Genomic DNA, 72,089 nt, shown 5'->3' with positions numbered 1-72,089 from the left:
GTATAAATGAAGAACCAAACATATGGATGAATTTACATTTAACTTTTACTTAACTTCTGTGGGAAAAAAGAATATGTAATTTTCTGCTGGCGTGATGCAGATTGCAGAGCCTGTGTGTCTCAAAAGACTTAAAGAACGCAAAACCTTTATTTGAACGGCATAACTTAGAGAGCATTTATATTCAAACATATACTAGACATGGCCAAATTGCGGCTCGCGAGCTACTTACGATCCTTTGTCATTTGCAATCCTACTTTTTTTGAATAAATGTAATTTAATTTTTTTAATACAAATGGAATTTGAAATAGAAATCATGCAGTTCAACTTTTCTTTATTACCCTTTAAGAGACGGGGCAGTTTGGAAAGGTTTCACTTAAAAAGACGGGAAATCCAAATGCATTTCCACCCCCTTTTAGCTGCCAATGTAAGGCTGCTATCACACGTCGGTTTGTTTCGAAAGAACAACTGTTTGGAACAATTTTTCTGCTTTGTCACAACAGCCAATCACCACAGCTCACTTTGGGGTTAACACAGGGGAAACTGGTTGTCCATTACAAACAAGCTAACAGCATTCAGCGCTGATAGCTGATTGGTTGAAAACGAACAACTTGCAACTTTTTTCGAAAGGAAGGAAAAAGCCGCACGTCTTTCTTTCAATAGTAAACCAGGCAGAAAAATTGTCCGAAACAGTTGTTCGTATGAAACAAACGCCGTGTGATATGGGCCTAAAGGGAAACTACTACTCTTTTGCAACTTTTCCTGTAGGTCGCCTTTGTTAATTTTCAGATAAGAGACTAGGGAATAATATAAAAGAATTTGTTCTCTTTTCTGCTGTTTCTTTTCCTTGAACTAGGGAAACATATTATGGTGAGATTTCGTAGCTAAATAATTGTCGTATGTTGGAATATTAACTTTTGACATCGCGTCGTAATGAAAATACGCCTTAGCAGCAAATGCACGCCTATAATCAGTTCATAGTTTATTCAGTTTTTATTTGTTTCCAAACTGAATTTAGTTTAGAATTACGTGTACTAATTAACATTTTTAATTTAAACTCGAAAATGATGTTTAACTATTTGTTTCACGTATAAATCGGCAGTTCGCTTTTATTTGTTTCCAAGCATTGTGTAATTGCTTATATTTACATATCAAACAAATCCCGTTGTATTTTTCTTATATTAGTTTCGTTTACTTTTTTCATTAGTATTCTTATTCAGTTTAATTTAGTGTTATTTCATCTTTCAACTACATTATTGTTCATTGTTCTTTCTTGCAGTTTTGTGATAAAAGCTTTTTTTATCCTTTAGCGTTTTTTTTTTTTTTTTTTTTAAATTATTTTCCTTTACTTTAAAAACAGATTTTATTGATTATATTTTCATTGCATAGCACTCCATTGCGTTTTGCATGTTGACAGATTTAAAACTGTTCGCTAGTGGTTTATTGTCGGAGCAACAAATAGGTAAAATTACAAATAATTCCATCCCTGATAATGCACGTGCTCTTGCATTTTTAATTTTCCGGCTCAGCTTTCTCTTAATATTCGTCACGCGCCGCACTGCACAGCGAATAAACCAATTTAATTTATAATTCTACTAAAATTAGCTATTTAAATACCAAATCCGTAACAGTACGTACACAATTATAGTAACGATTCAAGAGGTGGTTAAGAGAATTTTCAGTGATGCACATGAACTTCATTATCTTCCAAAACAATTAGGATTTTTGATTCGGGAGACATGAAAAACGAGCATTTCTCTGGCCGGGACGCGTATTTTTACTTCCTCCCTAGGAAACGCAACCCACGACTAAATTTGATAAAGAGGGAAGAGTTCAAGACTACCTGATCGCGATGCCCTGTCGATATAATTCTAGTCGTCAAGCAGAAATTTTCCCTGATTACTTTTCTTGAATACAACGTGAGAATTAATATAAGACTTCTCGGTACAAGTGGCAGCAGTGGTTCCTCTCCCCCCATCCCCCGTTTGATTACATCATTCAGAAAGTCTACAGCTCTGCAGAAGGAAGTCACTAGCACGACCAGGGGGTCACTTTTAGTTCTTTGAGGAATACAAAATTTACCCGCTCTCATAAATTCATTGCATATCCTGTAGAATAAGCCTTTCACATATAATTGGGTACTTTTCTTTCCTCAAAGGTCTTAACCTCTGTGCAAGGCTTGAGTGCGATGGAAAGACATTAATTAAAAGCATTAAAATATTGCATTCAGAAAATTCATGCAGAAAAAGATTGCATTCAGAAGTTAGAATCGGATTTTTAAGCCATGTTTACTATTAAAACAAACTTTCTGTGTTAAAATTGTGGTTCACTTGCATAAAAAAAAGTGCCTGAACCCTTTTATTTAGGGCTTCGGCTGAAATTATAATTTAACTCACAAACTGAGAAGTACCGGAGCCAGGCTCCTGCGCAATTTAAGATCTGCTATATACACAAATGCCACAAAGTGAAAAGAAATTTAAATGCCACCAACCTGCACCACTTTAATTCTCATTCTAAACTTTTCAAAATAAATACAGATTTATCATATGAATACAATGCATCAAAACAAAAATATATGTGGTACTCAATTTTTTTTTTTTTTTTTTTTTTTTTTTTTTTTTGTTCATTCTTCAAAAATCTCTTATGTGATCTCAATAATTTGAAAGAAAAAATTAAATTATATCTGAACAGTGGCAAGTTCTGTATTTTAGTAGAAAGCCCACTCAATCCCTAAATATTAAAAACAAATATTTTTAATATTTGGAAATTTATTATTCCTGAATTATATGACTATAATAACTAAATTCTTTATGCCACTTCTCTTTTACAAAGGTCTTAAATTTACTCTCAGAAAGAACTAAGGGTTATAAAAGAAAGCACGGATTTTCATTTTTCTAGAATGAAAAAGTGAAATTATTATTTAATATTTTTATTTAATGCAATTACTGCAAAAATGTACGCCTTAATTTTAAGAAAGTATACTGATGTGACACAGTTTTTTCAAAATGCTTTGATATGTATAAAACAAATTTTTGTTTATTGAATATATTAATTTTAATATTTTATGTTAACCATAACACAGTATAAACCTGAAGTGCCAGTGCTGTGAGCAAACAGGCATAGAAATCATAGGAACAGTACACACTCAAGCAATGGTTAAGATACTACTAAATGATCCTCGTTCTTCTTTCTGCATAAAAAAATTGCGTCTCTTACTATCAGACCTTTGACAACTCAGGATACCAAACATAATGATTACTCAACCACCTGTAATTATAATGTACTTGCAGGCCTTTTAAATGCTAATTAATAATATATATATTATTAATTAGACTATATATTTATTACATCATTTTATATTTTAGTAATTTTAATTTGTTTAAATATAATTTGAAAAGTTTTTTTTTTTTTTTCCTAATCCGAGAATCCTTTTTCCATTTAAATTACTGGTAAATAGCTCTTTCACTTATACCATTTTGTTTAGAAAAAAGTTCAATGAAAGATTGCTTTCATTATGTATTAAAAAATCTGATTTTAATTAAAATTTGAAAATTGTTCTGTAATTATATGAGCTTGACACTATTAATTAAAATAATTGCCATAATTTTCAGACTTTAAATTTCAAAATAGTTATTTCTTGTAAGTGCATAGTGCATATATTAATAGCACATTATCAGGGTCAATGTTCCTTCTAACCTTCTTCGGGAACATGCAAGGACCTGACTCGGAACAGAGAGCTTACTAAAGCTATGTTCAAAACTGTGGGAAGTAAACAGGATACACAAGAAGGGTATACAAAACCCTTTATTTTTCTCTATTTACAATGACTTCCGTACTTCGGAATACACCGACCCGCTACTTGGGGTCAAAACGTAAAAGTATAAAAATAAAACTAAACTCTAATTTAACTTTAGAATAATAAACGTGGAAGATTGGCCTTATATTAACAGGAAGCGTATGTAGTACAGAGAACTGTGAACACTACAATACGTTTAAAATTTATCAAGAGGATTAAAACCTCTGGCCTGGAAGGCAACAAGCAACTGCGTAACTTCTAAGGTAAGCGGCCTGCTTCGACTCACTGCTTCCTCTCCCTCGCTTGGCAAAAAAGCCACAACTTAAATACTTGGCGTTCGCCAGACAAACTTTGCATAAAAACCTTAACGCTTATAATTCTGGCCGGAAGTAGAAAATAAGAAGTGATAGTAAAGATTTAAAATAAAATTAACGTTAGTAAAACTTAAGATCCTTACAACATAACCTAAAATAGCAACAATATGCCAGACTTATGGTGTATATAATCCTTGCTGTATAATAAGAGGAGAAAAAATATTAGAAACAAGTCTTAAAATATTTTCATGCTTTTAAAATGAGATATTTCTTGCAAGAGAGGTAGCACATAAAATTGTCATTTTGCCAATGTAATTAATATTTAAACGCTACAATTGTCAAATTACTTAGCTGACACATTAGAAATAATTTTTCTCTTGCAGTAAATGCTTCTATATTGTAAATCTTATGTCGATTAAGAATTCTCTTAACCTGTTCAATGTCCATATGACTGCCATTAACTCCAATTTACTGGCATGATAAATGCTTCTATATATTTTCTAACAATTTTCATAAAAATTTTAAATTGTAAGAAATAATTTCCAACATTTAGGATTGTGCACAGTTGTAGTTTAAATGAGAAATCAACTAGGATTTGATAAAATAACATTTATTAACAGACTTCAGAAACAAGCATGAGACATAACCTAGATATAAAATGGCTAAAAAAATTTCCGCATATAATTGTTCCAATCAACAACTGTATTGCATATTACAAAACTCAACTGAGGTTAGTCCATGGTACCAATGGTATAAAAATTTTACAGCTCTAAGGAAATGTAGATGCGATCCTTCAAACCAAGTGCGAGATCCGAGACTTTTTTTTCTGGGAAAGATCTAAGATTGAAACGTTATTTTGGTGTATCGTAATTGGTAAAATACATCATTTCAGAATTATTTTTACAAAATTTTCAGCCATGAGAAATCCCTTTTTTCTGTAGTAATTTTACTGCTTCCTCCTCAATTTTTTTTTTTTTTTTTTTTTTTTTTTTTTAAATCCCAGGCAATTTTGCTAGTGAACAAGAATTTCTGTCTATAGAATTAAAGAGGAATGTGTTAGCACAAAAAATTAAACAAGTTACATTGAAATAAATGCTTAATAAAGCAAACAAATAAATACTGAGCTTTTCTTTTTTGTACATTTTGATTCCCTTTAGGTCATACATACTTTGTTATTTCCTAAATCACCATTTCATATTTTTAATTTTATAATTAACATCTTACTGGATTTAAACTTATGATCTAATACGCAGCAAAATCCCAAATCTGAAATTGCCAATGTCACAAATATTCTAGAACTTTGACTTTGCATTATATCTCTAACAGCAGTCAGTATAAAGCCATGCTATACAGCGTGTAAAAAATTGCAGTGACAGTTTCTTTTTCAAGGATGTTCATGGTGTGAACAACATTTTGTTGTTTCGGAAATACTACTTAGCACAGCCAAAAACAAGTCCAGCAGACATTAAATTAAATCGATGGAACATCGTGCATAATTTTTTAAATTTCTGTGGCATATGCTCAGAATGAGAATGTCAAGAGGGCCCGATAAATAGGTTCTGCATGCTTTCATAGAGTACTTGGAAATAAAATACATCTTTTGTTTTGAAATGACATCAAAAGGAACAATTTCCAGATTTAATTACAAATGATTTACATATTGCAGTCCAATGCCCAAAGACTACGGTTAGTATTGGAAAAATGCACAACCCAAGCTGTACGACATGTAAATTATATTTATTTAATGAGAATAATAAAGTGTAATAAACAAATAATAACACATGAATATTTGGCTCAGTTCACTCATAAAACCAAGATTATTTAGCTGATCACATTGCTGCTATCTTCAGCAAGTTATCACATATTTTAACACTGTTTTTTGCAGTGCCTATATAACAGAAAAAGTACCTACATTTCTAATAACAATTTTTAAATGGAACATTATCATTACGAGTTATAAAATATACTTTTTATGTATTAGGGTAAGTCATTAAATTATAAATTATAGAATTTTTTAAGTGTGAAAACTAACAGCTTCTTAATGAAGAAAAAGTTACAGAAATGATAATTACTTATGTCTAAGTAAGAAAAGATATATTTATAATTTATTTAAACCTGTTATTAAAAGGATAGTAATAATCAATTACTCAAGTATATGTTATAATCTAAAATAAACCTGCACTTATAAATTTAATAATTACTTAACATGATCTTTCAAAATATATTACCTAACTATGATACTTCTGATAAACATTTCTTACATGATAAAATATTTCTCAGATTGAATTTTCCTTTTAAACTTAAATACATATTTTGGATATAATGCCACTCATGATATGTCCCCATATATATATATAAAGGAAAATATATCACACTTGGTAAGTGTTTGTATATGTTACAAACTAGACAACGGAAACAAAGGAAGATGAAATGAGTTAAATAAAAATTGTTAAAATGAATAAATTATTAACTTTAATACAGCCACTTGATATTTTATAAGAAACAATACATATCTTAACAAAATTATTTAATAGGTAAATATATAGAATACATGTCATAGTTAGAGTTGTTAATACTGAACTATATAGGATAAACTAAGAATAGTCATTATTAAATTAGAAAGAATTATTTTATTCTTCACTTTCAACCAAATATAATCATTATTAAATATCATGGTTTACTAAATTCCAAAAATTTACATGAAAGATGTAATAACACAGGTGCTGAGACATGGTATGTACAACTCCAGCATTCCATAAGCGGAAAAAAGCACTTCTACCTACATTGCTATCATAGCATATGAGCTCATGCTCAGCTGAAAAAGTCCCCCCCGTGCATACCTAATATTTACCTTTACTGTAATGCGACCACGTTAACCATATGCAGTAAGCATAGTAACTGTCAATAGCTCGACACGTAGTCCAGCCATAAAAAAAAAGCACCATAAGTACGCTCTGTTGAAAATTGAACCGCCATTTTTCTGTATTTAATAACCCCCTCCCACTAATTACATATGAAGTTTGCTGCTTCAAGTAATCATGTTTGTCACATGCACAATTACATATAAGCCGCCATTACGAAATATCGTCGATCAAGTATCACGCTACAAAATACGACATATCATCACGATAGTTCGTCCATCTGTGCGCATGCGCTAGCCACACAATTTCGCCAAGACCTCGTAAATCGCCAAATTTAGTCGCGGATTGCGTTTCCTAGGGAGGAAGTGAAAATACGCCGCCGGGACTTGAACCTGGACCTCTTGAATACGCGTCGAGTGTGCTACCGTTACACTCTGAAGGCATGCAGAAAGGAGAGAGATAATACTTTATGTACCCATTTTAAAGAGCGAGTGGGTATTAGGGTTCCTATTGGCCAAATCCTGGTTGAATGCATCTATGCTCTTATAAATTGTAACGGTTACTTGTAGCCTATTACTTTCTTATATTGTACAAATAGTCGGTTTTATTTGTGACGCACATAGTATTTGTTGTACGGTACTGAAATCGTTCTTAATCATGTATGTGGGAGTCATCAACGTCCAATGCTGAATTAGAATACCAGGATTATGACGTCATCAGTATAGCATCACCCAGCGCAGTAAGAATCATCCCAGACAGCGCTGAGACCTGGTCGAGAGCGGAGGGCAGAAGTGAGCAGACGGCTTACACGTCTTCAAGAGTTTATGAACTTATATTGTGCTTTCGATGTTATGCCTTTACATCATTATGTTAATCCTGCATACCGTTAACTTCATCTTTATATACTTTTCTTAATTACTTTTATTTCTTCCTATTAAATAAACCATTTAAATTTTACTTCGTGCTCTCATGCTGTGAATTAAGTCAAATTCTACAAAAAAATATGGCGCCCAACGTGGGGCCTCGAATTCCAAAATGTGCGAGTAGTAGAACTGTCCTTTGAACTACTGAGTGAAAGTTATTCGATTTATTGAATTACTCGTATAAAGCGTGGATTACCCAATTGACGACGATCATCTGTCGGGTGAGTACAAAACTTTCTTTCCAATATGAAGTTAGTAGAAATTCCAGAATTGGAAGCAGCTTTAACCCTTTGCGACACGCATATTTAAAATATATTTTAATCTTTAAAAAAATGCCTTAGAATAAGTCAGATGGACTTACTTAAGTGCCTTTAAGGCCTGAAAAAAATTCTGCGCTTTTATTTTTTACGGTGGAAGGTGGGATACCGTTTGTCCCACCATGCAACTAGCACATGTCTTATAGCATATTGCTGTATAGCAGGAAAAAAAAATCATATGTGGAATGAATAAACAAAATAAAGCATGCATTCTAAAATATTCATAATAAACACACTAAAATGCATTTTGTACTTATTGCATATATGCATGACTTGTAAAATTTTGCATATGCGCATTTTGCATATTTTTGCATTTAATATTTTTAAATTTTAGGAACAAAAGAAAATATTTTCTTGAATATTGTTTTAAGATTAAAATTTGATACTCGTACATATGATACTAAATAAAATATTAAAATCGGCACTTGATTCAAAAACATTTATAAATGATTAAAATTGAAAAAAGTCATTTTTCATGAAACTTTGAAAAACATGTTGTTTCATTCTTTTGTAAGCATAGAGGCACTTCACATGTTTCACACATCCAAAATGTTTGTCGTTCATTCTTTCGATATGCTGCAATATGCACATCTTCTCCTGCTCGTTCTCTTTGGCGTTTTACTTACATTTTTTAGTCTCTTTTCTGGTTGTACGAACGGGTTTTTAGTTTTCATTTGAACTGGGGATTTCAGTTTTCTTTTCAGCTCTTTCTTGCCTGCAAGTGCCATTAGACCTTCTGTAACTGAGAGAAGAAAATCTTTCATTGTTTTTACATCATGATCAGGTTCGCGAACAAACTTGAATAAATGTGTTTACTATACTCGCATCTAAAAAGTAAAAAAAAAAAAAAAAATCATGTGCCACCATTTTCTTGCTTTTGCAGTCTATTTCATATAGTCCTTTCAGTTGATCACTCAGTCGACATATCCCATATTCTTATTGTATGAAATAATGCTGTTTGGGCACAGTACTTTTTTTTTTTTTTTTTTTTGTCTTTCCATCTCGTTCTTTTCTATTAATTTCTTTCATTTTCAGTTGCCTTTTCCAAGCAAAACAGGATAGAAACCGATCTTTTATCCTTCCATTTTATGCAATAAATTGAATCATCGCTAACTGAAAAGTCTATATATTCTCTTGACATAAATTTGTCTTTTAAATTTTTGGGTAGATACTTCCGATCCATATTTACAGTGCCACATGCATAGATGGGTCTGTGTCTTTAAAAAGCGAAACAAATTATAACTACTTCCCTTTCTTCTTCAGCAATAACTTCAACCTCAGTTATTCTATCCTGGATTTCAATTTCATCTGAATCAGAACTGACATCTGAAGCAGAGTCGCAATCGGATGGCAATTCAGCAAAAAGATCCAAAGCTTCCTGAGTTGTTAATTTTTTTCTAGACATTTTAGCACATCAGATCATACAACGGATGTAAAAGCGCGAGCAATCACGAAAAAAGTAGATGCAAAAAAGAAAAGAAAAATAATTGTGAGTGCTGCCATCTATTGAGCGAAAATTCAAGTGTGTGGTGGGACAAATTTTAACCCACTTATTTCAACTGCAAAATTAATATTATAAAATATTGAATCCAATTAAGATTTTTGAAAATAAAATACCTTTGAATATTAAAAAGAATCATACATATCATAAATTGTATACCAAAATTTTTAAAATATTGAAAAATGCGAGATACATGGATATCACTCTTGTGATCGTATTTTGAATATTTTTTGCTTATAAACGTAAGCCCTGGTATAGTAGTAACATCTACTGAGACAAATAATAACTAAAATAGATTATTTTTAAAAGATTAGAAAACTTCTAACGGAAATTGCTAACTGAGAAAATAAATATTAATTAGGTGGGACATATATTGACCCACCATGCCGCAAAGGGTTAAAGAACAGTAAAAGTTCTCAAGTCAAAAGTTTGCATAAGCTTATTTTTAATACTGATGGAAACCGAAATAACCGGAAAAGATTACATGAATTTTCTGGCTTTATATTTAAACCAGATTCTGAAGAATTTAATAAGAAAATAGATACAGTGCAGAATAGTTTTACTTTGAATGAGTTAATTAAAGTTTGCAATGTATTGTGCATAAATTCAGAGGGTTTGAAATTGGAGGTAGTAACCCGAATTGTCTCTTTCCTATGTGATTTATCTGTACTATTTGAAAATATTTTGCATGAAGAAAATAGTGATATTGAAGATGAAACTATTAATAAATTTTCTGAAGTAATGCTTGATGATAATCAAAGAGACAATACTGGTTTTAACGAATCTCAAGTAAATAACAGTATGCAGCTTCCAATTCAAGATCATTTTAAACCTCATCTTAGTTTTTCTGATATTGAAAGTATTGTTAATCCTTTTTCTGGTAATGCATATGAAAATGTTGATAAATGGATTGATGAATTTGAAGATGTTATAAACTCTTTGAAATTGAGTGATTTGCATAAATTAGTTTTTGCTAAAAGATCATTAAAAGGTAAAGCGAAACTATTTATTCAGAGTGAACCTAAAGTTAATGATTGGTGTAAATTAAAAAAGCTTTTGAAATCTGAATATGGTAAAGCTTTTAATTCTGCTGAGTTGCATGAAATGTTATGTAAACGTAAATTAATGCCTAATGAATCTTTAGATGAGTATTTTTTGAAAATGAAAGAAATGTGTTCGCGAGGCAACATTGAAGATGCTTCATTAATTAAATATGTTATTGATGGTATTCCCGATTCTGTGGTTAGGAAAACGATATTATATGGTTGCGAAACAATAGCTGAATTTAAACAAAGGCTTAAAATTTATGATAAAATGAGATCGGACAATGATAAGTTTAAAAATCCGAAACCGAAAGTAGACACTCAAGTTAAAGATAGAAGTAAGCTTTCGTCATCAAACCGAAATCAATCTAACGTTAATAAGGTCAAATGTTTTAATTGCCAGGTATTTGGGCATTATTCAAAGCATTGTGTAAACAAATCAAAGGGTGTAAAATGTATAAAATGTAAGAAGTTCGGGCATTATTCAACGAACTGTCCAGAGCAGACCCCCGAGACACAACAAGCAGCTTTATTACAACGAATTTGTGACAAGGATAGAATTATGAAGACTGTAGGAATAAATAATCATTTAGTTGATAGTTTAGTTGACACTGGTTCAGATGTAACGATATGCAGCGTAGAGTTACACAAGCAGATTGGTTCTCCTAATTTAAATTGTAGCGATATCACATTAAACGGAATTGAATCAAAGCAAACGTACCCCATCGGCTTTTTCATTTCTGATATTTCAATTGATAGTTTTTCACTGCGTACGAAAATTTATGTTGTTAAGTCATTATGTAATCAAATTGTATTAAGTTTGGACGTATTGAGTCAGTTTAACTTCTCTTTTACTGAGAATGGCCTTCAAATAATTTCTCATCGGAATAAAAGTAATGTAAACTTGATAAATGCTGAGTCATCTCGAAATTCTAACATTCGTTGCGTTATGGGAAATTTGAATATTGCTGTATCATTGAAGAATGTTTATGATCTTTCTCAGTCGTGTGGCGTCTCTGTTAATGTAAACAAAAGTCTCGAAAGCGGAAGTAGCTCGACGTTTAATTACCTTTCACATATGGTGAATGTTATTTCTGTCAACGAGATTGATTTATCGCATATTTCCAATGCAGAACATAAAGAAAGACTGTGTAATTTAATTAATTCGTACCAGCCTCGGAAAAATAGACAATCTGACTTCAAGATGCAAATAAATTTATGCGATGATATTCCGGTCTGTCAAAATAGAAGATACATGTCTTTCGCGGAACAAAAAATTGTTGATGATCAAATTAAGGAATGGTTGAAAGAGGGCATAATAAAGCCTAGCAATTCTAATTATTCGGCACCTATTGTTTTGTGTAACAAGCGTAATAATTCGAAACGTTTATGTATAGATTATCGGAAATTGAATAAGAAGATTATTAAAGACAAATTTCCACTGCCTTTAATTCCGGAAGTACTTGATCGCTTAGAACAGTCAAAAGTCTTCACGACACTAGATTTGAGAAATGGCTTTTTCCATGTAGACATAGACGAAAATTGCACCAAATATACCGCATTTGTAACACATAATGGTATTTACGAATTTCTTAAAGCTCCTTTTGGTTTATGTATTAGTCCAAATGTTTTTCAAAGGTACATTTATTCAGTATTTCGTGACTTGTTAAATGAAGGTGTACTAATTATTTATATGGATGATATAGTCATACCGGCTAATGATGAAGTTGAATGTTTAGACAAATTAGAAAGAGTACTCAAAACTGCTTCGGAGTATGGGTTACAAATAAATTTCAAAAAGTGCCAATTCTTAAAACGTAAAATTGAATTTTTGGGACATGTAATTGAAAACGGAACTATTCGACCATCACCTTCCAAAACTGTTGCTGTTCGAAACTTTCCACAACCGCGTAACTGTAAACAACTACAAAGCTTTTTAGGACTAACGGGATATTTTCGTAAATTCATTCCTCAGTATGCTAAAATAGCTAAACCTCTTAGCGACTTGCTTAGAAAAGGTATTGGTTTTAAGTTCGATTCCGAACAACAGGAAGCATTTTGCAGACTAAAAGAAATTCTCTCTCAGGCACCTGTTCTACACATATTTAGGCAAGGATATCCATTAGAACTCCATACTGATGCTAGTAGTCAAGGCTTTGGTGCGGTATTACTCCAATTGTCTGATGATGGTAATTATCACCCAATCCAGTATATGAGTAAGAAGACTTCACCGCAGCAAGAGAAACTCTGTAGTTACGAATTAGAAGCCCTTGCAGTAATAGAAGCTCTGAAGAAATTTCGAAACTATTTGTTAGGGACTAAATTCAAAATTGTAACTGATTGTAGTGCTTTTCAGAAAACTTTAGATAAGAAAGATTTAACTCCTAAAATTGCGAGATGGGCAATGTTTATTGAAGAATTCGATTACGAAATTGTACATCGTTCAGGAAGCCAAATGAAACATGCTGATGCTTTAAGTAGAAATGCTTTAATTTTAACATCATACACATCCGATGTAACTGAGAAGATTCGGTTAGTACAACAGAATGAAGATGAACATGTGAAGTTAATCAAGAATTTAGTTGAGAAGGGAGAAGAAAATGGATTCTTCGTGAGAAATGATATTTTGTACAAATTTGAAAATGGTAAAGATCTTCTAGTAGTGCCAGAATCCTTACAGAACGAAATCATACAGAAGGTACATAAAAAAGGTCACTTTGCTGTAGATAAAACTGTGAATGCCGTAGAGCAAGAATTCTATATTCCCAGACTGAAATGTAAAGTTGAAGAAGTAATTGCTAACTGTATAGAATGTATACTGTACAACAAGAAGCAAGGAAAAGCAGAAGGATTTCTTCATCCTGTACCGAAAGAAAACGTTCCCTTGAGTACGTATCATATCGACTTTATTGGACCTCTTCCATCGACGAACAAGAGATACCAACACATTCTAACCGTTGTCGGCGCTTTTACGAAATTTACTTGGTTCTATCCAGTGAAATCACCAACTACACAAGAAGTTATTTCAAAATTGAAGCAACAACAGACTGTATTTGGGAATCCAGCCAGAATCATTTCAGATCGAGGTAGTGCCTTTACATCGAAAGAATTTTTAGCTTATTGTACTGAAGAAGGAATAGAACATGTCAAAATTACTACTGGTATTCCAAGAGGTAACGGACAAATTGAGCGAATTCATAGAATTTTGATTCCTGTTTTGTCAAAATTATCACATGAAGATTCAACGAAATGGTTTAAGTATGTTCCAGATGTTCAGAGAATAATCAACAGTACAACTACGAGAAGTACGAAATATTCACCGTTTGAGCTTCTCATAGGCACGAAAATGAAGAACAAAGAAGATTTGAGAATTAGTGAGATATTGAATGAAGAATATCTAAAACAATTGATGCAAGAACGTGATGAAATGAGAGAAAATGCTAAAAACAACATTTTGAGGATTCAAGAAGAGAATCGAAAACAATTCAACAAGAAACGTAAGAAACCGAAACTATACAAGATTGGCGACTTGGTATCCATTCAGAGAACTCAATATGGGACTGGTTTGAAACTACGACCTAAGTTTCATGGACCGTATAAAATCATAGCTGTTCGATCAAATGACAGATATGAAGTCGAGAAAGTAGAATGCCATGAAGGACCGAATTTGACATCTACTGCGGCTGACCATATGAAGCCATGGTCAAATTGATTTGATGTTTGTAACAGCTCAAAACCTAAGGACCTGATACTCTTTTTTCTTTTCTTTTTTTTTTTTTTATTTCTCTTTGCAGGTACATGATAGTGATGTCCATTCAACAGACATCGAGGACGATGCCTCTTCAGGCTGGCCGAAGCTGTGGGAGTCATCAACGTCCAATACTGAATTAGAATACCAGGATTATGACGTCATCAGTATAGCATCACCCAGCGCAGTAAGAATCATCCCAGACAGCGCTGAGACCTGGTCGAGAGCGGAGGGCAGAAGTGAGCAGACGGCTCACACGTCTTCAAGAGTTTATGAACTTATATTGTGCTTTCGATGTTATGCCTTTACATCATTATGTTAATCCTGCATACCGTTAACTTCATCTTTATATACTTTTCTTAATTACTTTTATTTCTTCCTATTAAATAAACCATTTAAATTTTACTTCGTGCTCTCATGCTGTGAATTAAGTCAAATTCTACATGTATATATCATGATTATTTGTTTGCATTTGTCTTAGCGATGCCAGCAAATCTAATCTAGAATAATTATTTTGTATACCTTTTTGCACTTTTCTGAATTGAATAGTTGACCTGTTTTTGTGAATTTGATTGGTTTTACTTGAGTTCTTTATTGTAAAATTTGCATTTAAGGCAGTATTTTATAATAATTTTCCTTGAATTATTTTTGAATGCATTTGGTTTTTGAATTTGAAATTTTCATATCTTTATGTTGGCATTATTCTTGTACTGTCGCGTTGCTAGCAAACCTGATGTAGAGTTTTTTATATTACTTGGAGTGGTTTTGTTTTTAAACCAAATTTATGTTTTGTATTGTAGTAATATCTCAGGTTCAGTGTATTTTATGATAATATTGTTCAGTTATCAAAGTTATGCGTTTTTAATTCTGAATTCATATGAAGAAATTTTAATTGGCAGTTTATTATTGTCTTAGTTTACCTTTATGATTTTTTTCTAAATTGAATGGTTCTTCTTGATATTGTGAATCTAATTGAAATTAATTGTGTATAATACAGTAATGGATGTATTATATTTTGTTTCTTTGTTTGTATCATAGTTTTTTATTTAAATTAGTTGGACTCAGTTTTAAAAGTATTTCGTATTTGCAATACAAATTATGAAAGTATACTCGGTTTATTGTTTGAATGCTATAGGTACTACTTGTAACATGCTTTCTTTAGGGTTTATTAATGACTATGTTACTTATGTCATTGTGTTCTTAAAGGCCTTGTATGCCACTGTAAACTTATTTTGCTTAGTGACAATAAATAGCTTCTGAAGGCAGGGGCTTTAATCCGTGTAAGCAGACATCATGTCAGCTAGGTAATGGAGCCCCTGTTCTCTGGTTAACAGTGAAGAATAATCATCCACCACCTTTTTAGTTCGAACGCTAATGTTACATTGATACATTAGGTTATTTTAAGTTGGAGACGTAAAAAATGAGCAATGCCCTCGCTGGGACTCGAAACTGGACCTCTCGAATACGCGCCGAGTATGCTACCGTAACACTGCGAAAGCATGCAGAAGAGAGGGAGAAAATACCTTATAATCTATGTCCAAAATCATCAGGACGTTTCTAGAATTAGTTTCAAGAATTTTCAATGATGCGCTTGAACTTCCTTATCTATGTTCAAAATTATCAGAATGATTCGAGATACAATTTCGAGAATTTTTAATGATGCGCTTATACTTCGTTATCTATGTCCAAAATTATCGGCACGATTCGAGAGATAGTTTTGAGAATTTTCAATGATGCGCAGGTACTGATTACTAAAAATATCTGGCAGATTCCATTGGATGCCACGCTGAAATGTATCAGTCAAGGCCGTCAGGAGAGATACTGATTATTCAAATACCACTGAAATTACAATCATTTTTTTTTTTTTTTTTTTTTTTTTTTTTTTTTTTTTTTGGGTGACTTTTATACTGGGCATCAGTAAAAGTAGTTATTCCGAAGTTTTGGGGGAAAAAGTTTAAAGATATCTTAGGTTAGGATTCAAAAGTTCGAATGATCTCAGTATGTTGGTACTCCTGGTTAATTGTGTGAAAAACAAAATTACTTAGTAAGCAAAAGCCTAAACAAGCTAATAGCTACTTTTTAAATAAATATTCTTTCTCGAATAACAGTTTCTCTTTAATGTGCGTTGACATGTATCATTGAATTTGTCATTTCTAAAAGACTGCTTATGAGTTAAAAAAGAACACAAAACTGTAGATATAAGATGTATTTTTTTATATTTATGTATAATCACGTTAATCACATATTCATTAATTTATTTAAAAATTTCTTTGTATTCAAAATCTGTCTCATTAGTTTTTAAACGATATAAATTTGGACTTGCGGCTCTCGAACGTTCATAAAATCTATTATGCCGCTCCCATTGTCTTGAAGTTTGGCCATCCCTGACGTATACCAATAAGAATCAAAATTTCACTCTCTAAAAGACGAACCAACAGAAGCTGTAACTATGATGGAATTACAAACCACGTATCCACGATAACTACTTACACCAAGTATAAGGGGATGCAATAATTCTTTAGTACTATTAATACATAAGACCATACGCACAATATGGCGTACAAAAAATTTCTTTGATTTAATTTACGTATAACATGTCAATCTCCTACAGTATCAACTTAAATTCATTGGACTTTTAAATAATATACGCTTATAAATACACCAAAAATGCCAACTGAAAATACCTTAAAACCATAATTTCTAATTTTGTTTAACGTTTTCATAAATAATACATAATTTTCATAATTTCAAGTACTTTGTTCCTTAAGATTTTTTTGCTTGTGGATCATATCAGTATTGACTAAAGTAGTCCACAGCAAATGAATTTTGTATGGTAGTCAATCAGCCTACTGCTAGCACAGCACTTTCTCATCTTACATGAAAGGACGGTCTTTTTGAATATTTGCAGTTGATTCTAAAATACAATCTTCAGAATAAAGTTCAAAATATTGCAATACTACTGCTACCTTGTCCTACAATTACCATAAGCGCTGTTGGTTTTGAGAAGAGTTGTATTAATATCATTTAGAAAGTATTTTAAAACAGCAAATGTTTATTTCGCATTTAAGATGTATTTAAGAGCTATCTATGCTTATGCATTTAAGAAATCTTTCTGTCTATATTACAGAATCTGGAGCAATCAAGTAGACTTCTGCGATATCATCCAGGTTTTGAAACAAATCCCAAGAAAAATAATGCTATAATTTTAAAATGTCGGATTTAAATTTTCTTCATAAAAAACGTAAATTTATTTTTCTGTATGTTACTTTGGCATCTTTTTAGTTAGTTGTTTGTATATCAAGAGGGGCGTTAAATTCAGAGACCGCCACGAACGACAAAAGCTCTAGCTACGCCACTGATCTGCCCATAGCGAAACAATGGGAGAAAAATGTTCCTATACTTTCGGCCGCTGCGAGCTTAAATACATATTCCTAGAACTTAGTCGCCGCAGGTTATAAATTACATCATTTGTCTGCACTAAGATTGGTATAAAGCTGCTTGAAGACTTGTCTCAATGAAATTAAATAGACTCAACCGAGGAACGCAAAATGGGTTTCTCAGTAAAGTTGGAGGCGGTAGACGATACCGGTTTTTTGAGCCAATATTTTTCGCGCTGTAATAGTTGAGATCTAGTGATCGCAGAATAGGCTTCCTCATCTGGTTGTCGGACAGCCAGAAGCCATAACTTTGTGTTCGTTTTCAGACCTAAAACTGTAAGGATCTTAAGTTTTACTAACGTTTATTTTATTTTAAATCTTTACTATCACTTCTTATTTTCTACTTCCGGCCAGAATTATAAGCGTGAAGGTTATGCAAAGTTTGTCTGGCGAACGCCAAGTATTTAAGTGTGGCCTTTTTGCCAAGCGAAAGAGAGGAAGCAGTGAGTTCGAAGCAGGCCGCTTACCTTAGAAGTTACGCAGTTGCTATTTGCCTTCCAGGCCAGAGGTTTTAATCCTCTTAATAAATTAAACGTATTGTAGTGTTCACAGTCTCTGTGCTACATACGCTTCCTGTTATTATAAGGCCAAGCTTCCACGTGTGTTATTCTAAAGTTAAATTAGAGTTTAGTTTTATTTTTTATACCTTTTACGTTAGACCCCGAGTGGAGGGTCATTGTATTCTGAAGTACGGAAGTCATTGTATATAAAGAAAAATAAAGGGTTTTGTATACCCTTCGTCTGTATCCTGTCTACTTACTACAATTAGTGAACATAGCTTTAGTAAGCTCTCTGTTCCTAGTCAGGTCATTGTATGCTTCCGAAGAAGGTTAGAAGAAACATTATACCTGATAGTGGCGCCCGACGAAGAATAACCATGGCCGAATTTCAAGAAGAACCTGTGTTGCCTGCAGAAACGGCTCAGAATCCAGAAATGCCAGCTGCTGCCCTGGAAGGATTTGGGTACATCGTCCAGACCATGCGCGCTTCGATGAAACCAGAAGCAACGTTTAATGGAAACTCACCGGTAACCAGTTTTTTGGAAAAATTGGATGACCACTTCATGCTCTACCCCGTGCACGAGTTTCAAAAAGTTACCTTAGCTACCAGCGCTTTGAGGGGCCAAGCGCTTAACTGGTTCAAATGTATCGGCAGAAGTCTCTTGGGTCAAGCAGGAAGTCCCACCTATACTTGTGAAAATTTCAAGACTGCCCTACTAAAAGCCTTCCCTGTTGTAAGGGATCGTGCGAAATTAGAAACGGAACTTTTTAGCATATATCAACAAAGAATCGAAAACCTGTCGAGCTTTATTTTAAGAAAAATTCACGTTTTCAAGCTCTTGTATGGAAACCGTCCGGATCCTGAAATAATTCAAGTGATTTTGCCGAGGTTACTACCCCAAGTGCAAGACTTTATTGAATTGAGAAATCCGACTACACTGGAAAAATTATTTGAACTAGCAATCCAGTTTGAAAGTAGAAGAACGGCGGACGTCGAAAGAAGACGCCAATATCAACAGCGAAACCAATTTGGTACGCCAAGACTACAGCAAACTCAAGCATACGGCTACGGAGAAAAAGCGAATCAGTGGGCAAGGAAACCCGAGCATACAAAAACAGCCGGCGAACGTCGACAGTTCAATAGCAACCCAGGAAAAAAGTCTCAAGGCCAGTGGAGAAAGAAGGAAAGCACGGAAAGGAAAAATAATTTAAACTAAAACGGATTTCTGCTGACGAGAGGGTGCGGAAATCCGAAGGCCACGAAAATCCCTCTTCCTACAAGTTAAATACAGTAATGGTGAAAAATTTGACTCTTCCGAAAACTGAAGTCTTGGTGAATAATATCCCGGCCACCGCACTCCTGGATACCGGCGCGCAGTGTTCCTGTGTGGCAGAAGTCTTTTTTAGAAAGTATTTTCGCAATTGCCGCATATATAATGCGGATAATACGACAGTATTAGCGGCGCAAGGAAAAGAATGTAAGTGCGTAGGTAAAGTACCTTTATATATCCGTATCAAGGACGAACAAGTAAAGGTGATGTTTTTTATAGTAAAGAATTTGCAAGCACATTTAATCCTAGGAATAGACTTTCTTTCAGACGCACAAGCTATACTGGATTTTAATGAAGCGTCCCTTAGGCTGACAATGAAACCAGTGCGTGTAGAAAAGGTTGAACCGCCAAGGTTAAATCTTGACCACCTGCCTAATGACGAGCAAGATAGAATCCGACAAGTGGTAAGTGAATTTGCTTCCTTATTTAGTGATATTCCAGGATTTACCCAGGTTACTAACCATAGTATTGACACCGGAGATGCATTGCCGGTTCGTCAAAAACCATGCCGGTATGATAAGAATAAGGAAAAAATTATAGAATGGCATATTACCGATATGCTACGTAAAAAGATCGTAACGCCTATCTCAAGTAGTTATGCTAGCCCGGTGGTTTTATGTAAGAAAAATAATGATTATCCTTTGGAGCATCCAAAAAGGTGGAGATTCGCTATTGATTACCGTAAATTAAATTCCATAACGAAATATCCGGTATATCCGTTACCGATCATAGAAGAAATTTTAAGGAACATAAAATCAACCAAATTTATGACGACTTTAGACTTAACGAATGGTTATTTTCAAATAGGGGTCAGGCCTGAGGACGTGCCTAAGACTGCTTTTATAACCAAGTCTGGCACTTATGCATTTTTGCGTATGCCGTTTGGCCTTTCTGGGGCCCCAGCAACATTTCAGCGATGCATGGACATTGTGTTAAGACCTGTTCTTGGAATGTCCACATTTATCTATTTAGACGATATCATTATTACTAGTGATAATCTCGACCAACATATACAGGATTTAAGACAGGTGTTTTCTTTATTAAATGAGGCCGGTCTAAAAGTTAATGTCGAAAAGTGCAAATTTGCAGCCCCTGAATTAAAATATTTAGGTTACAAAATATCTCAAAAAGGGATCGAGACAGATGAATCAAAAATAATCGCTGTACAAAAGTATCCGACTCCAAACACGGCAAAGAAGCTCTCTTCTTTTCTAGGACATTGTTCATATTATAGGTCCTTTATAAAAGATTTTGCGGCTATCGCTGAGCCATTGTTAAAATTAAAAAGGAAAAAGGCAAGATTCTCGTGGACGGCCGAAGCCAATAGTGCTTTCGAAAAATTAAAACAAGCATTAACGCAAGCCCCTGTGTTGAAATTTCCTGAAAAGGATGAAAATTTAGAAATTTCAGCGGATGATTCGGATTATGCGGTAGGAGCGGTACTTTCGCAAAATCAGCAGCCCGTGGCATTTTTTAGCCGAACTTTAAATCAAACACAAAGAAACTATTCCGCGACCGAGAGAGAGGCACTTGCAGTTCTGTTAGCAGTGCAAAAGTTCCGAGTCTATTTTGGAAAGGCGCCGATAACAGTATATTCTGATCATGCGGCGGTAACTAGATTGTACTCAGGGAAAAATTTATCCCCAAGGTTAATAAGATGGGCACTCAAGCTGCAAGAATATAATCTGGTAATCAAGCATTCCCCCGGAAAGGAAAATATCGTAGCAGATGCCCTATCACGAATTAAATTAGACGAACAGGGTAATACCGTAAAAGTTGCAATGCTTACAGCGTGTACAATAAATTCCCGAGAAACTGTAATAACCGAACTGGGTAAGGATCCTGAGTTTGGAAGTATTTATGAGTATTTGAAGGATCCTGAAAATTTTAGCCACCAAGGTATTGTGGCGATAAGAAATAGGGCGGCCCATTACGAACTAATAGATGGTCTATTATTCTATACAAAAACTACGAATTCCAACAACGAATTTCGACCTGTTATCCCAGCTAGTCTTAGATTAAATATCCTACAAGAGCTCCATGACAGCCCTTTAGCTTCTCATGCTGGTATTCGAAAAACTATCCAACGCGTACGCGAGGCAGTCTACTTTCCTGAACTGCAAAAGTTAACAAGGGCGTATGTCCAGTCCTGCCCAACATGTCAAGCCGTTAATTATATTAATTTCCGCCCGGCCGGGTTTCTAAATAGTATTAAATCCGAATTTCCAAATGAAATAATTGGCATCGATTTATTGGGCCCTTTCCTAAAAAGTCAGTTAAATAAAAGTCGCTATCTCCTTGTTATGGTTGATCATTTTAGTAAATGGACCGAAATTGTTCCCTTAAAACGAGCCTCCGCGAAATTAGTTACTGATTCTATTTTAAACAAATATATTTCTAAATACGGGGCGCCCCTAAAAGTTATATCGGATAATGGTCCTCAATTTGTAAGTAATATATTTGAAGACATGTGCCAAAAACTGGGCATACGTCATTTAAAAATGGTCCCGTATCGGCCGCAATCAAATATAGCGGAACGGGTCAACAGAAATATAGTGAAAATTATCCGTAGTTATGTTAAAAATTTTCATAAAAGCTGGGATAACTATGTCAATGAATTTGCTTTCGCCCTTAGGACCGCAAAACATGATACAACGGGAAAAACTCCTGCTGAGTTATTTCTAGGCAGAAAGATTATAACACCGTTAGATAAGAGCCCCAGAATTTAAAATGGGTGATATAGAAAAACTAATTAAGGAGGCAAAGAAGAATACTGAAGTAGCACAGAGAAAACAAAAATTGTATTATGACTTGAAACGACGGGGAGTAACTTATAAAGTAGGGGATGAAGTACTAAAAATTAAGCATTCACTTTCTTCAGCACCAGAAGATAAAACTGCCAAATTTTTCCCACGATTTGAAGGACCATATGTTATAGAAAAAATAACTCACGCTGTTGTAGTGTTAAAGGCCAGAAATGGTGAAACCTGTTCCGCAAATTTTGATCAAATTAAGCCCTACTTCGATCGTAATAAAATGCAAATCTTTTCAGATCTTTTGCAGGATCCGGCACGGCAGACACCGCAGGTACAAGTTTCAGAGGTGGGAAAACGACAAGTACAAGGGCAAGCCAATGAGAGACAGAAGCAAGTGAAAAGAAAATTGCTCGCGTAAAAATTGAAGGTAAAAAGAAAAAGAAGTCGTTCCACCGTCCAGAAAACAGAGTTCACGAACACCCCCAGAATGAAGAAGGGAGAAGGACGACGTATGTGAAGAGGACCAGGAGAAAGGACGGCAACTATAACCCGGCTTTAAAACGGAGGATCGACTCATCCGACAGAACTCTCCGCATCAAAAGTCGCCGAACTGCGGAAGGGCCATCAGCGGCGGAGGAAAAAGTACAAGAAAAATTTGAACGGCCAACAACGAGGTCCAAGCAGGATCACGACAGAAGTTTCCCGGTTCCGCCAAGACCAGCTGCCTTCAAACGGCCAAGACCACAAGCAGAGGGGAAAAGGAAGGTGTTCAAGGGTGGCCCTACTGGTGAAAAACGGAAGCTTCCAGAGGAAAGCACTGAAGGGCGAGCCCGTACAAGAAGGAGGATAAACCAGGCTACGGTCTGCGGTACCTTTAAAGACTGGGCCCAGAAAAGGATGTCCGAATATTACAAAGATAAGTAAAATTTTATGTTACGTTGCAAACTTAAGTTAATCTTTCATTCTTACTGCAAGTGGCAGATTTCAAGAAGTTTTACCTCATGCGAGGTCTACCTTTATCGCCAAAAGGGCGAGAAATGAGTTGTGACCGATTTTCTTATTATGTTTTTCAATTACTCGCGCGTAAAACTAAAGTTGTTGTATAATAGCGTTGTGTAAAGACTTAAATATTGTAAAAAGTTATTGTATAAATTTTATTTAAAACATTCTAGCAAGAAAGAAGTTTTAGTCTGAAAGACTTTTTGAAATGTAGTATTATTTCAATGTAGAAAGAATTGGTACTTGCTTTGAAAAGAATAGAAGTTAACAATGTACTACTAATGTATGTTTTCAAATGTGTAAAATTAACGGCATGTTGATATGTTCTTATATACATGTGTTCTGTTATTTTAAATGTTAAGAAATACCGTGATATGGTAAAAGTGAAAGTAATGTTAAAAATTTGTTATTCGTGTGACTGTAAAGACTAAATCATGGCGAATATATGTTAAAGGTTGAATGATGTAGTTAGGCTCTCTGACGCTACACTTTAGAGTTAGCCACTTTTAGAATAGTACCTCAGGGTTTAGAGTTGAAAGTAGGGTGTGTTAAAAGGTCTCGTTATGTTGAATTTTAACACGTTAGTGTTTTGATTGTAGGAGGAAGTGTTGAACACATAGACATAAACACATTCGTGTTTGGTGTTCTTTTACAACACATGTCAGAGTGCAAGGGGAGAGATAATTAAAATAGTCATGAATGAAATAAGAATGTTAAGAGAAGTATATTCTATATGTTATTTGCAATGCCATTGTGTAACATTTCATTAAACTAGTTTTCCTTCCAGATCTCTGTAAGGAACCAGAATTGAATAAAGCTCCTGTTTAGATGCAGTACATATGAAAAAAAAAAAAAAAAAAAAAAGATTGTTGTAGATCCTGGGAGCTGCTATTGTAACAAATTTCTTTCTTTTAAATTTTCTAGTTTCTAACGAAGTTATGATTGTAAAAGGTTGGCCTCGCGTTATATTCTAGAGCTAAAAGTTTTCAACAAGGTCGTTTTAGACCTCAGTTTCAAACTAATTAACTCTGGCGGGAAGTATGTAAGGATCTTAAGTTTTACTAACGTTTATTTTATTTTAAATCTTTACTATCACTTCTTATTTTCTACTTCCGGCCAGAATTATAAGCGTGAAGGTTTTTATGCAAAGTTTGTCTGGCGAACGCCAAGTATTTAAGTGTGGCCTTTTTGCCAAGCGAAAGAGAGGAAGCAGTGAGTTCGAAGCAGGCCGCTTACCTTAGAAGTTACGCAGTTGCTATTTGCCTTCCAGGCCAGAGGTTTTAATCCTCTTAATAAATTAAACGTATTGTAGTGTTCACAGTCTCTGTGCTACATACGCTTCCTGTTATTATAAGGCCAAGCTTCCACGTGTGTTATTCTAAAGTTAAATTAGAGTTTAGTTTTATTTTTTATACCTTTTACGTTAGACCCCGAGTGGAGGGTCATTGTATTCCGAAGTACGGAAGTCATTGTATATAAAGGAAAATAAAGGGTTTTGTATACCCTTCGTCTGTATCCTGTCTACTTACTACAATTAGTGAACATAGCTTTAGTAAGCTCTCTGTTCCTAGTCAGGTCATTGTATGCTTCCGAAGAAGGTTAGAAGAAACATTGAACCTGATAAAACATCTCATGGATTGTGCCTTTACTGCATGAAGGAGCTTACGCTACTGTTAAGCAGAAAGGTCTGTCGAGAAATTGATGGCAAAGTTAAAAGGGATAGGAGACTGTCAGATACGGCCTCTATAGTGTTCTTCATTAAAACTGGGACTTAGCCGGGCAAAAGTCGAAGTATCATCTATGAGGTGTTCAGGGTCTAGGGTCTGCGGTCAACTACTGGCCTTCCTATGTCTTCGCCAGGATGAATTTTTGGACCTGACAAGAACCTTTCGAATCTAAAGGATAAGAAGGAACCGCAACAATACCTCCTGGTCTTCTTTTTTAATATTTCAGTTAGTAAATGGCCTAAATAATCTTCCATTTCAGGTTTCTTTTGCAGCTGTACGTAAAGCTTGTAAGAGTATAATTTTATTTTGCTACTAAACTAAGGGGCGAAACAGCCTTAGAGAGACACGGCCTGCAGTGCCCTTTTTCTGCTTTTCTCACCTTTGTTCCCCGGAGTGCATCAGCATATGCCCTGGGCAAATGATCAGCTTGTCGCAGGATCCCCGGTGTTTAATCCCCAAGCGAACTTGGTACTCATTTTGTCGACCCATTTAAGGGATGAAAGGCTGAGTCAACCTTGTCTAGCCCGAAGATCGAACCCCGGGCCTGTGGTGCGAGCTAGCCACTTCGCCACTGGACGGTCATAATTTTATTTTACTTACACAAATTATTTCACTTACACAAAATTATTCTTCTATTTTTTTACAAAGAACACAAAAAAGCAAAACTGTTTCCCATCTATAATAAATTTTAATGTTAATTATGTGTCGCTTCTAAATAATTTTATATTAATAATACTTTCTAAAATCCAAATGAAAAAGTAAAATGCTTAATCTACCTCCAAGACAGCATGGTTCTTCTTTTAACCTTGCAATAATGGTTTTTCTTTAAACCTTGCAGCCTAAGGCCGATGCTATTCGCACCACCGGTGCGATTAGCCGCTTGAGCTATTCGCACAAACATTAACCACGCATGCGCATTGAGTTGTCAAAGGCGGGTTTCTACCTTGGCGTAGTTTATCATTTTTTAAGCGTTGGCGACTTTCAAAAGTTTAGAAAGGAAAATGGGTTCCTTTTCTTATAAAAGGAAGGAACACATTTCCTTTTATTAAAGTATATATAAAAAAGGGCAGATTTCGCAATTCGCAATGTTTATCCTTTTCCAGAACGGTTTGAATAGTTTAAATGACTGATTTGAAGGGGAGGGCAAAATCGTGTTGACATTTTTTGTACTTCTTAGAATACATTCAGCTTTAAAGATGTGTTTTGCTCAATCAAGCTTTTAATTCATTCCTCTTTGAAAAATTTCGTCCTATAAAAGATACTAAAAATTAGACAGCGGATTTCTGTGTAGAAAATTTAGACATGAAATAAATTAAAAGCGATTATATGAACTATTAAATGAATTATTCTGTATGCCTGCTTATTTTTTTTTATGGAAATACTTGGCATTTTCAGGACACAAAAAAATGCTTCAAAGAACTTTGAAATATTAGTACAAACACATTAATCAATTAAATTGAAATAAATAATGGGATGTAATTTAAAAGACAGAAATAATTTAATGTAAGAGATTTAGATTTAAAAATTTGCACACACAAATCAGATTTATTTATCAGATTTTGTAAGGTTTTATTTCATAAATAACTTTGATTTTGAAATATGGCATTTGAACCTATAAACCTGTGTGGATACTGAAAAAGTGATGAATATATAAGAATATTATCATTTTCAGTAAGTTTTCTTATTGAATAATAAATTATGACAGTCCTTTGCTATAAGAATAGGGTCTAAGTTTGCATAAAAATTCCTCTGTTAAATAAAAGAATTTAAGTAATTTCTGTAGCCTTTTTGTCAATACACTACAGATTTTTTAACTAATTACTCGTCCTCGCTTGCAATTAGAACCATCATTAAATCCCTATTTTATCTAATCATTTCCTGAATATTATCATGTATATAGATTGACTTCGTCTTTGTAACTGATAATTATTACTTGCAAATTATTCTCTTGCTGGTGAACTATTAACAACTCTTTCTATTGCTGAGTTAGGGTTAACAACCTTCGCTCTCACTACCTCCTGCCTTACGGAAATCGGCGTTAAATGCTGGTACCTGGGCTGATTGTGCGCATGCGCGAACTTAAGTGGTGTGAATAGCCTGTTAGCTATTCGCACCATCGGTGCGATTAGCCACTGCGGCAGCCTAATAGGACACACACACACAGATCGTATTTTATTCTCGAGTGTCGATGGCCTAAATTCAAGATCAATAAAAAGACTTCTGAAAACAAAAGGACAGTTAAGACTAGAATTAAGGATTCTTCCTGGATCAAAACTGAAATCACGCGAGAGAAGTTCGGCCATAGAAAACCAATGTTTCTCCAAAATCATTCAGGAGGTACAGAAAATACTGAGACTGAAGATGTCTTCGAAAACACTTTTAATATCAAACAAATTTTTATAGAAATTTACGAGAATGTTCTTCTTCATTCAGAAATTAAAGATTTGCTTGAAACTAAATATGTTACTTAAAAAATCCGACTAAAGTATTGCTTTTTTCTCCTTCTTAGGTGGACGCAGGCCACGAAATATGGGTTCACGGGCCGGAGCACTATCCCAGGCTAACAAGATATGTTATAAACGTAGCATGACAACATAACGTATAACTAATATAATAATTATAATAAGCAGAATAGTTCTTGTAGCAAGTCCTTTCGTGGGTGGAAAAAAAAGATGGCAAAATGTTCGTAATAAAGGCTATACGAAATGAAGCATGTCCGTCAATGTCGAAGTTTGTGTAAAAAGCACCGAATGGAGAAGTTGGAGTTATGAGATGGGTCACATGCTACACGTGATTGGAGATTTAATGATAAGCAGGCGGAAGGAAGGAAAGTAAGGAAAGCACCTTGAATCGGCGAATTAATGGATGAAGAGTAGCTTTACATTTCCGGAACTTAGAGATTGCGTGTGTAATGTGGGGCTTTTATGTTAATCTTTGGTCAAGTATAACACCAAGATAGGTTACTTGCTGGGACCACGGCATAGCACTATGATACATACAAATATTAAAGATGACTGCTCTCAGATTCTTGCTTCACTCCCCATAGTGGGCGGTACATGAGCAAAGCACCTCTTACGGAGCTTAACCATTGGCTGATCGAAGTAAGTACAGCTTGCTTGTAGGTAGGATCCCACTTTCCTCCTTGACATCGTGTGACGTGTCTTCTGAATTTTTAGCTACAAATTTGCAGTTAGAGTTAACAAAGTTTACCTCTTTTTTATTCAGTAGCTGCAGCAGAACTTTTCCCTAATTTTAAAAGTTTAAAATAATTTCTTATTAGATCTTATATTGAATGACATCCGAGAATTTAAAAAAGCCCTTTAAACGGAAGTCTCCAATATCCATAGCAGACGATATCTTCGTTTCGGCACGTGATTTGAACGTCAAATCAAAACAAGTTATTTCTTTTCCTCAATTCTTTCAAGTACATTTTGGAACGACACTGAACCGTGTGTGGTCCTCCTACAATAAGCACTAATCGTCTGCTTGTCAGTGTATCAAGAAATCAGAATAGTAAATCTTTGAACATGATTAATACAGGGTAAGTCTGTCTGCAAAAACTGTATGAAACGGACTAATAATTAAATTTAATCGAAAAAATAATTGTGTAGAGAATGTATTAATGAAAACTATGTTTCAACTAGTTATTTCCTTATCTAAGCTGGTTTTGGGACTGTGTACTTGATCGTAGCGGCAAAGTATTTAATTATGGGAAATTTAATTTAGTGCAACGACTTTATGGTTAGTATACAGAGTGTTATTTTTGAAAAGGAAATAAACTTTAAATTATTTTTTTCCCGTCATAAGAGTTGAGAACGTTTAATACGGAACATGCGACATTTCGCAGAAGCCGTGAGAATTTATCAACGTATGTGAAAATTTCAAAATCCTAACAGTTTCCTTAATGCTGTTTTAATGGTTTCATATGCAGTAGAATTCTCACGAATATTTGAGTGACGTAGTTTTTGTCCGTTCACCGAGAAAATTTTCAATTTATTATTCTGAAGTGCCTCTTGATCTTCGTGATTAGCATTAAAATCTGTTTTGCTTCTTACCCCTTCCCAGAACTTTAATCAGTTTACTTTTTGGCCTGTGTTTTTGTTTGTCGTGTTTATATAATTACATATTCCTTTCTCTTGATGCACCTTATTCTTTATTTACATTATTTAAAATGTAAAACTAGTGTATTCTGGCTATGTGTGTTAATGATATGTTACTGGAATGTCACACTTTATATTATTTGGCATACTTACAGACAGTGGTGTGAGGTTTAATAGTAATTAGACAATTATTTATCTTCTGTACAACTGGATTTAATTTCTTTGGTATCCTGTGATTTACCATGTATAATAATTGAAAAATTTCTGCCAAAATAATTTGTCAGTACCTTTCCAAAATTTCATTAGTTCATTTTCATGGGATGCAAGAGTTTCATGTCAGTTTGAGCTTGGATAATTGGCATAATTTTACCTTTGTTAAGCTTTGTTTTCGAATGAAGAAGTGTATTATGTTTTGAAAGATGTGCTTCTTTAAAAGTAAATTATTCTTCAGGGAATACGTTCTGTTGATTATAACTTTTGAGAATCTGCCCATCTTGTCATTTTGGAATTTAAATGAGTTGCACTTCAGGTAAAAATATAATTATGGGTGCCTCGTGATGATAATTGCCGATTTTTGATGGCACATGGACACTGAGTTTGTGCAATTCTTTGACTTGTTATTTTGGCTTTGTGTAGTGCCGATTTTTGCACCAAAAAAAAAAAAAAAAAATCGCCACTACACAAATCCAAAATAACAAGTCAAAGAATTGCTTAAACTCGGTATCTATCGACGTATTTTCATTAAAAAAAAAATCTGAGAATTGCATAAACTAAGCATTGCGCACTCCCTTGACTTTATCCATGTACATCGATCTATATTCACTTAAAAAGTCAAAGGAGCAGCCAACAAAAAATATGTAATCTCGATAAACTACATTTTAAATCAAACAATGAAATAACATAAAAAGGGAAATTCATCTTAGCATTCATTACACAAAGGAAATATCCATTTACTTATTTATTTATTTCTTCAGTTTAAAACAAATCCTTAACAGCATGCAAAAAGTTCCTAAAATGATCTAAACTAGAATCTGTATACTGCCATCGCACACATAAATTCACAAAAATAAGAGTAAAAAATATCCTCCGTAGTGATGGTATCCTCCAATGTTCGACCATAAGCATTTCCTTCCTACAAACAGGACACTTATGATGGCTACTAAGTAAACCTTCATTTACACACCAGTCAATTAATGCTTTCCCCCTTTTGGTTCCAAATCGTACAGAAACTTCAAATTAATCTTACCACATTCAGCTATTTTATCGTGTAAACCACAAAATAACAATGTACTTCTTATGCAAAATCCAACACACAAATAAGCCTTTCCAAATCTTTTCCCATCATTCAAATTCAACGTAATCATCATTCAAATTCAACCAATTACGTCATAATAGGGTTTCCTTAGCATTCAACTACTTGGATTACTATAAATGAAACAACAACTTAGCGAAATCCAAGGAGCACCCTTAACCCACCCTTAACCCTTTGACAGTTGGGGAAATGAGCAGTTTTCGTTTACTGAATTCACGCAGTATTGCGAGTAAACAGCAGTCAAAAGTGGCAGCTGTTTTCCTTCGCCGTTCTTCCGAAAATGTCACCCTTCTTTGGCGATACCGTAGATAGCTCGCCTCGTGCATTTTAAAAATTTCTTAAAGTATTTGTAGTACATAAATAACAGTTTTTACGTACTTTAAAATAACTAATAAATGATAATTATTAAATAATAAATTATTATAATCAATTATATAAATAATAATAGTTAATTATAAATAAAAGACAAAGATCTTTTTGTGTGTGATATACTTTAAAACTAAATCGTAAACTAAACTAACCAGTAAAACTAAATCGGCTAGGAATTTGAATCAATTTTATGCCACTGTCGAACACTCGAAAAAACTTCCTCATCGCTTGAATCATCTTCTGAGAAAGTCTTCATCAGACTCAAAACTTGATAAGCTTTCTGTATCACAATCATAATCACCATCATAATTATCTAACTTTCGCTTTTGAGCCATTTTACTTTACAAACACCCTAAAAAATGTGCCAAAATACACATAAAAAGAACAAGGTAAAAAAAAAAAATTCCCCGTTCATTATTAAAAGAAATTCATGAAACCTGTACTGCCATTTGTAGACAGTAAAAGTATCTAAATTTTGCGAGTAAACTGCCTTTATAGCATAATCAATGCAGAATAATAATGGTGAACAAGCTCAGCTCGTCAGCGTGCGCACATTGGGGAAAAATTTCACTACACGAGTAGTGCTCATTTCTAACCATTTCGTTCAAAATCTTGCTCCCGAGCGAAACTCCTCTGCGCGCATTATGAAGTACGATTCAAGTGAGAGCTGAACTCGTTCATAACCATCAAAGGGTTAAATGTTTGCTAAGCCCACTTCAGTTCGTGGAATATTGCAGTGCCTGTAAAAATTTTGCTAAGTCATTCAAAAACATTGCCAGGGGAAAAATGCATTAACTTGCATAATATTGTAAGCAGTATGGTGTCAGGTTCCTGTTAGCTGTGTATTCATACTTCAGCTGTTAAAGTTGCATATAATATATTATGAACAATATTGTATTAGCAAAAATTTTAAACTTATTCATTCTGTTGTAGAATTTTTCATGTGTAGTTAATATGATTGTAGAGGCTTTTAGAATTTTTTTATATCAGGAAAATGAAAAAATCTGCATTGCCCTGGCCGGGATTCGAACTTTGGACCTCCGGAATACACATCGAGCGTGCTTCCAGTTACACCATGAAGGAATGCAGAAAGGAGGGAGAAAATACATTATACAGTCAAAAGTTGTTAATCCGGACTCGTCGGAACTTCCGCGATTCTGGATAATCGATTTTTCCGAATTATAGATCATCATTTTAAATCTCGTAAGATGGCATGCAGAAATTCTAAAATTAAAAATATGAAACCGTAATTTATGAAATAAAGAACAATTATGATTTAAAGGGTATCAAAATTTACACAAAAAAAAAGCGTAATATTTATTTGTTTACTTTATTAAACATTTCTTTCAATGTAAGTTGTTTAAGTTGCTTCGTTTTATGTGATAATACTTTCTCTTTAATTCTATAAACAGACATAATTTCTTGTTCATTTACAAAGTTCCGCTGTTCGAGTCCCGTAATTGCTGTGTCGAGAATACCGACTAACTTGTCAATCAAAATTTTTTCGTTTTCACTAACCTCTCTGTCACCTTCTTCATGTCTTTATCCATTTTTTGCAGCAATTCCACTTTTTGTTTGATGGACATCGAAACATACTTTCGTTTTGTAGATCCTTTGGGAGCTCCTGCATCGGAAATTCTATTTGACATAATCGAAAGTTCAAGTTAACTTTTATAAAATTGCTCTTATAGTCTGCAAAAAATAATAAGCCGGACCCAACTCGAAGATTAAGGAACAATGCAATCACCAACATTAACTGAAATAGATAATTAGATAATTTTAGCTTATACCGTCCGTTATACATAAAACGCGCACGCGAAAACGTATTCTGGGCACATGCATATGCGCAGTCGTAAAGGTCTTACGAGCACACGTAAACGCCTATGCGCAGTCGTAAAGGTCTTACGGGCACACGTAAACGCCTATGCGCATGTGTCAACGCGGCGCATGCGCAGAAATTTTTTAGCTTTGAGGTCCGGATTATGGGTGTCCGAATTAACGACTTTTGACTGTATAAGTCTCTGTTTGGGCACTACTTGTAGAGTCTTTTAGAATATTTTTATGCTGAGAAACTGAAGAAATCCGCATTGCCCTTGCTGAGATTCGAACTCCAGATCTCCCAAGCATGCTACACCATGAAAGCGTCTGGAAAGCATATTATAATTAATGTAGTTCAGAAAATATGTGAATTCCTTCTTTCTAGCATTTCTTATATTAGTATTAAGTTATTGTCTAAAATTTTGCTCTTTGTTGAAATTACTTTAAAAAGGTATTCATGTTATTAAAAATATTCTAATAAGACTAATGACTGCAAAATTTGTTAAAAACACCACGTCATTTGGCATGCTCTTGCACTGTATTGTAAAATGCTAAGCCTAACCATTTTTATGGAAATCCGTTTTAATAAATGATGATAATGAGATTAAAAAATTTACCTTTTTTTACAGAATAACAAGGTTAGAGTAGATTTATGGATGCCCCTTGGATTATCGCTAAGTTGTGGTTTCATTTATCGCCAAGTTGTTGTTTCATTTATGGTAACATGAGTAGTTGAATGTTATGGAAACCCTATTATGATGTAATTGGTTGCATGATTGTGGTCAATTGGAATCATGGGAAAAAATATGGAAAGTGTGCGTCGGCTTTTTGATAAGTACGTTGTTATTTTGTGGTTTACACTGTAAAATGGCTGAATGTGGTAAGATTAATTTGAAGTTCCGTACGATTTAGAATGAACGGGAAAAAAACCATTAACTGACTGGTGTGTAAATGAAGGTTTACTTAATAGCCATTATTAAGTGTCCTGTTTGTAGGAAGGAAATGTGTATGGTTGAACGTCGGACGATATCAGCACTACGAGGGATATTTTTTACTCTTATTTTTGTGAATTTATATACAGATTCTAGTTCAGATATGTAGTGTATTGAAATTATATATTTTTTTATTGGCTTCTTCTTTTACTTTTTAAGTGAATATAGATCTATGTGTACATGGACAAAGTCAAGGGAGTGCACAATGCCTAGTTTGTGCAATTCTCTGATGTTTTTTTAAGTGTAAATACATCAATGTATACATGGATACTGATTTTGTGCAATTCTTTGACTTGTGTAGGATTTTCCCCAAAAAAAATCGCCGCCGCTACACAAAGCCAAAATAACAAGCCGAACAATTGCAAAAACTCGGTGTCCGTGTACCGCCAATTATCGCCAAAGGTCACCCGTAAATAGATTTTTGCCAATAACAAGTTTAGGGAAGAAATTGCATATAATATCAGAGCTTAAAAAAGTTTGTCATGATTGCTGCTGTGCAATTTAGATGTTTTTTGATTTAAAAGAATGTGTACCACAGTATCTCTACTACTAATGGAAAATATGGGTTAAGCGGTACTGTAAAATAACAATGGTCATAAAATGGCACCAGAACATAATCATACTGAATAGTAAAATTTCACATTAAATGCTGTCTAAGTGAATTAACATTATGGCTGTAATGTTTAACTGCGAAGTAGTGTTATCATACTGCATTTACTAAGATTGTAATTTTTATGATCTCTGCATCTGTAAATGAATCCAAAATCAGAAATATGCTATAAAATGAAATTAATCTACCTGAATATCATGTCAATTAAAATTTAAAGATTTAGCAGCTTTGAATGGATAGCCAAAAATTTGTTCAATTTAAAAACATGATCTTTAAAATGCCTAGCAGTAATACTTCTGAAATAATGTTTGATTGATAAATTGTTATTGGAATTATTTATGTATGATATTTACATTTTGAGTAATAATCAAATATGTTGATGTGCAGTTAAATAAAATTTTATGTAGTGACTATGTATATATATATTTTCTTTTGAAATCAGTGTATCCATTTCGTTACTACATAAAATTTCAAAACTTATGAGGACATTCTTGTGTTATAACCTTTATCATTCAGTATTTATAAACTACAGTATGAAAATTTAATTTTTTTTTTTTTACATTTTTCCAAAAAGGAAGTTAGCTGGGAAAACAATATTTGTTACTGGAGCAAGCAGAGGAATAGGAAAAGCAATAGCTCTGAAAGCAGCAAGAGATGGTGCTAATGTCGTTATTGCAGCAAAAACTGCTGATCCTCATCCAAAATTGCCTGGAACAATTTATACTGCTGCCAAGGAAGGTAAAACAGTTTATTTATATAATATAGTATTTTTACTTTAAAAAATTGTTTAACTAATCCATACAATTCAATGTATGTGGTCTTGACTAATAATAATAGTTGATAGAATAACAGAGTAAGTCTTCTGACATTCATTTAAATTCATTTGAAAAAGTATACAATATCAGTTTAAATCTTTTACTGAAGCTGTTTGAATAATCCAGGGGGATACTAAGTTTTCAGTCATCCAAAACAAATTTGATACTTTCTGAATGTCTACATTGCCACCAAAAGTTGTGAACTTGTTGGCGACTAATTTTTTCACCAAGCTAATACATGAAAGGCAACTGTCATTTTCAAAGTGTTTGTGAATTAAAAATTCTATACAAGAACAGTCAATCAATAAAATTAAAAAAAGTAAGAAACATCAGTAGTGAAACACTAACCTTTTCCAAGAAATCCTTTTTTGCCTTTTTGATTCTCCCTGTATCCGCAGCAGTCTGTTTTCACTTAGAAACACATAAGAGAATTGTACAAACTTAGCTTACAACATCAGCTTTGTACATCAGTCAAAACAGATATGCTACTTGCATACCTTTAGCTGTCACATAAATAATTTTTGGCAACATTGTGGGTTGCCATGAACTATTTTGACAACATATTGCTTTGCCTCGTGAATACTTTTTGTGACTTTATGATGGAGTGCAGATAAACAGTAAAAATTGAATTACTAACAGAATTTAATGGACTATGGGTAGTTCTGTCTTGGAAGTCTTAAGACTATACAAGAACTTGTTTAATACTGTACAAGTGTGGGGGAATATGTGTCATAGATTAGATGAATTTCTGTAGTGAAGTAAGTGAGAAGATGTGTGTGTTCAAAAATAGCATGATTAGGGGTCCTGTTATAATTGAGTAAGTTCAAGAAGCATAAGTATAATTATAGGAACACAGGGAATGCTACTAGAGTGTTTGAAGGAGTTTAAAAGATGTCTGATATATGTATATTGAAGTTGTTGAGGAGAGAACTAAGGAAGTTCTGCTAAAAGTTATTAAAAGATATATAAACTGGGTATCAGTTATTATTTCAGACTGCTGTAAGGCTCTAATTGTCTTAAAGATAAGGATATATACATCTTTCAGTGAACCTTAGTGTATCATTTAAAGACCATGTTTCTGGTGTACACACAGCTCTTATTTAATGTTTGTGGAGTTCTATTAAAAAAACTGTACATGAAACTGTTAAATGTATCTTCAACAACAGTTTGTTATTTATAGAGGCCACAAAGAAAGTTTTTCCTTCATCCGGTAATTAATTTCTCAAGGTAAGGGTTTTATTTTTTTAGGTATCATATAATCCTTCTTTAATAATTTATAATCAATCTTAGTAAGTGCACAATACTGAGTATGTACATATCTCTGATGTATTTTTAAAAGAAAACAGATTGCTGTATACATGAAGAGAAAAGCCATAATGTGTCATAATATATACAATATTTAAAGTGGGCAATGCTAACTTTCTGCAATTCTCTGATGTCTTTCAAGGAAAAAAATACCATTGTATACACAGAAAGAAAGTCACTAATGTATAATATGGTATATATGGAATTTAATGTGCACAATGCTGAGTGTGCAGCTCTCTGATGTTTTTAAAGTGAAAATAGATTGCTGTGTATATGGAGAGGAAAGAAGTAATAGTGTTTGCATATTGTATCATTTTTATAATTTAATTGGTATTTTTAATTGCTTTTGTTGTGTTCATTGTAAATTGTATTTTTCATTACTTTCTATAGATATATTGTTAACGTTTGCCGAGTAACAATAGATGAAAAGATCAGCAGATTTGCCAACTTGTCCTTTATAAGGAACTTTAACCTGTTAGAAAGTACCACAAATTGTTTCACAAGAAATGACATGTTTTGAATATTACTGTTGCAACTCTCAGGGCTACAACGTGCAGGTTACAAATTAAATAATCACAGCAGGGATTATTAATATAAAGATTTTAATATGGATATTTCACACAAGCGGAAAATGTGACATTACTCTATCATGTGCATACATATAACTGAGCGAAAAGGGAATTTCCCCGCTTAGTTTGCAGTTAAAGAAAAAAAAAAGAAGAAAAAATAGTCCAATTAAATGCGGCGCTCCTTCTGTCGACTTCGCCCAGCCGTTGCATAATCGTCTGTCTGCAGCAGCCGTCTCCTACATTCTCCCCCCTCTTTGAGTCGACTTCAGGTTGGCTCAATGACATATAGTACCTGGTCGAAGAGATCTAATCTCTGAGGCACCTTGATCACATGTCCAAATCTTGACACTTAGCACCTTACAGGATGTTACTAGAGTCATTAGAATCTGAATGCTCATCACTAGAAATAGAAGAAATATGATTAGTAAAAGAGTTATCATGTATGGGATCGGTGGGTGTGTCCGTTAACTGCACTTCCAATGGAAAGACTCGCTGAATGGGACGAAGCAGCAAACCAGCTTGAGTCGTCAGTTCTACAGTTCTCACCTTGCCATCTTTCCCAGGAATTAGTCAAATGACCTTAGCTAAAGGCCAATGCATCCGTTTTTTGATGTCATCTCCTATTAGGACAATTTCACCCAGCCGTAGCTCTGATGATGGACCCTTCTTATTTTGTACCAGAAGGCCTAAATCTATGCCTTAAATCATTAAGCAGTTTTTGGTGATGTCTAGCCCTTTTTCAAAAACCTTTTGAATCGCAGAAATCAACATTGGGAACACCTAAGCTATGATTTTCAATGAGAAGTATGGCTGGGGAAAGTGAGATTAAATCATCTGGATTTTTGGACAGATAGGTAAGAGGTCTAGAGTTATTTATTGACTCGCAGTCGTACAATACTGTGTACAATTCCTCGGTTTTAAGAACCGCATTACCAAGTGTCTTTCTCAACAGTTCCTTTACTACGCGAACTAACCTCTCCCACCAGGCCTCTCCACCAAGTAGCTGTGGGAGGATTAAACTTCCATATTATGTGTTGTATAGCCGGTTTCTTCAAAAATAGTTCCCAATCGATGTTACTAGTTCTATTGGTGCTCCTCTGAAATTAGTTTCGTTGTCGGAATAAATTATTCTCGGTCTCCCCCTTCTGGTTAGGAATCGTCTCAACGACAACAAGAATGCGTCAGCAGACAATGAAAAAGTCAATTCCAAATGAACGGCTCTATATATTGCACATGTGAACAAAACAATCCAAACTTTTTCACCTCCCTTCACATACAAGGGTCCTGCCAAATCAATTCTTACTACCTCGAACACCGCTGCGTCATTGACACGATCGCCTGGTAGCGACACCAGCTCGCAACCGGGAAACTTGGCCTTGTATGGATTGCATCTTACACAATTTTTTACGACTTTCCTGACCACTCTTCTGCCTCTCACTATCCAAAATCGCTCCCTTAATATTCCGAGTAATATTTGGGTTCCAGTGTGACAATTTTGTAAATGATAATATTCTATCAGATGTTGAATGAAAATGCAACGATCTGGTAAAATAATTGGACAAATAAATTCAGGGTCATCTGATCACTCTGTAATGCACGTTTTCACCCTTTTTTATACCCTCTCTGTCTGAAATGACACTCATATTGGAAATAGAGTTGGCGGAGGGAAAATACTTATTTTGTACAATTTTTATAAGAGTTTTTTCAGCATATTCCATCTCATGAACGGTTAAATCTCCAGTTTCTTGAAATGCATGTTTACTTTTTGCGTTTTTCACAAACATCAATATCTATGGGACTAAACGTACGATGGATTGAAAATTCAGAAACCTAATTGCATACGAAGGTATTTCCTCTTCAACTGATTTAAGGTTACACTAGAGTTCTACCATAGAATCCACTAGAGTGCTACCATAGAATCACTCCATGCAATAATTTTCAAATTAGGCAAATCTAAGGCGGCATATACTGAGTGTACCAGTCTCGGGGCCAATACAGTAGATCATCAATTCTAACCAGGGTATTGTCAGAGATTTGAATGGCGCTACCCTGGATTTGGATCAGATCAATCGAATTTTGACTCCCACGGGCGTTACAGTTCTAATGTAGACACATGCACCATAGGAGCTCTTAGATGCATCAACGAATAGATGCAGCTCTGAATTTTCATTTATCTCTACATATCATGGAATACTAATTTTCTCAAGATATTTAATTTCATCCTGCCACTTCTGAAAAGTTTTCTGAATGTTGTCTGGCAAAGGGTCATCCCATTTTAATTTCATACTCCAACCCTCCTGTGATAGTAACTTAGGTAACAAGGTAGTTGGACTCAAAATAACCCTGCGGATCAAAAATTTTATGTACCATAGCCAAAATATTACGTTTACGTATCTCATTATCCATTGAATAATGAAGATTACATTTTAATGTATCGTTATCTAAATCCCATAAGATTCCAAGAAGAGAAGTTATACCTGAACTACGGGAAATACGACCTGAAACATTACTTTCCCAACCCCGTAGGTTAAAACATCCCCGGGCCATTACTTCTGTCGTCTTAACTATAAAAGTTTCTTTCTGTTTGATATCGGGAACCCCAGTGACACAATTGTCAACATAAAATGAATGCTTTAATTTTTGGGTCACATCGTCGAACTCGGCAGGGGAATTATCCAAGAGATGCTCTATCGATGCAGAGAGTTGGAATGAAGATGAACAAATGCCGAACACCACTCTGCAGTGTCTGTAAATCATAGGTTCTTCAAGAGTTGGAAGAAAAAAACCTCAAATAATCTCTATGCTCTGGGATAATACTCAGCTAAAGAAACACTTTCTCAATGTCCAATGATACACCAATGGAATACAATCTAAACCTGTCAATTATATCAGATATGAGTTCAATTAAATTTGGCCCTCTATTTAAGCAATCATTTAGAGATGGTAAATTTCTCTCTTGGGCTGAAGCGTCGAACACTGGCCTTACCTTCATTGTCTGGCTAGTATGCTTTATAACAGGTCTGTGGGGCAAATAATAACTCAAATTATCAATTTCAGTTTCAGGAACCTTTTCTATTACTTTTAGGTCTTCCCATTGCTTAAAAACTACCTTATAGTCATCTAACTGATTTTCCTCATTAATTCGTTGACACATTCTTTGATGCCTTTCAAAATTCTTATACTTATTGTTAGGTAACAGAATTTCAGATTTAAAGGGTAGTGGCAATTCATATCGGCCATCAGGAAGAACACTTAAATTCTCTTTAAATTGCTTAATGGTGTCAGAGTGAGCAAGTTTACGTTTAACATCTTCAGTTGGGTCTGTTATGCCAATGGCATCTAAATTCCAGAGTTCAGTTATGCTAAGATTAGCACAATGCAATAAAAACTACATTACCAATCACAGTGTATCCGAATTTAGTCTCAACTACAGTTAAACCCGAGTTCAGTTTCAGAGAGCTGCCAGTAATAATGTCCCCAATGGCATCTGCTCCTAAAATCAATTCAATGTCATATTCTTTAGCTTGCAAATCAGACAAGGTAATATTTCTTTCTTTAAATTCTTTCAGGGTATTGTGATCAACTACTTTTGGAACACATTCACGTATTTTGTTTTGAGAAAGTACTTCAAGCTTTTGGTCATACGTGCCCTCAGAATTTCTGAAATTAACATCAAACACTAAATGGGAATGAGGACTTGTCTGTCCCCCCCCAAACCATTATAAATGGTTTGTTTTAAGATTTAAGATGATTTGCCCGCTTAGTTCGCAGTTAAAGAAAAAAAAATATATAAGAATAATAAAAAATAGTCCAATCAAATGCAGCGCTCCTTCTGTTGACTTCGCCCAGCCATTACGTAATCGTCTGTCTGCAGCAACCATCTCCTACAATTACTTTATTGCTAATGGATTTTATTATTTCAATAAAAATGTTTCCTTGAAGTTTTGTCAAATTCACAGTCAATACTTTAAAGAATAATAAGAATAAATAAGATTTCTGAGAACCACTGTACAAAATCGTACAAACTGTAAGTTGTCTACCTTCGAATACTATTTTAAAACAAATGTTTGCAAATACACATTTTCATTAACAGTTGACTGATTAGACAATACATTACTTGAAAAACCAGTACTGTCAGTTTCATTTGGCTTTACAGGTTCGCAATTTGAGCACATAATGGTATAGTGAAATTTATCACAAGTTAAACATTTTACTTTATTTTTGCATGCCCGTGAACTATATCCAACTCGTAGGCAGTGAAAACAGGTGCACTTTTGCACCAAAAGCTTTCGTTTATCTTCTAAAGACATTTTGCGAGCAGAAAAACATTTGGCAGAATTGTGGGATTTCTCACAAAAATACAATGTAAATTTCGCCTACCTGTATTGTCTTGAACATTTAACAAGGCAGCAGCTGTAGAGCAACCCGGATCATCAGCATGTAGATGCGAATATGCAGAACGTGAAGCTCCCAACCCGGTACGAGCGAGCTTAATCATTTTCTCGCTTTGCACTTCGTTTCGAAGAAAGCACAAAAGTTTATGCAAAGAAGCCACACTATCTTGCTGTGATGCAGTATCTTCCATCAAGCGGTTTCTTTCCCACGCACAAAGAATCGTCTCTGGTAAACAGGACGCAACAAGTGGCTCCAAAAGTTCAGCAAATTTTTCCTTAGTTCTACCGAGGCTTTCGAGTGTCATAAGCTTGCTCTCAAGTAAATCATAAAGTTCAGCTAAATCTCCTTTGATCTGAACAGCAGTATTTTTCATTACTATGGAAAGTAGGTCTCGTACATAAATCTGAACCAAAAGTTCATCTCTCCCGAAGCATTCTTTAAGTTGTGCAATCACCTTTGAATAGTTTTCTTTAGTTGGCGGAAATAGTTACCAGTATTGCCGCTTTAGAATCTGCTACCACACATTGTAACAGATATTGAAATTTGTCTTCATCCACAATAGAATCATCTTTGTGAATCTTTTCAAACTGGGACCAAAAAACAAAGTCTTTTGATTCTCCACTAAATTTCCTCAATTCAAGTTTCGGAAGCTTGAATTTCCTTTTTTGCTCGGTTGTTGTTCCTTCCGTAACCGAATTTCCCTTCTTTGCATTTTCTAACAGCGAACAATTCAAGCAAAACTTGTCTCGATATTCTTCTGCTTTCAAAAAATCTTCGGAATATTCATCATTCAGGGTATCATCACTTAGCAACAAATTCGAAAGAAGTTCTTGAGTTGCTTCTAAATGTGTGAATTTGTCCTGAATCTATTTAAACAACGTACCGACTTCATCATTTTTTAAACTTTTGTTTTCGATCTTCTGAGCTATTTCATTGCAGCATACCATAAAAGTTGTTCTCAGCAACTTTCTTTTTGCTTTCAAAACTTTTATATCCATATTTCATCAAAAAAAAAATAAAATAATAAAGTAGCGGATGCCAGATTTACTATGTTGCAACTCTCAGGGCTACAACATGCAGGTTACAAATTAAATAATAACAGCAGGGATTATTAATATAAAGATTTTAATATGGATATCTCACAAACGGAAAATGTTACATTACTCTATCAAGTGCATACATATAACTGAGTGAAAAGGGAATTTGCCCGCTTAGTTCGCAGTTAAAGAAAAAAAATATAAGAATAATAAAAAATAGTCCAATCAAATGCGGCGCTCCTTCTGTTGACTTCGCCCAGCCATTACGTAATCGTCTGTCTGCAGCAGCCATCTCTTACAATTACTTTGTTGCTAATGGATTTTATTATTTCAATAAAAATGTTTCCTTGAAGTTTTGTCAAATTCACAGTCAATACTTTAAAGTTATCAAGAAAACTGTTTGCGCTTTATGTTAGTAAATGCTTATTAGTTACTTATGTATATTTACATGAAACATGTTTCTCACTCTCCTGGAAAATCATGTAAGTTCAATTAAATGAAAGTCATTCATGACTCTAGGAAAGTTATAAAAAATACAAAAATTTTTCAAAAATTTCGAGGAGAATCAAAACCCTTTTTGAAAAGTAAAAGAGGTTGAGGAAAAAGTGCACTTCATTCCTTTTAGTAAAATGTTCATATTTAAACAACTCAAAAGAAAAGGAAAATTGCCACTCTATAAAATGAAAGGTTACTGTAATCTCTGTTTCAGTGCTGAAAGTATTTAGTCATCTCATATTTGGTATAATTTTATGAAAACGTAGCTCTCATCTGCCCCATTAATAAACTGTTCTTCACTCTTCTCTTTAGAAATATAGTTGTTCTGCCAATTCCTTGTTATGTCATCCTAACCTTAAAATTGTGGAAACTGGTGAAAGCTTGTGTTAGAAAAGAATAAAAAAAAAAAAAAAAAAAAAAAAAAAAAAAATGATAATAATAATAATGTAGGTTTTGTTCTCTCTCTCTTTTTTTTTTTTTTTTTTTTTTTTTTTGTGGGAGGGGAACATTTTGTTGAGAAATTAGGAAATGTCTTCTTGTTACTTCCAGTCATTCTGTTTATCTAATATTGAGCCAAGGGCACGTGGGAAAGAACAAAGCCATTATGATGTCAAAAATTTTTAACAAACCCAGATTTTTAATGGTGTAGATGTATATACACACTCACATATATGCAAATATGCAGCTTCTTCATTTGCTTTGCAGTAATATAAAGTAAATAAAATTTTTATAATTTTCTTACTGTATTGTATTCTATGGTGAATATATAAAATTATTATTACTGATAAAAAAATTTTATATTTTATATTTCACATTTCTAAAATATTAAGTACACTGCATTTGATCAGGGAAATTTAAAAGTGAATTTTGATAAGATTCCTTCCTGCTTACTTTTTTTTTTAATGTTGCATCTGCATTTTGGCCTCATTTTTGAAAACTTAAATTCATGTCATTTCTGTTTAGCATTACATTCATCTTGACAACAAAGATATTTATCATTTGATGTGGGATTTTTGTAAATATGTAAGTAAACACAAACTGAAAATAATCAAGTTGTTACACACCCATACGTAATATATATACTAAAGGCAACTCATGGTATGAAAGTTTAAGAGTATTTGCATATTTTTTATATAATAACCAGTAACCACCAATACACTTGCCAACAGTCTATGGTGTCTTTTGGCAAAATTTTGGTGAAATCTATTTTCAATATGAGAAGGATACTGAAACATTTTCTTTTTGAAATTTCTGGTTGATATTGTTTGGCACTAGCATTAAACAAACCGATCTGTGTGTAATTATGTAACCGTTTTGCACACCTTGTCTTCACCTGTATATGATTTCTGCAAAATAAGAAGGCAAGGGACTTATCTAGAACCAAAGCCTAATTCTTATTTAAACACTTTGTCCACTGTTTTATTGATGTTATATCATCCATCATCTCACTTTTATTGTTTAAGATTAGAACACTTGCAACAATTTTGGCAAAATAAGCATGAAAATAATGAATTGCATTTATTGTATTTCTTGGCAAATCTAGTATTATGATGCAAAATATAGTAAGAATTAAGAAAAGGCAAATGAACATTGTGCTGAAATCTCTCTGCAGGAAAATAATTGCCTAAAAAAAAATAGATGCAGCTCTGCACTAGTTTTAACAGGAGCTCTACATGGTGGACTCTTAAATTTGTACTGATATGTTTGTGCAAGAGTGTGGAAGTGTTTGGGCAAAACTTCTAGTGAAATATGCAATGGAAAATTTAGTGACAAAATACATGAAACAGACTGCGCAGGGAAGAGGATTTAATGTCAGAATTGTACACATTTTCCGAGCCAGTTTTATTTTGACCACCATGTAGTTGGTCTAAAGTTGGTACTAAGTTAAAAAAATGATGGTACTTTATGATTAAACACCCCCCCCCCTTAAAAGTATTCATGAGGCAGTGTGCTGTATCGTCAGAATGTATTTATGTAGCAATCCAGATGTTTCCGCCTTCAGATTTAATGCCCATTAATGTTTGTTTTTATTGCACTGATTGCATTTTTTTCTTTCTGGCAAGAATTCATAATGAGACTGTGAAATTTGCCATTTGGGAAAAAAAAGGGAAAGTGTTGCATTTTTTCAAGAATTGGTGTTTTGCCAAATGTAAGAAAATTTAAAAATTCGCATCCCACGAAGCTGTACTTTGTAAATGATCGAAGTTTATGGATCAAAATTTGTGCATCGATATCAAAATTGTACAGTTGTCTGATATTTCTTCAGGAAAAAAATAGAATACTGTGTAGATCGGAAAAACTAAAAGTGTGGGCAGTGTCAAGTAATGCACGATGCCAAATTTCTGCAATTCTCTGATGCAGCATGTGTACTTAGAAAGAACAGTGTGTAAAAAAAGTAATGTTTTATTATGGATGTTTCTTGCATTTTAAGTTTTGTTAATTGGTTGCTGTTTTATGTAATTCTTAGTGCACTGCCATTTTTGAAAATGGCTGTTATCTTTCACAGCGTGGTGAAAAATTAGTTGCCAATGGTTGGCAGCTTTTTGGGAGAGGAGTGTAGGTAATTAAAAAGTATCAAAGAATCCATACCCATCCTCCTTTAGGGCAATGCAAGACAAATTTAATCTTCTCAAAAAAGATAAAAAAATGCATCTTTCTAGAACAGTGGTTGCCGAACTTGTGAAGCTTCTGAGCTAGTGTATCATTTTTAAATCTTGCTGTGAACTACCAATCAAAAGAGCTACCAACTTTTTAAAACAAATTTTACATCTATTTATTGCCTATAAACTTACATTTCTAGTAAATATGAAATCAGTTTTAATTAAAATGTATATCACAAAAAGAAACTTAAATTGAATTGCACATAAGAAAGAAATTGAAGTGTAATAATTAGTAATAAATAACAAATGTAATAACAGATTTTTTAATTGGTCTTATTAACTTTAATGAAAAGGATGGAACCTTTTGTTGTCATAAACAAGTTTTCTTATTTCAGGAAATATGTAGAGCTGAACATTGCCTTCACATTTAGACAAATCTGGACCAAAATTAGGTACTTTTTCTTAAGGACAAGAGGTCAGACATTTTCAGAGCTTGAAGAAAGCAATTTTACAGATAAATCATTTTGAAAATCAGTCAGTTCCAACTCCACTGCAGCACTGTCTTCTTGAAAATCAAAATGTGCCATGACACAAGTGAAAATCAAAATGCTCCATGACACAAGTAGAGAACTCTTCAGCAATCAATCTCTGTAAAACGCAATTTGACAAACTGTGCCACAGTGTATATGTTTTTGAAATCTTGGAAGCACTTGTTTAATTCACTTCTCAAATCTAAAATAATTTTGATGCATTGTTTTGCTGTTGTAAGGAAGTTTTGAAGACCCTTGCTTGTCAAAGGTTTCTTTCAAACAGGCAAAGTGTTTGTATTCACCTTGAATGATATGCCCCCCTCACACACACACTTCCAACTTTTTTAAAAATCAAGTAACATCTGAAATTGTTCTGCCAATATCTGTACCCTTACCTTGAATCTACAAAATAAGGATATTAAACTTTTTGGTGATGTCTGTGAAAAAAGCAAAATCCTGCAATCATCTAGTTCACAGAAGGATTCACCTTGTTCTTTTAAAAATTCTACTAAGACAGGAAACAACTCTTGAAAACTCCACCTCTACTCAATCAATGAACTTCTGTATGAAGCACTAGATCACCATACTGACTATCTTATTCATCAGTCAGTGATCCGAACAAACATCTCTGAATTGCATGTACTCTAATTTTGTTCACTATGTTTTTGACTTTTTATTACATTGTTCATACTTAAAAACTTTCCGCGCAGTGACTCCTAGTGTATTACACAATGGTAAGGCAGAAATTTCCAAAAGCGGTTGTCTTTGTGACACAAGGTTATGAATCCGACTTCTCTACCTACCATCACAGGAGTTCCATCAGTTGCTAAGCCCACCCACTTCTTGATAGTAATATTTTCAGAGTTGATAAAATCTTTAACTGCTAAAAACATGTCCTGTCCTGTAGTGTATCCTGTTAATGGTATAATCTTTACCAGCTTCTCTCTTATTTCAAAATTATTGAAAAACCATTCTTGCAAAAATTTCCAATTGAGCTGTATCAACTATATCATCCGATTCGTCAAGTTGCAAAGAGAAATAGCTGCAGTTGTGAGGTAACATCAGAACTCATAATCTCATTGCTGTATTTGCAGAAAGCTGTACAGATTTAATAAAAGACATTATCTCAGTTTTATTTTTTGAACTATCAAATAATGCATCTGCAGCTGATTATTTCATCATCTTCGTATGGCTCCTTATTCTGTGCGATAATATTTAAAACTTTGTATGACTATTCAGTTTCTGATTTATTCTTGTGTAATGGTTTTAAAAAAGTTGATTGTTGAGCATTAAGTTTAGATTTTAGCTGCCTTAACCGTTTGACTGCTACGCGGCGCAAAAGCTCAGCGTTAATTTGTCTTGAAAACCGTGACACAGTTATTTTAGAATGCACTCGTGTTACAAAGTACACGTGAGGTCAGACTGACTACGTTCACACCCACAGAGCAACAAAGACACACTGAAACTCACAGCGCAAGAACACAGTGCATTTGTGCCACGTAGCAGTCAAACAGTTAATCTTTCTTTCCTTAGAACAGAATTCAGTGAGAGCTCCTTTTCAATCCCTGCTTATAACGGTTTTGAAGTGACCTTTGACATTCCCTTGCTTCCCAACTGATAAACTTGCATAGCACAGTAAACACACCCATTTGTCCTTTACCTGGGTAAAGAAGTAATTGGTTTCCCATTCTGAATGAAAGTGATAAGTGTTTTGCTTGAATTTGCCATCGTTAGAACAGACTTAGCTTTGTGCCAATGCATAAATCAAACTATCCAAGTTAGCAAATGTCTAATATACACACAAAAAACATTAGGCTCACAACCTCGCACGTATACAATCAACTAGGAGGTGAGGCTGACCATGGCAGTTACATGGGAATGCAGTTGTTATCATCAGTGTCAGCTCGGTGAAGGAATCAAGAGTTACCAACTGGAGCGATAACGTGATTGACTGAAAATTTCCTCTATTGAGCTACTAGTAGCTCATAATCGATGGTTTGGGGATCACTGTTCTAGAAGAATCTGGAAAAGCTTCTATGGTTGTCAGTAACTCAAAGGAATGCAGAGTAAGGTATGAGTATGGCGTTTTTGGTGATGTATCTATGGGCAGTGGCTAAAACATAAGTATCATTATATTATTCTGAGAATTTCATTATTTGGAGATTCAGGAATCAACAGTTTGATATTTGAAGTCTGAAAAGCAAATCTTTTTACATTGTATATTTCATTTGAAAAGCTAATTTTTTAAATTATATTGTTACAGTTTTTGCATTTATTTAGCTATGTTTAGTAGAATTAATTAAAATTGTTTTATATTCCCGTGCAATGAAGCACAAGACTTATTTGAAGAGAAAGCTACCCCGGAAAAATTAAAATACAGGAGCACGTGCATTTAACATTTTAATAAACAGATATCTCATAATTGTACTCTTGCTACCCATAAAATCGAGAAAATACAAGAATATTCTCGAGCATTTATAAAAGCTGGTGGAAAGTATTTCAATTCAGTTGTTGTTTGGATAACTGTTGTTGTTTACTGTAGCAAATTCGCGGTGAAATCGGATTAGCTTTCTCTGTTTTGAATTAAGTTCTGTTGAATGTTTTAGTAGTTTAAAAGATAATTGCTGTGAGATATTGCGATATTGTACGAATATCTCTAAGGAAATTTAAGCATTTTGTTTATATTTTTTGTGATAAGAATGAATTTTATTCACTTTTCTTTGGACTTGTGCATTCAATTTATTGCGAACATGTACGCACGCAACAATATATTTCAAACTGAGCATATATATTTTTCAGAAGGATTTAGAATTCTAGACTGGTAAACTAGCTTATATACTTAAGCATCACGTTTAAACTGCAAAAAAATTTCCCAGAGGTGTTAAGAATAAATATCCCACTCTCCTGGAATCCATAAAAATTAGAGATTGGGGTATTACTTACTATTGGGATATTTCAATATATTCTTCCTTTTGGATCAAATTTACCACTTCAGTGTTGCTTGTTATCAACTCATTGATACTTAATGCAGTTAAGGCATCAAACAAATTTAAAACATATGTTAATGTATGCAGTTATTTTTAACATGTAGTTACTGTTTAGCAAAAATCTTTCCATTTTATGGAAACTGGTTATTTTTATTTTAAGAAGTGTATATTTCTTTTGTAGTGGAGGAGGTAGGTGGACGCTGCTTACCATGTATAGTTGATGTACGAAATGAAGAGGATGTTCAGCAAGCAGTAAATGCAGCAGTGAATAAATTTGGAGGAATTGACATATTGGTGAACAATGCAAGTGCTATACATCTGACTGGAACTGTAGACACTCCAATGAAACGTTATGATCTAATGCATAATATTAATACGAGAGGAACATTTTTGGTGTAGGTATTTTGCTAAAAACTTTGATCTCTTATCAAGAAGGTCTGTTTAAAAAAACTGAACTGCTAGTTAATTTTTTTTTTCAAATGTACCTTTGTTTTTAGTATTTGCGGCCGAGCAATAAATTTTCTGAACAGTTGTACTTTAACCTGGGTTAGATTACAGGCAAATGGGCTCACTACATAGGTATTTTCATGGTTTTCTGCATGTGTAACATGGATATGAGCTAATTCCCCTTAGAAAGACCTCCATAAAGGCATTCTTTTATTTAGGAAGATCAGTTAGGTGCTTGCATGTTTTGCCATAATCAAGTAAACCAAAGCAAGTTGCTTTAATATTCATATGCATTAGGTTTTATATGGATTTAAATACATTCATCTACACACATTGAAAGATATTTGAAATCACTAAGCAAGTTATGTAATGTTAAAAGAAATAAATCTTGACTCTTTGCAAGAAATTTAAATTTTAGCTTCCTTATATATATGGCCCACCAGCGGCCAAGCGGTAAAGACGCTGAACACTCAAATCCTTTGAATGGTCTGGCTGCATATGCGATTTCGTGGTTTTCCCCATGTTTAACGTGTATACGAGCAAGTTTCCCTTAGAAAGTCCTCCACGAAGGCATATCTCCCTTTAGGCAGATTGCGAAAGCCCTCATGTGCTTTGCCATAATTGAATAATTTTTATATATATGTTTACACATACATACATATACACAAAAAACTTTTCACATTTGTAAAATTGCAAAACCAATTGCATAAAAGTTATGAAATCTAACTTTTTATACAGCCACTAATCCCTGTTGTTCTGTCTATGAAAATTTTTTGCTCATTTGAAAAATAAATAAATGAAACAAAATTTGACTTCTGTATGACACAAATTTACCATGGTATTTAATTTTAAAACTTAAGATCATGTTTCCTGAAAATTCAGAAATAATTCACCATTTGAATGAAATAAAAAATTTACAGGTATTTAAAAGCGAAATGTCAATTTAGAAAAGGTTTCTGAAGTTAATAGTGTAAAATGTTAAACACTGGTATGCATACTATTTTAAAAAGAATTTATCAATATATTCCCCCCTCCCCCCAAAAAAGAGCTATTATTCATAGAATCTTGTAAAATTCATGTTCTAAGAAATAGCTGCAACTTCAATTTTAGCACATACCCAACTCGTGAAACTCTTTACATAAATTAAAAATGATAAATAATTTTAATTAATAAATTTTCATATTTTAAATTTTAAAAAATTCTTGAGACTATGAAAAATATATTGATAACTTGTAAATTACTTGTGTGAAATTTTTTTTGATATGCCATATTTAACAAACTTATAAATGAAAGAATATTATATGCTACTAGATCACAAAAGAATATCACTCATGCCATTAAAAAGGAAAAAATGAACTTCAAATTTTTCAAATTATTTTTTTTACCAATTGCTTAGAAAAAGCTAAGAAAGGTGGTAAAAATCCCAAAATTTAAAATTAAGTATATCACTCAAATTTTGTGATACAAGAGTCAAATTTTTTATGTGTTACTTTTTGTGATCAGTTTAAACTTGTACTAAATATAAGTATGGAGACTGAAACACCATATAAAAGAATTAAATTTCATGATTTTTGCAAGTTTTTTTTAAATAATATAACATGAGAACTTGAATCATTTAAAAATTTTTCTGAGGCAACCTTATATGTCTACAACTAATAGTCCAAAATAAAAACTGCATAAGGACCTTTTTGGGCAAGGTATGTCTCTCTGTGTGGATTTAATGTGTTATCGGCATGTATGAAAAGTAGGCATTCGATTGAATGTCACTGCATTAAGTAATAAGTGGATAAATAATTTGGGAAATAAGTAATTTATGAAATGATCTGTGTTAATCTGCTTTGTTCTATTACTTTAGACAGTAGTTTGTTTTTCAGAATAGGCTTCGATGTATAATGTGTGTCACATTTTATTTAAAAAGGAGTTGTTTATTGAAGCATGTGTAATCAGTGAGCCAGTTTCTATTCATCATTCAGCCAGTTTACTATGGTTTCAGACCACTTCCCAGAATTTAGTTAGTCTAATTAATTGTTAAAATTAGATTGTAATATTTATTTATGCATTTATAGCTACTTTGGCTAATTTTATTGCTTATTTACGCAACAAACCAGTTCGCAAATTTTTTTCGATTTATGCTTGTGTGTAAGTAGTTATTCAATTTTTCATTAAATTTATCTTTATTTTTTACATGATTCAGTTTTATTGATAAGATTCATTATTATTGTAATTCAGTTCACAGTAAATTTGTTTGTAAAGCTAAAGAACATTTAATAAACAAAATGCAACATACTGCTTAAAATATGTTAGTTGAAAGATGAAATGTTATGTTACAGGATTTGAGAGAATAATTTAAATTGCTGTGTATATGTATAAATTAGGGGGAAAAGTATTAAATCAAAGTTTTGTTAGTTTCTTTTTAAAGAAAAATTTTTGTTTATCGACAGAGGAAAGAATTTTCTGTTGGCATATTAGGTATGTTTTATTAACCATGTAAGTGATGTGCAGTATTTTGCAAAGTACTTGCAAACTGAGAAAGAAAACTATTTTGCATCTACTAGTATAAATGACAATTTTCTTTTCCAGTGTCATTTCATTTCATAATATAGGAATAACATTTTTTTCCAGTTATTTGAAACATCTTTTGTATGCATTGCTATTTTCAAATAACCTTACCTAACCTTTTCTCTTATCGAAAGGAAAGCACATGCATTGGTTATTCAGCTTTATTATGTATTTAGTTCATATGTTCGTATTAAGGTTTATACAAAAAATAATTTTAGAAAAATGCTGGTTTTCGTGTTATGGTTTTTCTGAAAAGCTGACTAATGATTTTTGAATTTTTACCAAGTAATGTTAATAACAATAAATAAATCAATTTAAAAAAATGGATTTTTTTTCGAAGTTTTTCAGTTTGCTTAGCTATAAAATTAAATAAAAGAAAATAAAAGGTATTTGACACAAAATATTAGGAGCAGTCAATAAATAATAAATCGGAGGCAATTTCCCAGTAATTATTTAAAAAAACTCAAAAGTATTGTTCGTAGGTGTTTATCCCATCATGACACCAGGCGCATGATGCCGTGTTCATAGAAATCCTTTGGTTGCTGTTTGAACCAGTTGTGCAAGCACTCCTTGACTTTTGTCCATTTGAAATTGGTGTCCCCACTGTGCTTTTGTGAGTTCACCGAAGATGTTGAAGTCGCATGGGAACAGTGGAGTAGCGAGCATAACTGGCGCCCCCATACAAAAAAACACAGTGATAGGATGAAAATCTTGTTTGGAGACCATTTGGTACCCCTCTGCGAGTGGCATTATACACCCCCTTGCCCCCCTTGCTACGCCACTGCATTGGAATAGATCTATACAATAGCTGGAGTGGCTCAGGACTTCTCACTTGAAACTCTGCAGACATTCCTTTGTTGCGTTGGCTGTGTGTGGTCTAGCGTTGTCATGCAACAGAATGACACCATGAGAAAGTTTACCAAGACATTTTGATTTGATTGCATTCCCGAGCTACAATAAGGTTTCACAATACCACTGAGCATTGACCGTAGCTCCAGGAAATCAACAAGAAGCGGTCTCTTACAATCAAAGAAGAATGAAAGCAGTACTTGCCAGCACTAGTGTGGAGGGTCTTGAATTTGTTTGGTGGAGGGAAATATGTGTGCTTCCACTGAAGACTTTGCCATTTTGACTCGGGCTGAGAGTGGTGGCACCAACTAATGTCCCCATCATCATTAAATGATGATGGGCACTGCATGGGCATGGCCATGCCCTGCAAGCACGGCATGGCCATGCCCATGTGACATCCCTCTTATTCTGATGTCAAATAATGCAGGATCCATTGCCCTCACATTTTAACTAACTTCAACCCGTCCTTGATGATTCCGTGAACCGTACCATGGCTAAGCCCCACTGATACAGAAATGTCATCCACTGTTAGATGACAGTCTTTCTTCATGAGCTCATCCACTTTTGCAACATGCTTTCCTGTGACACACTTTGGTGCTCCACTCCACAGGTCATCAGCGATCAATATGCATCCTTCATGAAAGCACTTGGGCCACTCATGAAATCTTGCCCCTGACATACAGTACTCCCTATGGATCCTTTTCGTTCGTCTATGAATTTTATGCCCTCTTACACCTTCTGCTATCAAAAAATGCACAACACCATGCTGCTCTGCTTTGAATGCCTCCATTCTGTGTCGCTTTCAAAAAAGAAATGACTGGACATAGCTGATGCTCAGTTATCATCCTTTCTCACTCCTTGCTGGACATTTGGCGAGAGAGATGTGCCTGAATCATTAGGCCAGACTTGACTCCATTTCCGACCCATCTGCACTTTTCTACATACCATACTTTTTGTGCAATATTCACTGACTCGTTATTAATTTACTGGCCTTTATAATAAAGTAACTGAAATCCTCCCCCACACACATGAAAATCATTTAAGATTTTTCTTATTTAATATTTTGGAAACATTAAAATGTTCATAGTAATATTCTTTTGTTGCTGTTAAACTTCATTTTGTCATTTACTTCACACTTTATGCATTCTTTCTGATTTCTGAATTATGACATAGGTATTGAAATTAGTATTTTTTATGTAAAAGGCTGCAAACAATAATTGCTAAATGTAGCATGTGAATAGCATAGTTAGTTTATTATTAATGGGTAATAACTGAACAAATTTTTTTTATTAATAACTATGGCACCATTGCTTTTCACTTCAACTATGTCAGTTTCTGGATCCAAGTTAAAAATTTAACCATGTTAAAAATTATTTTTCCTAACTTTGTAACAGCTTGCTGTTTGAAAATTTAAATCTTTTATAGAGTAATGTACATTTATACTCAAATATCTGTAATTTCATTAACTTTTCTAATTATATAAAGTTATAAAAATTCTCTCTGTTTTTCTTAATACAGTGCAATTCATTTACATTCCTTAAAAATGAGATCCGCTATCTTAGGAGTTGTTCAATAATGAATGTTTGTGCTGTTGCAGATTCTTGTATGGATGACCATATTATAATGCTGGTAATGATAAGCAATCTATTGGAGGAAGTTTTGCAATAACTTCTAAATTGTTCATTTTCAAGACAGTACATAGATTGATATTGTACTGATTGATGTTGGTAAGGATCTCACTTTTAGCTCTTCAATGGTTGTTAGGTGAGCATTTTTCTGTTTCACCTAAAATATAAGTGAAACCCCAATTTTGACGTGTCTTGATATAATTTTATTAAATTTAATCTACTGATCTAAAATCCAGAAATTTTTGAAATCACCGCAGCTCTGGATCTCGGACTTTGTACTGTATTTCATTCAATTTCTATGTGAAATGTATGTTCAAAATAAGTCAGAGATTGAAAAAATTTCAGAACAGTTAACAAATAATATAATAATGCTGCAATCATATAATAAAGTACTGAGCTGCAGAGTGGATCCGTAAGAAATTTGTATACTCATCTGAAAACAGTTTGTAAGGAAGAAATAGAGGTTCAAAGGAAAATGGAAATAAATTCACAGCACTTGGCCTCTCTTTTGCCCACAAAACAAGCTAGTTCGGTATGCTAAATTGCTCATTTTCATGAAATTAAATAATTTCTGGAGAAAAATTGCTTGGAACAGCCTTAACATTCTGCATGATGTCAAACTGAAATGAAGAGTTCTGTTATGTATGAGACATAGTACAAGTAGTTAGCAGGAATAAATGAATTTATTAGGTAAGATGTGTGTGAGCAACATAGCTGATCTTATTGATTAGTCTGTTTGTTGTTATGTAATGCTACAATGAGTTTGCATGATTTTTGAAGATTAATTTGCAGCGATATGCATTTCTGAAAATAATTTCAAATCAAAACATTAACATTTCAGTTAAGTCATTTGCTTGAATTAATTTTAATATCCTATACCAGTTTCTAAATTTTACAGTTATCCAATAAATATTTAAAAAAAAACACCTAATATGTCTTGTGTGCTATTCTTATTTTATAGATCCAAACTTTGCATACCATATCTCAGAGCATCTTCAAATGCCCATATTTTGAATATTAGCCCACCACTGCTCATGGAATCTCGTTGGTTCAAAAATCATGTTGGTAAGAAATATTTTAGCAACAAATTTATTATTTAAAAAATATAATAGGAATGCACTAAGCATATTAGTTATGTATTTACTTTACCAGAATTTAATTGATGGATTCATTACTTTTTTTATTGCTTGAGTTGCATTTCTCTCCTTTTTGGTTTAACTGCTTCATAAGAAGATAATTTGTAATTTTGCACTTTTACAGATTATTTAACACTTTTGCTTGTTGAAATTTTGTTTTTGCAAAGGGAGTGCTCTAACTGTGAGAGAACATAGCTTGCAAACTATGAAGGATGTCCTGATTATCCTAAGAAAAACATTACTAGCAGTAGTTTAAGTATTTACCCGATTTATTTAAAGGCACTGCACAGAAAATAAAATCTCATGAATTCTATCCATTGGGTCGACTCCCTGTCATATGAAAGAATCTAATGAGCCATTTATGACTACTGATGTTACAAACTTATTACACTAACCTGCATAGTAAACTATTAAATAAGAGCCAAGTTCATAGTATTTACTCTCAAAGGCTGATGTCCCTTTGCTTACAGATTGCAACAAGCATGTCTTTTGACTCTTAAGGGGTTACTAACAATAAAATTATGGAAAATCAACGGAAAGGTCTAAGATGAAAGGTTTTACATCCATATGGTAGGCATTAGTAATAAAACTTATTGAAGAAATTACTTTTGAAACTCTTATCAGGGGAAAATAAACCCCCCTCCCAGCCTCAAAAAATAATGTATCCAGCAGCTGAGAATTAAGACTTGCTTAATTCCATAAATTTTATAGAATTAATCTTTTCATTATCAGTGATAATAAAAATCCTTCAAGATCTTTAATCAGCTATTGAAAACACAACTTTACCTAAATTAATAACAAAAATCAAACCTTATATTGTTATAAAATGCTACTAATAATGGGAAATAGTTTTAATTACTGTAATTCATGAAATTACCTTCACTGTTGAATAACTACCAATTCTAGCTAGTTGGTATTATGTTTGTTTCTGTTCATCAGAATAGTTCTGTCTTTCATTTTGAAAACAGCTATTAACAAATTTACCCTCTGCATAAGTCCTGAATTTTGTCCTTTTTCTTTTCAATTACTTTTACTTTCTTGAAGTACATGTTAAACATTATGTAGCATATTTTTTTATAATGCTTGCATATTTTATCTGCACAAAGTAAATATCCACTGAGAGAAACTGGTTTCAAGAATTTTGTCGTGCCTGCTTTTACATTGTAAGCAGGACCATGCAGCTAAATTAGAATCACATGTGAACTATCTGATGATGGTAATGTGGTAGTTAATGCATATGTGACATTGATTCTTTGCCAACTCAGTGTTTAAATTTTATATCTTAGATTTATTTAGATACTAAGCCATATTCTTGGAAAAGCTTTTTTAATCTTGTTAGTGAGCATATTGCAAATATTTATTCCTGGAATAGTGTATATAAGCAGATACTAAAGTTGTGTTGGTGTATTTAATTATGGCAAAGCACACTTGGGCTATCTGCCTAAAGGGAGGGATGCCTTCGTGGAGGACTTTTTAAGGGAAACTGGCTCGTATATACGTTACACATGGGGAAAACCACGAAAACACCTATGCAGCCAGCCGGTTCGCGGGATTCGAACCTCTCTAAAGTTGTGTAATTGGCTTCTATTAATCCTAAGCTGTTATGCTGTGGGTCCTTAGAACACAGACATCATACATCAAAACGCAGATTTGTATTCTTATTTACATGGGGTACACTCTGTTTCTAAGTAACTTTATCATTTCAATAATAATAGTGGTTATTCTCATATAATAAATTATTAATATGTAGAAATAATTATGTGTCAGGAAAGTGTCTGCAAAAAGTATAGATTTATTTTATGGATGCATAAGATATAACCATACCATTTACCCATAACTTTTTCACCATATCAGTTAAAAGTTAATGATGTGTTTAGATATCAAACTTGAACAAATTTTGGCAAACAAATCTTATTTATATAAATGTTTAAAAGGTAAATATGAATGAAGAAAGTGCATATTAAATGAAAAGTATAAAGTTGAAGCATATATAGATACACAATCATGAGAAGATGTGGGATCAGATAAATTTAATCAAAATGCACAAGAGAAAAGGTCACAGAATATCCCATGCAATGGATATCTATGAAAATAATTCTTGTACTTGGGGAAATGCATTTAATACGTAGGATAAACTGAGATATTCAGAAGTGGTAGCTATGAGGTATGCATATAATTCGGCTATTTATAAACATCTTGTTTCATTGAATCTTCAAAAAGTGCCTATTGCAACTCATAAAAGGTAGCGGATGGTGCCATCCAATAACTTATCTGTGAAAATACTCCTGAGCATTCTGTGTGGCAGGATTCATGGTATTTTTATATTTAACCCATATCATGCATTTCTGGTGCCATATTGATGCATTTTGAATGTACTACTACTTTAGTGCCACTTGGAACTAGTAGATCCAGCATCTGCTAGTTCTAAACACTGCATCATAGTTTAGTTGCCTGTTGGCATCATTGAAATTGCTAATATACCCGACAATATCTGATGAGTTATAATGTCTGCTGTATGGAATTCAAGTCTGAAAATTTGGTCTGCATGGCCATTCGTTCAATACCATCATTTTGAAAAAAAGTCACTGATGCGTGCTGCTTTAGGAGGATGAGATTTATTGCCCATTAACAGGAATTCAAAACAAATAGCTGTGCAAAAATGCTTGATGTAGGAATGCAGATGCTTGTATCTACAGCCTAGAGCATTCAAATCTTCCTTCTGCAACATCTGCAAGAATAATTTTCCCTCCCCGCACCAACAATTTACCACCTAAGAAATCTTCTTTTTGTTCGATAGCAGATAATGTTCTTAGTTCTTTCCAAATAAAATGACAATGATTACAACTTTGATAGTTGAATAAATAAAGAGAATAGGAGCCTAGTCATGCTCATTTTACGAATAATTTTCTCTTCAAAAGTACAGATGAGCTATACGGTAAGACGTCTGAGGAGGACAAACTAATTTAAATATATAAACTGACCTCACCAAGTCTCTGGTGCAATAGACTGGTGACTATCCAATTTGCAGATTATCTGTGTATGGTAGTGCTGACACATACACAATCAATGCTATGTGTGAGAGTGTAAAAAATCAAACATGCACAAGTCTGAGCATGCTCTAAAAACTACTGAGTTGCATCTTTAAATTTAGTTTCAGCTATTACTTGGTACAGTTTGTTCTGCATGTGCATAGTCAAAGTCATCGTTTCTGCTGATCACTGAAATTTTTTTGTTTCCTGTGTATTTTTTTGCATGTTTTCTTATTCTGTTAAAACCAGTTTTAAAATTTTAGACTTAAAAAATAAGTAAAGAACCCACTACAAGTACTAAGCTCAAGAAAGTTCTTTCAACATGAAAACAAAAACTTAACATTAATCAAAATATCTGAACATGGCCAATAAAAGAAATGTACAGTAAAGCTTGCAGAAGAATATGAAATTGGTGGACAACTTCCTGATCGTTGATCAGGAAAACATCGAGGATTGGTTCAGTGGCGATTCAACTGAAGCCTGGCTTTCAGTGCTTGAGTGATGCAGATATAGTTTCAAATGTCACAAGAATAAAAGAGGTAGTGAGTGATATTTAAAATGCAAATGAAGAAGATACTGACAATTGCATTAGTTCCAAGACAGCAATGATTTCTGTTGAAATTCTGTTGGACTTAGTCAGTCAAAGGAGATTTGAATATAATAATAAAATAGCACTTCGGAAAATATGCAGTGAAATTTTACTAGGCATTTTTAGATGCATCAGAAGTTCTTATGAGAGACACTCTGAAATTTTTTAGATGCACATAGAATATTTTTTAGATGCACATAGAAGTTATGAAAATTTAGGAGTCTGCAGCATCAGTGCACTTCTCTAGACAAATTTTCTAGAGATTAAATGCCTCAAGCCATTCATTTCTTGAAATGAATGGAAAAATACATTGATAGTTTCCTGAATCTCATCTTTGGATTGAAAACAACGTCCATGTAAGCTCTTAGACAGAAGTCACACATCTAGATCGGGTGAATAGTGTGGCATTCTATCACTTTGGTGTACTTCTGTTCTAGAAACTCAATAGTCAGTCTTGCTTAATGAGAAGATGCATTGTCGTGGTGGAGCATGAGTCCTCTATTCACATTTTGAAGAATTTCTGGAAGACTTAGTGATGTACCAGTTAGTTTGTGGCTGTCTTCTTTTCTTCCAGTTGATGCCTTTAACTAGTCCTGTACTCAAGAAAATGCCATACATTACTTACTTACTTACTGACAATGTATATATATTACGGCATACTGAATATATATATATATCATCAGTCTGCAAATCACAAATTTAGTTTTTCTTTTTCATAGTTATCCAAAATAACCCTTTCAATTGGCTAATTAAGATTTCTTTACTTATAGAAAGATACCTGTAGAAATCTCTCGACAGTATTTATATTGCATTAAAATGATACTACTCAGATACATGTGATTGGCATCATCATGTACATTAAATAGATACTCACAGCACCTTAACTTGGTGGTTAGTGATAGCTGTGATGATATTGCAGTTGTGCAATATGTATAACAGCTGATTGTATGCTTTGTTTACATCAAATTATCAGGTATCATGATGTCTATAAGTGTTTGTACACTTTATCTTGGCAGATTTTTCCCTTTTTATAATAGATATATGTTTATTCAGTGGTATTAAACGATAGGCTAAATTAAAAGTTAGATGTATATTTTTGGCATTCACAAGATATCAGGTATTTTTTTTAACTTTTTATATTTGTAAGATATATTGCATGTCTGCTTGTTTCCTCAAATTCTTATAAATCCGGAGAGGGGAAGAATTCAGCATTTTATACAGGAAATCTGCATACAAATAGACTCACAAAGTTCAGGGGTCAAATGTGTATGAGAAGCTATGCAATAATTTTACATCAAATTTATTTTAGTCACGAAAAAAAGTAATCAGTATCATAGCATAATTTTAACTATACAGTCTTGGCTGTTTCTTTATATTGTGACATAGATACAATCATTTATATACATTTATCAAGAGATATTTTCTGTCTGAGAAGGGTATATGATTTGGATTCTTTCAAGACAGTTTCCATAGCTTCAGTTGTCATTAATTTCATTTGTTTATACACCCATTATAGCTAATAAGTGGGTAGACAAATATAAAATTGAAGCAATACTTATCCAGACAAAATGTAAAGTGTTGAAAATATTTCATTTTTACCGTGCCATATCAGAGGATGGAAGGGGAAATTTCACATTGATTCCCATTTACTGTCATGAATAATTTAATTTTTCACCAAGGAAAGATCTAGCATCACACTGTTTTAATTTGTTAAGAAGGGATGGTTACTATATGCTGTTGGATAAAAAGACATCAAAGTTTCATTAGTTTAATGCCTTGTACATTATACAGTAGTACAAATGAAGGCACTAATTTTACGTTAACCCCTTAATACAATGATAAAAATTCAGGAACTGGTCTTTTTCCCACGAACTTTTTATTATTTTAACTTTACCTCTTTCTTTATTTTAACTCAAAACAGTAGCGGATGTATTCTGTTGTATTCATATCTTGGGGGGTTGAATTATTGAACATATATACTCAGATAACATGGAAATATTTTATCCGTGTACCCTAATTAACTTGGCTGAATACATTAAGTGGTTTATATACTCAGATAACATGGAAATATTTTATCTGTGTACCCTAGTTAATAACTATACATTAATAATAATATACATTAAGTATTTAATAACTCTTTCAAGAAACTGATATATAAAATAAATGAAATAAATATATGTAGTATTTGAGATTTCTCAAAGTAATAGGATTAAGGTGTTAGATTGATGACTCATATTTCACCAAGTGCTTGTATATATCAGTGCTTATCAGGTATTTAGTATATCAGTATTTAGAAACTGCATCAAGACTTTCACGGTGAACAATATATTTGTCATTTATAATTTTCTAAATATGTATTCTAAAATAATCATAAATGTATTTTTAAATTTAAACAAGAGTTATTTGTCGTTGGTTTAAAAGGTACTTTTCTTATATAAATATTTATTACTCTTGTTTTATTCTTTTACATTAAGAATATTTTCTAATTATATCTCTAATTATTTTGTCCTTTTTTAACACGTTAAGCATATACCATGGCAAAATATGGAATGTCTATGTGTGTCTTGGGAATGGCCGAAGAGCTTAAATCAGACAACATTGCTGTCAATGCTTTGTGGCCCAAAACAGGTATTTATGTTTACGTTTATAGTTATAAAAGTCAAACTGTTATATTTTAAAATTCATTCAGAGTGATTTATTTTTAATGTTTCAAATTAATTTTAAATGTTTCAGAGTTTAATATTAAAAACTATTTCTATAAGTTATTCGGCTGTTTTTATGTATTTATGTGTGTAATGATATCATTTTTAATAATGATGTGGATGCGACATTGAAATCTGATCATGAACTTGATACAGTAGCTGCAGTTTGAACCTTATTCTTGATAGATAGGCAGCTGGCAACTTAGCTGCCTCTCTAATTTGGTGCATAAAATGCACCTTCTCTTGACTATTAACATTAGTGCATTTATTCTTTTTGGAAATATTTGAAGAAAGAGAAAGTAACAGTGTATAGCATACTTGCACTTCAGAGAAGCAAGAGGAGCAATGTGACATATCCAAAATGAAAAAAACCTGGATCAGAATGATTTAGTTTTGGCTCTGTTTTATCATTGTTGGTTGCTAAAAGTTTTGGTACCAAAATTTGAAACTATTATAGGCTGAAGCATAATGCAAGTATCTGTTAGCATTATGTAAGAATTGTGTGAGAAGGATTAATTTTTAAATGATGCAGTTTAAAGAGATTTATTATAAGCAATTACTGGTTTTAAGGCCGGGTAAATAACCAAATTAAAATGGAGAGTCAAGGGACTTTTCATATTTTGTATCTTACATGTATAAACGTGTATATATACACATGCATTTAAAACAATAAATGAAGTCGGAGACATAATTACTGTTATAATAAATATCATTTCTAGAACAGAGAATAAATGTTGTTAATATTTCAATGTGATTGCACCTTCAGAGCACTTTTCTGTAATGGACACAGATAGGTATTAAAAAATGAGGCACTATTATACAATAGTTCATAAAAGAAATATAATTTACATTCTGAGAGCCAAATTTCCAGGATTCAATATCTAAATGCATTTTATTTTCTTAATTCAGAGTATAAGAAAAAATTTCATTGCCTGCATATATATATGTTTTAGTAATAGGATCTAATTTATTATACAAAATTATTTACTTATTATATTTTTTACAAATTACTTTAAAATATGATTTTTTCTTAATAATAAATCTATACTTACTATGCTATATCGGTATTTTGTAATAAATTCCGACGAGTTTAAAAATATGAATGAAATAAGTATGAAAATCTTCTTTTCATACAAGGTTTGAATATATCAGTTCCACTGATAAACATTTCTTAACTATGTGAATCATCTGCATTCATAAATTATATGCATATTCAGATGTAAATGCATGTGTAATGTGTTTATACATACAGTTAACTGTTGACAATGGAACATGCAAGATGGCAGTTTATTCTACTTATTTCATGGACATATTGCTTTGAATATAACTTACACATGAAAATACATCCAAGACTAGCATTCTATCAATTTAGTGTATTACCGAGAGCTGAAAGCATGTAGAAACTACAGATGTTCAAGGGTTCTGATCATTTAGCTACATTACTATCTCTGTGCAAATATATGCATTCATTGTGCTCCAAAAGACAAGCATTATTTTGTTAATGAACTGACGTTTTGTTTGTGCATTTGATAAGAAAAGCTCAGGGTTTTGCAGTTTAAACTTATTTCATAGGAATTTATTTAATTTTAATTTTTAATTTAAAGTTCTAGCTTCTACAGCTTTAAAAATAATTATTCCGAAATTTCTTATGGGAGTATTTCATGGTTTTAAAATGTTGCACTACCACACTGGAAATAAATTGATGCATCAGAACTGTTGTGACCAATATCCCGAGTGAGCTGCTCTGAAGAGTTTTGGACAGTTTCTAGTACCACTATGAAGAAAGAGTGGTTTAGTGGGACTGCCATTTGACAGGGATCATACTCAAACATTGACGGATAAATCTAATTCAACTGTTAATTTACATAAAAAATAATAAATAAAAAGCAGTCATGTTGTGGTTTACAGCTATATTATCTAAATTTGCTAAATTTTATTAATTAATATTATTAAATGCTGAAAAGAAATTTATTCCCTGTGTCACAAACTTAGTCACTTTCTGCATATAGGTTTTCATGATTGTTATTGTGACAGCATCATGTATCAATGAGGGTTGCAAACATATTAATTTCTGTTGCCAGTTAACTATTATATATAGTTAGTTAATCGTTATATATAGGCAAATGTTTCAGTAATTGCACTAAAAAGCATATTCATTGTAGGTGTGAAGTATGGCTTGCCTTTTCTGCGAGTAAGCGAGATCAGTACAAATATGTGTATGTGGATAGAAGGTTAAAATCACTGAAACTTTACCAAAAGGCAAGGGGAACATTACCAAAGGAGAGACAAATCAAATGCTTTCACCACTGAATATGTCTGCTTGACCAAAGGGACTTCACTCATTGTAGTGTCAAGCTAAGAAGATAGAAAAATCTGTTATTTGTGGCAAGTGCATTATTTCTGTGGCATAACATTTGTACTACCAAAATGAGAAACATCCTCATAATAAGATTAATGAACTCTTCATGAGCTGTGAGCAAACTATGTGACATATATGAATAAATCATTTACCCATTGTGATCCTTTTTCTCCCCCCTTTGAAGAGTTTTGTCTCAAACTCATAGAATATCATTAATGCATTTCACTTTATTATTTGCTGTATAAGTACCTAATAAAAAAAATCTGTTGACCTGCTTATAATCTATCCTTTATATTTTAGTGTGTTTTCTGTTTTGCATATTTAAATTTCTTGTTTGGGAGTTGTATGTTTATAATATATTTTGATTTTCAGCTATTGCCACTGCAGCTATGGAGATGCTTGGTGGAAAAGATATCACTAAAAACTGTAGATATCCAGATATTGTAGCAGATGCGGCATATGCAATATTTATGAGCAGATCAACCGGCCAATTTTTCATTGATGAAAATGTATTGAAAAATAATGGTGTTACAGATTTCAGTCAATATGCAGTGGATCCATGTAAGGTCATGAAAATGCATTTCCATCATGTAGTTTAATTATTTATGAAATAAATGATTTCCACGTGCAAAATATAAAAAGTTTATGTAAAAAAAAAAAAAAAAAAGGATTGAAGATCTATGAAGTAATCATTCTGTTATGGAACACAATCACACATATGAATATAGATACATTAATTTATAGTATAGATTGAATATTTTGTGTATGAAATTATATAACGTATTCTTTTGCATATGTATGAGGATTAGTTCTCTCAAAGTGGTCAAAATCCATTTAGTTATGTGTCTTTTATAAATTGCATGAACTACTTGTGTAATATTTATAATTTTAAGTACGTAGAACTTGTTTTCATGATAAAAAGATTATTTTCTAACTTAAGTAAGATAACTTTTAGTCTGTAGAAATACATATGTGTGTGTGATTTTTCTTATAGCACAACCATTGTCCCCAGACTTCTTTCTTCCTGATGAAGAGCTAAAATCGTTTACTTTTAATATTAATGGATTATATACACAGAAAAGTACAAAGAATGATTCTGATGGAAATTCTATTGAAGATGTATTCAACAAAATTAAATCTCTTTTAAATGAAGACCTTGTAAACAAGACCTCTGGTGTCTATGCATTTTATATAACAGGTAAGATCTTGAATTTCTTAATATTAAATTAAGATAATAGGAATTTGTTTTTCTGATTTTAATTAGTCAAGAAGAAAATGTCAATACTATAATGAACATTAGAATGATTTTATCTATGTAAAATAATTTAATTATTTGCCTCAAATCCTTTATATAGTTAACTGTAAACTACCATGCTTATAAATAACAACAACAACAATAATAATAATAATAATAATAATAATAATAATAAATGTTATAGATACTCTACAAAATCTGAATTAATAATAGGCATCTCACCATTTGTTTTATATTCTGTTGCTCGTGAATGTGGATCTACTATATGGTTATAGATGCACATTCACGAGAAACAGAATATATAGGTTAACTCGGGTTAACCTATATATTCTGTTGTTGATCTATAGGTTAACTCAGGGAAAGATGTACATGTCTGTTATATTAATATACATTTTTAATGTTAAATTTTAACAAATCTGTTAAATGTTTTCTGAAATTATACAGGCTAAACACTGATTTGTATTTCTAGGACCTGCTGAAGAAGTGTGGTTTGTTGATATGAAGAATGGATCAGGATCAGTTGGAAAAGGAGATCCTCCATCAGGCAAAGCAGATGTTTCCTTTTTCTTGGACATGGAAAGTTTTATTGATATGTTTAGTGGAAGATTGAAGCCAACTAGTGCCTTTTTATCTGGAAAACTTAAACTTAAAGGTGATATGGGATTAGCTATGAAGCTTGAGAAACTTATGTCTAAAATGAAATCAAAATTATAATCAGAAAATTACATATGTTTTATTATAAAATTTTATACTAAATGTGTATTTTTATATAAAATCTAATAAATTTCAGCATTTGTAATTTGTGTATGTGTTACTTAATTTTAACTCACTAAACTGAAGCGAAATTCGGCATAATTTTTAAATATTTACATTGACCTGCCAAAAGTAACCAGATTGTTACTGATTTTGCTTAAATTCTGTATAATGTTGCGTGCGTACGGGTTCGTTATGAAATGAATGCACAAGTCCGATGAAAAAATGAACAAAAATTTATTATTATCACAACAAAAATGCTTAAATTTTCTCAAATTATCCTTGCAGTATTACAATATCTCACAGTAGTTTTCTTTTAACTACTCAAATGTCCAATAGAACGTAATTCAAAACAGCTAAAGAACGCTAATCCGCGAATTCGCTACAATCAACAACAGTAGTTTTTTTTAAACAACAACAAACTAAGCAACTCCTACAAACTGAGATGTTTTCCTCCTTTTATAAGATTTTAAAATCATGCGCTAGAATTTTCCAGTACTTTCGCGAAATCAAAAAGAGATATTTATTTATTTAATGCACGCGCTCTTGTATTTTCAATTTTCCGGCTTAGCTTTCTTGTAATATTCGTCACGCGCTGCACTGCGCGAGAAATAAAACCATTTAATTTATAATTGAACTAACATTAGCTTTTTAAATACCAAATTCGTAACAATAATTATAGAGGTCTTGAAATGAGTATATATGTGAAAAAAGAGATAACACTCATAAAAAAATAAGCAAGAAAATCGAAGTTATTCTCAGCATCCTTCACATTGATAATTTCAACAATATCATATGCAGCTACGAATAAGAAACTGTCACGTCAATCCAACTGCTCCTACCACTTTTCTTAAACATAGTACAGTCAAAAGTCATTAATCCAGACCTCAAAGCTGCAAACTTTCTGCGCATGCGTCAACGCATAACACGTTGATGCATGCGCATATGGGTTAACACATGCGCGTTTAATGTATAACGGACGGTATAAGCTAAGCTAAAATTATCTAATTATCTATTTCAGTTAATGTTGCAGATTGTGTTGTTCCTTAATCTTCGAATTGGATCTGGCTTATTATTTTTTGCAGACTGTTAGAGCAATTTTAGCTTGAACTTTCGATTATGTCAAATAGAATTTCCGATGCTGGAGCTGCCAAAGGATCTACAAAGGGAAAGCATGTTTCGATGTCCATCAAACAAAAAGTGGAATTGCTGCAAAAAATGGATAAGAGCTCCTTTGTTTCTCTAACCATTCCGAAATCTGTTTATCAATTTCACGCTGCTCTGCGCCGGGAGGGGGGGGGACGTTGCACCGTGCAATGAACTGGAAGTTGATCTGTCAGCACTATCCTTGTCTTCAGGGCAGATGTTTTTATTTTATTCAGCTTATAAGTCCTTACTAAATGTAGTATTTCATCTTGATGTACTCCGTCTTTGATATGATTTAAATCAAATTCCTTGTCATTATAAATATCACGAATACAAATCAAATAGTTTTTCTGGTTGCAATTTTCTTATTTCGAGTATGCGTAATGTATGCTTTACGCATGCTCGCATTGAAAGAAATGTTTAATAAAGTAAACATTTCTTTCAACAAATAAATATTAAGCTTTTCTTTTCGTAAATTTTGATACCCTTTAGATCATAATTGCTCTTTATTTTATAAATTACGGTTTCATATTTTTAATTTTATAATTTCTGCATGCCATCTTACCAGATTTAAACTGATGATCTAGAATCCGGAATTGCCGAAATCCCAACGAGTCCAGATTAAAGACTTTTGACTCTATTATGAAAGAGTATATTTATTCACAAAAAAATATAAGAGAAAATGCAAAACACTTTTTTATATAAAACAATTTTTCATTTATTTTGTTCTAATTTATTATATTTTCTCAGAAACTTGAGTTTTCGAAACACAAGTTTCTCACAAACTCGCCTTCCTCATTGATAGATGGAATTTTTTATAAGAACAATCAAAATACAAAATACTGCAATCAGGCACATTAAATAATGATGATTTATCACAACTGAAATTTCCTTTGAAATACCTTTTCTGAAAAAGTGTATTTCCATTACCCTTATAAAAATCTCTCCCATATATCATCTGGAACATTGAGTTGCTATTTTTGCCCATTACATTTTTACATTCCACACACATTTCGAATAAAAATTTAAATTATGATAAACCATTTTTTCAGTGTACTGATGTCAGTATTTATATGCTTTAAATTATAAATCAATTGTAAATAAATTTATTGATAAGTACATTTAAGTTACAGGAGTAAAAAATTGCCTCCCGAATGAACTGCAATGCACTTTTTCTTCTTAATTTCCTTAAAAATAATTTTTATAAATAAATTTTCTTCTAAAATAAAACATACAGGGATGAATTGATTTTAAAAAAAGGTGCTGATGACATCTGGATTCAAAGTCGGAACTTCTTGATTGTGGTCCTTAAGTATATTATTTAAGCTGCAAACCTTGGTGGAAAGAGAGGAATTTTGATAATGTTATTCAAAACTTCAACCTGGATTTCCTGAACTTTCTAGAAGTGCGTGCTCTCTCCTCATTTCCTCTATTAATTATGCAGAATTTGAATCCCCTTGTTTGTTCATTCTTAATAGGATTAAATTACAATCTGGAATGCAAATTTGCATTTTATGGATGTCTGGGTTTTTATATGTAACGATTATACACCTTACCCAGCCTTTATTTTCACGACCAATAGTCGCAGACAAGTACTTAGAGTTACAAATATGTTTCAAATGACCCAAGTACTCATTCTTCAGCATTTTCAAAATCAAGTTTCTAAAAATTACAAAATGTAAATCTGTGTATGTCTCCCAGTCCCTATACTTATATCTGGTTGTCTGAAAAGTCATAACAAATGTTTTTCTACAAAGGTCCTTTACTTAGGTAAAGAACAATGATCATCAATAGTATATAACCCATTTTGTTTGATGACTTTTTGTTTTCTTTTAATGAGCTCTTAATTCCTTATTCATAAAAAAACCAGCTTTATCAGTGGAAAGCTGAAAAATGTGCTCATTTATGACCTCATCTGAATTGAATGTTATACCACAAAAGAAATTTTGAAGACAGCGAAACTAGTGAAAGTCTGAGGGCACATGATCAGGCAAGCATGATACACATGGCAACAGTTTTCATTCAAACTCCAATAATTTTGTCAGGTGACCAAATATATGTGGTCTTATGTTATCAAATTGGAATGAATTTCCTAAATGATTAATAATTTCTGGAAGATGCATTCATTGAAACTATTCAGGTGGCGAGAGCACACATTCAAACTGATTTGTTGGCTAATTGGTAGGAGCTTGGTAACTAAAAATGTCAGTAACATCAGTTTAGAAAACGTTTTATGATGGTAATAGACTGAGTAATGAGCATTTTCATGCAGACTGTCACGAAGAATATTCATTAACATAAATTTCTCCAAAACAGCTGTTATGGAGTCCAGGTGCTAGAAAACCCTGGCAAACTTAGTGCAAAGTCAACTTGTAAAATCATTTGCAAGAATTAAAAATTTTAAATATTTCTAGTTTAATAAATATTTTGTATGATTATTAATTAGATAATGATTTTAAAGAAAGAAAATTTCATTGGAATATGAATTACCGTATTTGACGGCATATAAGACTCACTTTTTTCCCTAAATTTGGTCTCAAAAAAGTTACCTGCATCTTATACGTGAAGGACACAGGTTAAATTTCAATACTGAATGCTATTTTTAGCCCGGATAAAGATATAGACACACATAGACAAACTTTTTTTCCCTTGTGTGTGACCTTCTAAATAAGGGTGTGTCTTATATGCCGTCAAATACGGTATGCATTTTAGTGCTTGAAAACTTATAAATTAATAGTGTGAAAATTCTGGCATACCAACTGAAACAAAATTATAAAGAGACACTAGTAATTCACAGAAGAATATCACTTAATGGCACTTGAGGGGGGGAATAACCCAGAATTATTTTTATTTATTTATTAACCAACTCCCTGAAGACAAATTGGAAATGAGTCAAATATCACAAATTTTTATATTAGCGCTTGGTCAATTTTTAGAGAATCAAACATTCTGTGTTTTATATGATGAGTATAAAAGTTTCTTATATACACTCACTTCCAAAAGTTAAGCACGGAGAGGAAAATGCTAATTTCCAGAAGTAAATCAGAATTGAAGAGGATGCAATTCGCAACAGAGGTAGATGGAAGTATGCAAATATGTTAGGTAACAGCCAATCGCGCTTTCATGTCAAGAAATGTGCAAAAAAGGCAGTCTTATAAGAAGCCAGCTTTATGAAGGGTTACAGAAGTTGATTGTAAGTGCTCATAGAAGGTGTTTAAAACTTTCATACAATTTGTTTTCAAGACATGCATGTTTCTATGACTTCCAGAAGACGAATGAAAGATTCTGAGCGCTGGTGTGCTGTGGGGCACATTGAAGCAGGACAGTCAATCACAGATGTTTGTCTTTTCTTCAGCGTTCATCATTCTGTAATTTCACGTTTATGGAAACAATTCCAAATCACACAGACAGTTGTTCGAAGACGCGTAGCCGGTCGTCCAAGGGTTACAACCCCAGCAGAAGATCGATATATTGCTATTGTAGCCTAGCGGAATCGCAGAGCGACCTCCACACGTGTGACATCTATGGTTACAGCGTCCATTGGTAAGGTGATATCTGCAGCTACTGTACGCCGAAGATTACATATGAGTGGACTGTACGCCCGGGTACCTAGAGTTTGTTTTCCTCTATCCGTCCAATGAAAAGGGTCACGATTACAGTAGTGCCTGGAACATGTCAATTGAAATGTGTCTGTCTGGGGCAATGTCATATTTACTGATGAGTCAAGATTTGCTCTGGAGCCAGATGACAAGCGTATAAGGATATGACGTAAACAACGAACATGCAATCAGTCCCAAACATCACACATCCCGAGGTGGAAGCATTATGGTGTGGACAGGGATTTTATTAGGATACCGCACCAACCTGCACATCTTTAAACAAGGTTCTTTGACAGCTGTCCGGTGTATCGAAGTGAAGTCCTAAAACCCACTGCGAGATTGTACGTTGCAGCAGTTGGCTCTATTTTTGTTTTAATGGACGATAATGCACATCCCCATAGAGCTGACATCGTCGATAACTACCTGGAGAGTGAAGGGATTGTGCCTATGATGTGGCCAGCATATTCGCCTGACCTTAATCCCATTGAAAATCTCTGGGATGCTCTCAGCCGTGCTGTATCTTCACGTTTTCCGCCTCCAGCCACTCTTATTGAGCTGGAAACTGCTCTACAAGAAGAATGGCGATTGCTTAATTTTGCGGTGATTGACCACCTAATTGAAAGCATGGTCACAAGTTGTAAACTTTGTATACAGATGAGGGGAGGATTACATATTCTACTAATGTTCTTTTTTTCATTTTATGCTGTTTATTTTCACTTTATACATAATTCTGTTTAAGTCGCCAGTATGTCATTATCTGATAACTTACAAAAATTTAATATTGTTTTCATTTCTGTATATAATTACTGATTTTGTTTTATGCATAAATATATATGCTACTTTCCTGCCGAATT

At 33.2% G+C, this 72,089-nt stretch overlaps 1 protein-coding gene across 1 annotated transcript; it reads left to right on the top strand.

The window, feature by feature from the left end:
- The first annotated feature begins 28,634 nt into the window (after positions 1–28,634).
- On the top strand, positions 28,635–66,536 carry Hsdl2 (Hydroxysteroid dehydrogenase like 2). The gene is made up of 8 exons (XM_085807099.1): positions 28,635–28,791; positions 35,026–35,189; positions 49,366–49,579; positions 55,629–55,732; positions 61,948–62,049; positions 64,855–65,043; positions 65,477–65,680; positions 66,207–66,536. Exons 1-8 carry the CDS (start codon positions 28,778–28,780, stop codon positions 66,449–66,451), a joined length of 1,236 nt encoding a protein of 411 aa, XP_085663225.1. The 5' UTR covers positions 28,635–28,777; the 3' UTR covers positions 66,452–66,536.
- The last annotated feature ends 5,553 nt before the right edge of the window (positions 66,537–72,089 follow it).

This window comes from Stegodyphus dumicola, chromosome X1 (assembly GCF_044657685.1).
Source record: "Stegodyphus dumicola isolate Sdum_Otavi_A_Nest chromosome X1, ASM4465768v1".
In the NCBI taxonomy this organism is placed as follows: Eukaryota; Metazoa; Arthropoda; class Arachnida; order Araneae; family Eresidae; genus Stegodyphus; species Stegodyphus dumicola.
Note: the sequence above shows the minus strand (reverse complement) of the source record. Positions and strands in the feature narration are given on the sequence as shown.

Coding starts and splice junctions, on each gene's coding strand:
- Hsdl2 (XM_085807099.1), top strand. Junction 35,190..49,365: donor TTATACTGCTGCCAAGGAAG/GTAAAACAGTTT, acceptor TTTCTTTTGTAG/TGGAGGAGGTAGGTGGACGC. Junction 65,681..66,206: donor CTATGCATTTTATATAACAG/GTAAGATCTTGA, acceptor TTGTATTTCTAG/GACCTGCTGAAGAAGTGTGG.